The 72,089-nt window shown below is 47.5% G+C and overlaps 1 long non-coding RNA gene across 1 annotated transcript; it reads right to left on the bottom strand.

The window, feature by feature from the left end:
* Positions 1–29,632: 29,632 nt before the first annotated feature.
* LOC140624145 (uncharacterized) lies at positions 29,633–66,143 on the bottom strand. Its single transcript, XR_012023675.1, has 3 exons — positions 66,082–66,143; positions 30,796–30,932; positions 29,633–29,740 (listed from the first exon to the last, which is right to left on the bottom strand). It is a non-coding gene; the product is annotated as an uncharacterized lncRNA (long non-coding RNA).
* Positions 66,144–72,089: the final 5,946 nt, after the last annotated feature.

Raw genomic sequence — 72,089 nt, 5'->3', positions numbered from 1 at the left:
TGCAGCTTAATGTCCTAGAAAGCCCCACAATAGAATAAGAACTGAGCCCACCCCAAGGGCTGGAAGCGCCTATTAGAATGAGAACAGAGGTCAATGTCCTTGAAGGCCCCATATCAAAATGTAAACAGAACTTGAGGAATTACTCCAGCCCTTCTGGAGGTCCCTGAGACAAGTCCTAAAAACTAAGCAAAAAGCCACCACGAGGTCCAAGTCCCTGCTCCTCTGTGTCGGGTGAACTTGGATGAAAACTCGAGTTTGGAAATCAACTCTTGTGGGTTTCCATCAGTGTCAGCTCCATAGTGGTTTCTCAGATTCACAATCTTGAGCACAACACCCCCATGTCCCCTCCCACCTGGGCTGAACCCCTATCCCCTCCCACCCAGGCTGACACTCAGTCACCTCCCCGCCCACAACAGCTGGATACAGGCCCTCACACAGGTGTCACAGGCACGGTGGGCACTCCCGCCATGCCTGGCCTCCCAGAGGAAGGAAGGAGGTTTCGGCAGTACACACTCCCATGGTGGCCCCAGGGCTCCCTGCCCAGCACGGCAGCTCGTGAGAAGTCGGGGTCTGTTTCCCTGACAACTGCTCCTCCTCCCCGGTTTTCCCACAGGAAAAGAAGGAGGAGGCCCTGGTCTCCTCCAGGGACATCACGCAGGTAGACTTGAACGTCAACAGGACGTTCGGCAGCCACACCAATTTTGGGATGGCTAGGGGGTCGGGTGAGGCTGCTGGGCCAGGGGGATTCGGGGCCCTGAGGGAGGCCCGGGTCCTTCAGGGAAGGGAAAATGGGGCTTCTGAGGCCGGGGGAGCAATAGAAGCCAAAAACACACTGCTCCATGGTAGGATGCTGGGGATGACTCCGGAGCCCACACTCCCGATGCCTCGGGGATGAGGAGGCCAGAAGGATGGGGCCTTCAGGTGTTGCCATGGGAGCTGAACACCAAAGGGGAGAGGAACGGCCCCCTGAGAAGCAGGGGATGGGGTAGGGGACATGGGGGGAGGAACCAGACCTGGTGGCCAGGCTGCATGGCCGCTGCTGGAGCAGGACAAACATCGATCACATGAGGGTCAGACGGGTCAGAGTGACACGAACTCTCGATGCTTTATATTATTCTAAATTCTATGCCTTTAATTTGAGACAATTTGCAATTTGAAAACATACATAGTATAATGATCCCCAGATAATGCTGCTGGTCCAGCCAGTGCAGGGGCAGGTGTCACTGCAAACCCCAGACTAGTCGCCTTTAACTGTAGACGTCTCCTTGTTCATCTTAGAGGAAGGAGATGCCCTGTGTCCGCAGGCCCCCCACGACATCCCCCTCATTCCCCACTCCCACACCATCCCCCTACATCATCATCCCCATTGGCATCCCACCTACACCATCCCCCTCAAACCCACACAGCCCCACACAATCCCCTCTCACACTATACCCCAACACCATTACCCCTACACCATCCCCCACACTCCACCACCATCATAACCTTGCCCCCACACCATCCACCACCACACCATCGGCCCTCAGCAAGGACCTGGTGCAGGTGCCCCCTGTGGGATATGCTCAGCCTCCCCGGGTTTCTCTGGATACCATGCTCCCATCAGAAGCCTGGGTGTCCCATAGAATACCCAGGGGTTACAGGGAGGAGGGAAGACAGGGAACCCCCAACAGGGTGAGTACAGGAGAGTGGTGTAGAGGACCCACTGTGCCCTGCCTCCGCCCACTGTCCCTCATTTAGCGTACACCCCTCCACAGGACACCAGCCCCTAACCCATGGGGATCTGGGTTGGCCTGGCCTTGGGCTCTGTAAGGGTTGGGGTGATTTCAGCCTCTGCCCCAGGAACAACACAAAGAATAATGGGATTCAGCCCTCATGGCCCTGGCCAGCCCTGGATTCTGGCCCTGGGCTGAACGAGCCCTCTCACAGCTGAATGTTGACTCCTGGACCCTGGGGTAGGATGGTGGGCCCCACCCACACCCACACCATGAGGCAGACTCCTCCAGGTGCTGGGGCGCCAGGGAACCTGAGGCCGGGTTCCAGCTGCCCTGTTGCGACCCAGCGCAGAAGCCCATGAGCTGAAGGTCCATGTCAGCTCTGCTGTCCTCAGAACCATCTCTCAGACTGAAACCTCAGGACACACGCCCCCACCCAGAGTCCACACATGCTCCCAGGTTGGGGACTCCAACACCCGCCCCCCAACCCATGTCATTCTTGCCCTCCCCTAAAGGACAGAAAGGTCTCCCTCCCTAGGGGAAGGCGTGCACCCTCAGCTCTGAGCCCATTTGCTGTAGAAAGTCAATCAAGTGTTGTGGTGCGAAAATGCACAGCCAGCCCGTTTCTGTGTCTCCCAGAACACTGTTCACGGGGCATGGAGAGACCCCAGAGAGGAGGACGGGGTACCACCTAGGTCCCACCAGTCCCTGCAGGGGCACCGCCAGCAACACCCAGCTGACATCCCAACGTGCCTTCCACTGGACCAGATGCCGGGGTCAAGACGCAACAGACTTTAGTGGGACTCAGGCTGCGCCCCGCGGGCCAGGAGGGCCTGGGACAGAGTGACAGCCAGGAAGCCTTAGGTCACCAGGGTCTGTGCAAAGCGACCCGGAGGTCTGTGCTCCCTCTGTCCAGGAGGCTGTGGCTGGCTGGGTGTGGGGCTCTTCCTCCCCTCACTGCATTCCCTTGACTGTGTGCCTGGGGCAGAGAGGGCCTGCCGGGCGGTCAGCATGGCCCTAGAAGGGATGTCAGGACAGTAGGCCCTTGTGTTGTGCCCAACATTGTGAATCTGAGAAACCACTGAGGAGCCAACACCATTGCAAACTCCCAAGGATTTCTTTACAAGCTGGAGCTTGTGTCCAGGTGCACCCGACACAGCAGAGCAGGGACTTGGACCCCGAGACTCAAAGGCGTAGCTGATTTATAGGGGCCAGTGGCCCATGGGATACCCAGAAAGTTGCACTGTCATGTCAGTTCACACGCAGGTGGCCGATTGAATTACACCTTACCCTATTGTATCCACTTGAGCTGGCCTATTACTTTGGTCGAATCGGCGCACAGATTTGGCGGGCACAAAGCGGGGTTACATTGTTATGAGCTGATTTCTGATTAAGGTGTGTTGAGCAGCCTGACTAGGGTGGGGCAGCGCCTTAAGCAACAATCAGGTCATGTCAGGGTCATAGGGGAAGTGGCGGGATCACAAAATGGAATCAGTCCTGCTCTGTGTGCCCAGGGGTAGGAGATTTTTGTTAAATTTCCTGGGTCCCACACTTGTAGCTCATGCACCTGGGCCACCCGCACCAGGTGGACTCAGCCTGCACACCTTGTGGTGCTGGATAACTCACACCAGCATATGGAGGGCATCCTCCTCACCCTAGTGAGTAGGGGCTGGGTGAGCATGGGTCTCGGCCTGAAGGCCAGGCAGCACAGCAGACTGAAGAACCCCAGCCCCATCCCCACCCGACTCCCACACACAGGCAGCCCCAGGGCTCCCGCCATGGGCAACCGGCTCCTCAGGAGCTCCCCCCAGAGCGGCCCGAAGGTCTGGCTCCCTGCTGGCGAGGCATCGGGGAGAATAGAAGCACCCGGCGCCTGGCGGGACCCACTGCAGGTCATGAGAATGTGGTTGAGCCGGAATTTCCAGCTCAGCTGACCCTCCAGCTGAAAGTCATTGCACCAGCGAGCACAGGGTCGGCCAGGAGACCCCAGCTAGCTTCCCAGATCCAGCACCAGAAATAATGTTGTGCCAACCATTTCAGCATTTGGGTGACCCAGCCAGAGGATCCGATAGCTGCACATGATAGCTGCATGTGATAGACACACACACACCCCAAAACCAACAAAAGTCAGAATCCCCCCAATGTTGTCAAAAAGTAGCCGGATGATTCCATACATGATGCTGTGGTCCCCAAAAGGATACATGGAAGATGGTATAAACCACGACTGCAGTGGTGTCAGAGGTACAGAGATGTGCCTGGTGGGTTCCAACAAGAGGTGCAGAGGGGAAGGAAGCATCCTACGGAGGGGGGGGCCCTCCTTAGAAAGGACACCAGGTCCCTGTGAAGGCTACGGAGGGTGAAATCTGTCCTCCTCCCTTTCAGCTTCTGGTTTTCCTCCTAAATGCCATTTTCCTCAATGAAAATAGCAAAAATTTATTTTATGTTTTTAAATTTCTTTTTACAGGTGTCCAATTCATATGAATTCTTTCTTCAGCAAGGGTGTCATTCAGGAAAGAAGGAGAGATAAAGATTTCCCAGACAGACAAAGTATAAAGGAGTTCATGACCACTAAACCAGTCCAGTAAGGAATTTTAAGAGGGATTCTTCTAGTGGGGGAAAAAAAGAGACCAAAAGCAACAAAGACTAGAAAGGACCAGAGAACGTCACCAGAAACACCAACTCTACCGGTAACACAAAGGCAATAAGTTCATATTTTTCAATAATCACTCTGAATGCTGATACAAAAATTACTCCAATCAAAAGATATAGGGTATCAGAGTAGCTTAAAACACAGGATCCGGGATGCCTGGGTGGCTCAGGGTTTGAGCCTCTGCCTTGGACTCAGTCTGTGATCCTGGAGTCTGGGATCCAGTCCCATATTGGGCTCCTGGTGGGGAGCATGCTTTTCTCTCTGCCTAATTTTCTGCCTCTCTCTCTCTCTCACTCCCTCATAAATAAAATCGTTATTAAAAAACAAGACCCATCTGTATGCTGCCAACAAGATGCTCACGTTAGACCTACAGACACCGGGAGATTGAAAGTCAGGGGATGGAAAACCATCTATCACGGTAATGGATACCATACGAAAGCTGGAGGACCCATACTTATATCAGACTAACTAGATTTGAAACCAAACCCTGGGGGACACCTGGTGAGTCAGTGGTTGAGCATGTGCCTTCGGTGCAGGGTGTGATTCTGGGATCCCAGGACCGAGTCCCACATTGGCCTCCCTGTGTGGAGCCTGCCTCTCCTTCTGCCTATGTTTCTGCCTCTGTTGCTCTCTGTGTCTCTCATGAATAAATAAATAAAATATTTACTTTTCAAAAAAGAAAGAACAAATACTGTAAGAAGAGATGAAGAAGGGCATTTTTTCATAATTAAAAAGACTATCAAGATGAAACAACTAAATATTTATGCTGCCAACATGGGGGTACCTAAATATAGAAACCAATTAACAATAAACTTACAGGGGATCCCTGGGTGGCGCAGCGGTTTAGCGCCTGCCTTTGGCCCGGGGCACGATCCTGGAGACCCGGGATCGAATCCCACATCGGGCTCCTGGTGCATGGAGCCTGCTTCTCCCTCTGCCTGTGTCTCTGCCTCTCTCTCTCTCTCTCTCTGTGTGTGACTATCATAAATAAATAAAAATTAAAAAAAAAAACAATAAACTTACAGGAACTCACTGATAATAATACAATGACAGCGGATTTTCACACCCACTTATGGTAATGGACCGATCATGTATACAGAAAAGCAAAAAGGGAACAATAGCCTTGACACACTGGACCACAGGGACTCAACAGATATAGTCTGAACATTTCAACCTAAAGCAGAGTACACATTCCTTTCAAGTGCACATGGGACATTCTCCAGAACAGATCATATCATGGGCCACAAATCAGCCCTAAACAGGTACAACAGGTACAAGAATAACACCCTGTACATTGTCGGACCATGACGCTATGAAACTCGAAGTCGACAGTAAGAAAAAATTTGGACAGACCAAAAATACGTTGAGTTTATGATCATCCTACTAGAGAATGGAGCAACCAGGAAATTAAAGAGGAAATTTAAAACAAACGAAAATGAAAATATGTTTCTCCAAGCCTCTTGGATGCAGCAAAGGCAGTCCTAAGAGGGAAGTACATATCAATACAGGCTTACCTCAAGAAACAAGAAGTCTCCAATACACAGCCTAAACCTACACCTTAAGGACCTGGAAAAGGAATAGAAAACAAAGCCTAAAGCTTATAGAAGAGGGGAAAAATAGAGATGAGAGCAGAAATAAACAATACAGAATCAACGAAGCAGTAGAATGGAATAACGAAACAAAGAGATGGTTCTTCAAAATAATTAATAAATTGAATCAAGCCCTAGCCAGCCTTATCAACAACAAAAGAGAAAAGACCTAAATAAATAAAATCACAAATGAGGGAAGAGAGATCACAATCTACACCAGAAAAATAAGACAACTATAAGAGAACACCATGAAAGATTATACGCTAACAAACTGGGAGACCTGGAAGAAATGGACAAATCCCAAGAAATGTCAAATGAGGAAACCTAAATAGGAGGAAATAGAAAATGTGAACAGACATATAAAAGCAAAGGAATTGAATCAGCAAGGCACCTGAGTGCCTCAGTGGTTAAGCATCTGCTTTGGCTCAGGTCATGATCCCAGGGTCCTGGGGGATCACGTCCCACATCAGGCTCCCTGCATGGAGCCTCATTTACCCTCTGCCTATACCTCTGCCTCCCTGTGTCTCTCATGAATACATAGATAAAATCTTTAAAAAAGAACACAGATAAAAAAGAGAATGGTCCCAAATAAAATCACAAAGGAAAAGAGAAATAACAACCAACACTAGAGAAATACAAACGATTATAAGAGAACATTATGAAAAATTATATGCCCGCAACCAAGAACCTGGAAGAAATAGATCAATTCCTGGAAATATATGACATAGCAAAAATGAAGAAGGAAGAAATAAGAAACTTGAACAGATAACCAGGAAAGAATTTGAATCAGCATTCAAGGATATCCCGACCGTAGATGCTTAGATCAATAGAACAGAATGGAAATCCGAAACAAGATACAAACCTGTAACTCTATGATCCATTAATCGACAACAAGGCAGGAAGGAATATCCAAAGGCACAAAGACAGTCTCTTCAACAAACCCTAACCCTGACCGCAGGATAAGAACAAATGGTGTTGGGAAAACCAGGCAGCCACATGCAGAAGAATGAAACTGGACCACTTTCTTATACGATATATATAAAAAATAAATTCAAAATGGATGAAAGGCCTAAATGTGAGACCTCAAACTATACAAAGAAGAAAAGATAGGCAGCAACATCTATGACATTGGCCATTGGATCCTCTTTCTAGATATGCCTCTGAGGTGAGGGAAACAAAAGCAAAAATACTATTGGGACTTCATCAAATTGAAAAGCTTCTGCAAAGTGAAGGAAACAACCAAAGCTAAAAGGCAACATGCAGGAGGAGGGGCAAGATGGCGGAAGAGTAGGGTCCCCAAATCACCTGTACCCACCAAATTACCTAAGTAACCTTCAAATCATCCTGAAAATCTACGAATTCGGCCTGAGATTTAAAAAGAGACCAGATCGAATGCTACAGTATGAAAAGTTTGCGCATCTATCAAGGTAAGAAGATGGGGGAAAAGAAATAAAGAAACAAAGGGCATCCAAGGGGAGGGGTCCTGCGAAGAGCTAGGCTATGGCCACAGTGCGTGCCCCCCAGTCAGGAGAGCTCTGTCCCAGAAAAGCAGGAGCTGAACCAACCATCCAGGGTGGAATTGGGCCCGCAGGGAGTCAGCACAGGACCTTGGAGGGCGGGGATGCCCTCGGGCTCCCTGGGACACTAACAGACACCTGCATTCCCAAGAGAGTCCACTGAGCTCACTAAGGGGTACACGGCACATGCATTGACCCTGGAACAGCTCCAAGGGGCTCGGGCGGTGGCTCTGTGCTGAAGGGGCTGCACGAACCTGGGAGGGGCTTGGCGGCGGCGCCTAGGGCAGAGGAAAAGGCTCCGGGCAGAGGGGGCGGTGAGGCTCCAGGAGCAGCTCAGTGGGGCTGGGGAGGCGGTTTGGTGGAGAGGCGGCTGCACGGTCGGGAGCTCGAATCCAACATTGCAGGCCCCGGAGGACAGGACTCCGGTAAACAGCCCAGGATCTGGCCTCACCCGAGACAGGCAGAGGCCAGGGGGGCCCAGAACCGCAAGAACCCTCCTGCCCAGAGCTGGGCAGATCAGAGGCCCTGCCCTGGAGCCTCCTGGACCGTCAGACAGACTGCTCTGTAGTAACTGGGGGGACTGAATGCAGGTTTCCAGAGCTGGCCTCTGCCACTGGGATTGTTCCTCCTGGGGCCTCACGGGGTTAACAACCCCCACTGAGCCCTGCACCAGGCAGGGGGCAGAGCAGATCCCCAAAGGGCTAACACCTGAAAATCAGCATAGCAAGCCCCTCCCCCAGAAGACCAGCTAGACGGACAAGTTCCAGGGGAAGTCAAGGGACTTAAAGTATACAGAATAAGAAGATACTCCCCCATGTTTTTTTTCATTTCTGATTGCTTCCCCCAGCCTTTTCCCCCTTTCTTTCTTTTTCTTTCTCTTTTTATTCTTTTTTCCTTCTTTCTTCCTTTATTCTTTTTTCTCTTTCTCTTTTCCTTCCTTCTTTCTCTCCTCTATTTTTCTCCTTTTCCCAATACAACTTGTTTTTGACCACTGTGCACTGAGCAAAATGACTAGAAGGAAAACCTCACCTCAAAAGAAAGAATCAGAAACAGTCCTCTCTCCCACAGAGTTACAAAATGTGGATTACAATTCAATGTCAGAAAGCCAATTCAGAAGCACTATTATACAGCTACTGGTGGCTCTAGAAAAAAGCATAAAGGACTCAATAGACTCATGACTGCAGAATTTAGATCCAATCAGGCAGAAAGTAAAAATCAATTGAATGAGATGCAATCCAAAGTAGAAGTCCTAACGACAAGGGTTAACGAGGTGGAAAAACGAGGGAGTGACATAGAAGACAAGTTGATGGCAAAGAGGGAAACTGAGGAAAAAAGAGACAGACAATTAAAAGACCAGAAAGACAGATTAAGGGAAATAAACGACAGCCTGAGGAAGAAAAACCTACGTTTAATTGGGGTTCCAGAGGGCGTCGAAATGGACAGAGGTCCAGAATATGTATTTGAACAAATCCTACCTGAAAACTTTCCTAATCTGGGAAGGGAAACAGGCATTCAGATCCAGGAAATAGAGAGATCCCCTCTAAAATAAATAAAAACCGTCCAACACCTCCACAGTTAATGGTGAAGTTTGCAAATTCCAAAGATAAAGAGAAGATCCTTAAAGCAGCAAGAGACAAGAAATCCCTGACCTTTATGGGGAGGAGCATTAGGGTAACAGAAGACCTCTCCACAGCGACCTGGCAGGCAAGAAAGGGCTGGCAGGATATATTCAGGATCCTAAATGAGAAGAACATGCAACCAAGAATACTTTATCCAACAAAGATCTCATTCAAAATGGAAGGAGAGATAAAGAGCTTCCAAGACAGGCAGGAACTGAAAGAATAAGTGACCTCCAAATGAGCTCTGCAAGAAATTTTAAGGGGGACTCTTAAAATTCCCCTTTAAGAAGAAGTTCAGTGGAACAATCCACAAAAACAAGGGCTGAATAGATATCATGGTGACACTAAACTCATATCTGTTGATAGTAACTCTGAATGTGAACGGGCTTAATGACCCCATCAAAAGGCGCAGGGTTTCAGACTGGATAAAAAAAGCAGGACCCATCAATTTGCTGTCTAAAAGAGACTCATTTTGGACAGAAGGACACCTACAGCCTGAAAATAAATGTTTGGAGAACCATTTACCATTCAAATGGTCCTCAAAAGAAAGCAGGGGTAGCCATCCTTATATCAGATAAACTAAAATTTACAACGAAGACTGTCGTGAGAGATGAAGAGGGAAAGTAAATCATACTTAAAGGATCTATCCAACAAGAGGACTTAACAATCCTCAATATATTGCCCCATATGTGAGAGCTGCCAAATATTTAAAACAATTAATAACCAAAGTGAAGAAATACTTAGATAATAAACTTATACTTGGTGACTTCAATCTAGTTCTTTCTACCCTCGATAGGTCTTCTAAGCACAACATATCCAATGAAACGAGAGCTTTAAATGATACACTGGACCAGATGGATTTCACAGAAATCTACAGAACTTTACATCCAAACTGAACTGAATACACATTCTTCTCAAGTGCACATGGAACTTTCTCCAGAATCGACCACATACTGGGGCACAAATCGGGTCTGAACCGATACCAAAAGATTGGGATTGTCCCCTGCATATACTCAGACCATAGTGCCTTGAAAGTAAAACTAAGGTATCCCTGAGTGGCGCAGCAGTTTGGCGCCTGACTTTGGCCCAGGGCGTGAATCTGGAGAACCGGGATTGAATCCCACGTCAGGCGTCCGGTGCTAGTAGCCTGCTTCTCCCTCTGCCCGTGTCTCTGCCTCTCTTTCTCTCTCACTGTGTGACTATCATAAATTAAAAAAAATAATAAAATAATGAAAAAAAGAAATTAGAACTAAATCACAACAAGAAGTTTGGAAGGAGCTCAAACACGTGGAGGTGAAGGATCATCCTGCTAAAAGACGAAAGGATCAACCAGGAAATTAAGGAAGGATTAAAAAGATTCATGGAAACTAATGAGAATGAACATACAACTGTTCAAAATCATTGGGATGCAGCAAAAGCAGTCCTAAGGGGGAAATACATCACAATACGAACAGGTGCAGCCAATGTAGAAAACACTGTGGAGGGTCCTCGAGAAGTTAAAAAAAGGGTATCCCTGGGTGGTGCAGTGGTTTGGGATCTGCCTTTGGCCCATGTCGCGATCCTGGAGACCCGGGATGGAATCCCATGTCGGACTCACAGTGCATGGAGCCTACTTCTCCCTCTGCCTGTGTCTCTGCCTCTCTCTCTGTGACTATCATAAAAAAAATTATAAAAGATGTTAAAAATAGAGCTACCCTACGATTCCAAAATTGCAGAGCTAGGTATTTACCCCGAGGATACAAAAGTCGTTTAGTAGTTTCAAAGAGGGACACGCAGCCCAGTGTTTGTAGCAGCATTATCAACAAGAGCCAAACTGTGGATACAGCCCAGATGTCCATTGACTGATGAATGGGCAGAGACTATGTGGTAAATATACCCACTGTGACATCACTAACTCTTAACTCTAACCCCTAACTCTAACCCCTAACCCTAACTCACACCCTAACCCCTAAACCTAACTGCAAACCTAAGCCCAACACTAACTCTAACCATAACCCTAAACCCAACTCCAAAACTCGTGCCCTAATCCCTAAAGCCTAAATCCTAACCTAACTCTAAATCCTATCCCTACCCCTAACCCACAACCTAACTCCTAGCCACTGACCCTTACCCTTATCCCTCACCCTAACCTCTAATCCATAACCATAAGCATAATCACTAACACCTAACATCTAACTTAAGGCTAACTACCAACTGCCTCCCCTCCCCTGACCCTACCATTCATTCTACCCATTCACTTACCCTGTGGTTCAGAGGAGTCCCTTCTGATATGGACGTGGCCCCCAACGGCGCCTCCAGAGTCCTCCAGGGGGTCCTGAGAAAGCCAGGCTCCTGTGAGTGCGGACATGGCCCCACGTGTTCCTGTGTCATAGTCAGTGGGTCCAGAGGAAGTCGCATCTCCTGTCACTGTGGACTATGCCTCACATCCTCTGGAAGCCTCACAGCAAGTCCTCAGGAGGCCGGGGGCTCCTGTCAGCCTAGACATGGCCTCACATCCCCCAGAAAACTCACTGTGGGTCCTGATGAAGCTGTGGGCTCCTGTCAGCATAGACCCAGCCCCATATTTCCCGAAGCCCCCTTTGTGATGCTAGGCACTGCAGGAGGCTGTGCAGGAGGCGGCTTGCTGGTGCAGGGGGCCGCACCTGCCTCCTTCCAGGCTCAAGCTGTGGCCTGTTAGCATTGGAAACGTCTCAATGAAAAGGAGCCCAACATCCGGCTTCCTCAGAAATACTTAAGGACAAGGAATTGGAGACCACAGACTGCAAAATGAAATGTGGACCAGACTTTGAGCAAGTCCTGCAAAATTCACTCAACTCCCTTCCACTGTGGGTGGGACTGCGGGCTGGTGCAGCCGCCCTGGAAACAGTGTGGAGGCTCCTCAGGAAGTTACAAATACAGACGCCCTGCGACCAGTAGGTGGAGGGCCTGGAGCTGACTCCGAAGATACAGATACAGTGAGACTCGGGGCACCTGCACCCCAATGTCCACAACAGCCAGGTCCACAGTAGCCACACTGTGTGAGGTATCTCGGTGCCCTCAGGCAGATGATGAATAAAGAGGATGGGAGATAGATGATGGTCATAGAGAGAAGAATGGTGCTCAGGTATCAAAGAGAAGGAAATCTTGCCATTTGCAATGACGTGGATAGAACTAGAGAAATCATGTTAAGTGAAATAAGTCAGTCGGGAAAGAGAATGACTGTGGGGTGTCATTCATAGGTGGAATTAAAGAAGCAAAGCAGATGAACATCTGTGAAGGGAAGGAAAAACAAATAAGATGAAAACAGATGCAGGAAATACAGACTCTTAATTATAGGAAACAAACTGAGGGTCGCTGGAGGGTAGGGGACGGGTGAGGGGATCACAGGGGACCGGCATGAAGGAGGGCACGTGATGTCACGTGCACTGCTGTTATCTCCAACTGGTGAATCCCTGAATTCTTCCTCTGAAAGTATAATACACTATCCGTTAATTAATTGGGTTTAAATTAAATTAAGTTAAAAAAAATCAGTTGTATCAGAGCACAATTCCTTCTAGAATCTCTGTTCTGCTCCTTCAGCTTATGCTGGGACCACCCCCCTTGAGTCTGGTTTGTTTAAGTAGGCTCCACGCCTCATCCATGGCACAGCCCACGGCTAGAACTCACTACCCCGAGATCAGGACGGGAGGTGAGGTCAGGTGTCGAATGCTTAACTGACAGCCAGCCGGGGGCGCGAGAACAACACTGCTATATCCTGTGTCTCTGTGACATCGTTTGAAATAGGAAAGTGCCCTGTCCCTCTCTGGCCTGCTCCTCCAATACTGATTTGCTGTCCGGTCATTTTGGGGGGCGGATGGATGTTATGGGTTTTTTTTCCTATTTCTAAGATCTGCGACCATGATTTTGATTGGAATGACATTGAAACTGAGGGTGGCTTCAGGAACTGCGGACATTTTCCAAGATGAGGCTCCCATCCCCGAGCCCAGGAAGGCCTCCCAGAGCCTGGTATGGCTCACTGCACAAGTCTTGTGCTCCTTTGGTTCTGTCTCATTATTTATTCTCTGTGATACTCCTGAGAAGGGAGTCACGTCCTTCATTTCCTTCCTGAGTTCTCATTGTCGGGATACAGCAAGGCTATTCTGCTCTGTAGGGTCAGTTTGTGTCCCCTGACTTTACTGAACTCACTCCTTAGTTCTTTTTTTTTTGTAATTTTTTAAAAAATTTTTATTTATTTATGATAGTCACTCAGAGAGAGAGAGGCAGAGACATAGGCAGAGGGAGAACAGGCTCCATGCACTGGGAGTCCGACGTGGGATTTGATCCCGGGTCTCCAGGATCGCGCCCTGGGCCAAAGGCAGGCGCCAAACCGCTGCGCCACCCAGGGATCCCCTCACTCCTTAGTTCTAACAGGCTTGATGGAGGCTCTCCACTTTCCTGTTTCTAGTATCACGTCTTCAGCATACAGGGACAGTGTGAATTCCCCTTCCAGTTGTGGAATCTTTGCTGTTTACAGCTTAATGTCCTAGAAAGCCCGACAATAGAATAAAAACTGAGTCTAGGCAAAGGGCAGGAAGCCCCTATTAGAATGAGAACAGAGCTCAATGCCCTAGAAGGCCCCATATCAAAATGTAAACAGAACTTGAGGAATTGCTCCAGCCCTCCTGGAGGTCCCGAGACCAGCACTTAAAACTAAGCTAAAACCCACCTCGGGGTCCAAGTCCCTGCTCCGCTATGCCGGGTGTACTTGGACACAAGCTCGAGCTTGTAAAGAAACCCTCGTGTGTTTGCATTGGTGTCGGCTTCTCAGTGGTTTCTTGGATTCGCAATCTTGGGCAAAACAGTCTGAGAAAAAAAACAAAACCAAAAGAAGCTCAGACGCAGGCAGAGTAAAAGCAAGGTTCTGAGAGAAGCAGTGGAGACCTGGGGTGTTGGCAAGTCTTTTGTGTAGGCCCTTGCAGACCTGGGATGGGGGTGGGGGTGGGGGGGGTAGGGGGGGTTGGGGGTGGGGGGGATGCTCAGCCCCAGAGCCAGAGGACTCAGCATCCCCACCCACATCCCGCCCATCCAGAGAGTCTCAGGGAGCAGCACAGCGCCGCCCACTGGAGGCCAGAGGCGCTGACGCCCACCCAGCCTCTGACCCCACAGTTGCATCTCCCAGGCAGATGTGCACCTAAGAATCAGCGCCATGGCCCATCCCGAGACCCTGCACAGACCACTCACTGCCACCAAGTTGTCGGACCACAGAGGCTGCAGAGCTTCAGCTCTGCCTGGAAAGTAGGGTCTAGCTTCCTTTGTTCTTTGTGCTTTATTTTCAATTATTTTCTTTGATTCTTTTTTATTAATTGCCTTATTTTAATTTTTATGTATGTACCTTATATATTTATTATTTTTACTATCATGGTACTTTAATTGTGTTTCTTATTTTGGAATTTAGAATCTTTAACAAGCAGGCCAGAATAATCTGGTGTTTTTTATTTTAGGAGGGTAGTTGTTATTGTTTTTCTTGGTTTTCCTTTTTCTTCCTTCTTTCTTTTATGGAAAAAATAATGATATGGAGAAATTCAACTCCATAAAATAACATGAGGTAGTACTCACAGCCAGGAAGTTCATCAATACACATATATGATGTCTAATTACAGTTTAAAACAATGATTATAAAGGTAGCAGCTGGGCTGGAAAAAGAGCACAGAAGAAAACTAGAGAATTCCTACTGTAGAAATAAAAGAACTAAAATCTAGTCAGGCCAATGTTAAAAATGCTATAACTGAGATGCAGTCCCAAGTGGAAGCCTTCAAAACAAGAAAAGTTATGGACCACAGAGGCAGACATAGGGAACTCAGCCACTTATTAAAACAATAACATTCATATCATAGGAGACTCAGATGATGAAGAGAGAGAAAAGGTGGGCCTTGCTCAGCCATTAGAAAAGACAAATGGCGATCATTTGATTCAATGTGGATGGAACAGGAAGGTATCATGCTGAGTGAAGTAAGTCAATCAGAGAAGGACAAACATTGTATGTTCTTATTCACTTGGGGAATATAAATAAGAATGAAAGGGAATATAAGGGAACGGAGAAGAAATGTGTGGAAAATATCAAAAATGGAGACAGAACATAAAGACTCCTAACTCTGAGAAATGAACTAGGGGTGATGGAAGGGGAGGAGGATGGGGTGGGGGTGAATGGGTGACGTGTACTGAGGGGGGCACTTGACGGGATGAGCACTGGGTGTTATTCTGTATGTGGGCAAATTGAACACCAATAAAAAGTAAATTTATTAAAAAAAAGTAAATTTATTATTAGAAAGACAGAAAGAAAAAGTGGCATCTGGGTGGCTCAGTCAGTTAAGCTTCTGCGTTAGGCTCAGATCATGATCCAGGTCCCAAGGCAGGCTCCCTGAAGCAGGGAACCTGCTTCTCCCTCTCCATCTGCCCCTCTCGCTAATGGTTTTTCTTTCCTCTCTCTCTCAAATAAATAAATAACATCCTGAAAAAGAAACAAACAGAAGGAAGAGAAATCTCCCATGTAGTAGAATTTCAAAGAAGTTGTCCAGACATTCCACCCTCAAGTTGATTAGCATAGCCTCCCACTCTTATGTGTGGAATACACATAGTAACTTCCTTCTACAAAATATAATATGAAAATCTTAATATAAAAATAAAATAATAATAATAATAATAAAATCACTTTACTATGGAGAAAGCTGACAAACACTACCTCAGCAAGATGATCAGATCAATACCAAGACTGATAAATCATGTTGATAATATCTATCCTTTATATGATATAATAAAAATGGCATTATATCTCTGTATATAATCCACAAAAACAGTTCAATGATGAGATAAACAACAGACATGTCCCAACTGAGGTAAATTTTACAAAATACTCTACTTCTCAAAGTGTTCCAGTTCAACGACAACAAGGAAAGCCTGAAAGACTGTCACAATCCAGAGGAGCCTAAGAAAACACAAGTACAAATGGAATGTGATAAGAAGGATAGTAACTTAGCAAAATCTAAGGAAATCTGAATAACGTATGGCCTTTGGTTAATGCGACTATTTTAATATTGATTCATTAGCTAATATTTGTACAGGACTAATATAACACCACAATCATATCCCTGCCCCACACCATCCACCACCACACCACCGGCCCCCAGCAAGGACCCACTGCAGCTGCCCCCCTGTGGGACATGCTCAGCCTCCCCAGGTTTCTCTGGATACCCTGCTCCCATCAGAAGCCCGATTGTCCCATAGAGAACCCAGGGCTTGCAGGGAGGAGGGAAGGCAAGGATCCCTGAAATGGTGGGTGCAGGTGAGTGGTGCAGAGGACACATTGGGCCCTGCCTCCACCCACTGTCCCTCCTGGAGGACGGCACACCCTGCACAGGACACCAGCCCCTGACCCAAAGGGACCTGGGCTGACCTGGGCTGACCTGGCCCCGCGCTCTGTGGGGCTGAGGTGATTTGAGCCCCACCCAGCCCCAACACAAAGACTAATGGGATCCAGGGCCCATGGTCCTGGCCAGCCCTGGATTCTGGCCCCAGGCTGAGTGAGCCCTCTCACAGCTGGACATGGCCACTTGGGCCCTGTGTGTGCCCCACAGGTCCAGGTCACTGACCTAGAGCAGGCTGGGGGATCCCGGGACAACCCAGGGTGGTGAGTGGATGGATAAGCCGGTTGGCCCCACCCGACCCCACACCAGGAGCCAGGCTCTAGGTATTGGGTATTGGGGCCCCAGAGGGCCCAAGGCCGGGGTCCAGCTGCCCTGTGGGTCCCAGTCAGGAGCCCATGAGCTGCAGGTCTAGGTCATCTCTGCTGTTCTCAAAACAGTCACTCAGGCTGAAATCTCAGGACACGTCCCCACCCGGAGTCGAAACATGAACAAGAATAGTTCGCAGGTGAGACATAAGCAAACACTTACCTTTGATGTCATGCTTTATTTGTTCATCCATTTATTATTTGTTAAATATTTTAATATTTTAATTTTATGTCCTGTCTATACCCAACACGGTGTTCAAACTCATAACCCTGAGATCAAGATCCCCCAACCAGGCCAGCCAGGCACCCCAGTGCCATGTTTCATAACTCTTTGCTTCCTTGCCTATCTCTGCATCCAACTGGAACATTAAGTCCTTGACGGGAAGCTTTAGTTACCTCCGAATCCTAGAACGTTCTCACTGTATCCCAATCCTAGATTGACATTTACCATTGAATAGCACTTTAAATAAATAGTAAAATAACTACTACCGTAAAGGAAATTGTCAACTTTTCACGTGTGTCAGCCCTGATCCCTGGGCTCCCAGGGAAGCTATGATTTCTTTCACATTGATCAGGTCCAAATTACTCCACCACACCTCAAAGCGTGGGCTCAGTTTCTGCCCTGACACATGCAAGACCCCTGCTTCAATTAACATGTATCAATCAATCAAAGAGAGCCTGACCGGCTCAGTGTGGTTCGTAAGAACATGGGACTCTTGTTCTTGGGTTAGCAAGTGCAAGCCCCATGTGGGCTGCAGAGATTACAGAAAAATAAAATCTTAAAAAAATCAATCAGTTGATCTTGGAGAGACATAGCCCCGGATCCCACAAGGGCAGAGAGCCAACTGACGAATCTACTCACAATATTATAAGCAGCTGTGCACAAAAATTGAATTTTCTGAAGTCTCCTAGAGTGGGGGACACACCAGCCTTAAGGTGTTCAGGTGGAGAAATGGGGGGCAGTCCCTGGAGCGACAGGGTGGGCTCAGGATTCCACAGGTCCCAAGGATGGTGGCACCAACTGTTCCCAGGCACAGGAGCAGGAACCCGGCTGAGAGCAGCGGGGCTCGGGCCAACTGTCTGCCCTGTGTGGCCATAAGCTGCAAACCTCTGTGCAGTCATGGGGCCCAGTTCCTGGGACAGACTAGCAAGGCCAGAAGTACGAGGACACCCTCCCGGGCAGGAGGAGAACAGGTCTCCACCAGGGAAGCCCCTAAAATTTGGAGTTTTAAACTTCAGTCACTTGTCTGTGGGGAGGCTGAGAAAATTGAGGCCGTTCCACTTTAAGTTCACGGTTAGCACAAGTACTGCCATCCCAGGACCCTGTGTATAGGAGCTAAAATTTACATTACTTCAGTTACAGGAAAAAAAGAAAAAAATCTTACAGCTTAAGGTCCCAGAAAGCCCCATATTAGAATGAGAACAAAGCTCAATGCCCTTGAAGGCCTCATATCAAAATGTAAACAGAACTTGAGGAATTGCTCCAGCCCTTCTGGAGGACCCTGAGACCAGCCCTTAAAACTAAGCTAAAACCCACCTCGGGGTCCAAGTCCCTGCTCTGCTGTGTGGGCTATACTTGGACCCAAGTTCGAGTTTGTAAATCATCCCTCGTGTGTTTGCATCGGTGTCAGCTTGGACAATCTTGGGCACAACACCCCCAAGTGTTGGGCACTTGCAATCTTGGACACAACACCCCCAAGTCTCCTCCCCACCTGGTCTGATACCCTGTCCCCTCTCACCCAAGCTGACCCTCAGTCACCTCCCTCTGACAGCGGCTCACCACAGCCCCTCACAGAGGTCCCACAGCCACGGTCGGCACTCTGGCCATCCCCGGCCTCCCAGGAGAAGAAAGGAGGTTTCAGCAGGACACACTCCTATGGTGGCCCCAGGGCTACCTGCCCAGGATGGCAGCTGGTGACTGGCCGGTCTCTGTGTCCCTGACGCCGGCTCCTCCTCCCCGGTTTTCCCGCAGGAAATGAAGGAGGAGGCCTCGTCTCCTCCAGGGACATCACGCAGATAGACCTGCACATCAACAAGATGTTTGGCAGCCAAATCAAGTTTTGGGACTGCTAGAGGGTGGGGAGAGGCTGTTGAGTCAGGGGGCTTCTAGGCCCCGGGGGAGGGAAAACGAGGCTTAAGAGGCCGGGGGAAGCAACAGCAGCCAGCAACACACCATTGTATGGTTGGGTGCAGGGGATGACACCCGTGCCCCAATCCCCGGGGCTTCGGGGTTGAGGGGGTCACTAGGTCGGTGCCTCTAGGGGTTTCCATGGGAGCTGAACCACACAGAGGCGAGGGAAGGCCCCTTGAGAAGCAGGGGGCTGCGGTGGGGCCCGTGGAGGGCAGTAACCGGACCTGCGGGCCAGGCGGCATGGCCGTGGCTGGAGCAGGACACACATCGTTCCCATGAGGGTTGGACGGGTCAGGGTGACACCCACACTTGGTGTTGTATATATATCTAAATTCTATGCATTTAACTTGAGACAATTTGCAATTTGTAAACATACATAGTATGATGACCCCCAGATAATGCCCCCGGTCCAGCCAGCGCCCTGCACTGACCACACGGGGCCCCAGGGGCAGGTGTCACAGCAAACCCCAGACTGGGATCGCCTTTATCTGTAGACATATACATGTGCGTCTGAGAGAAAGTGGATGCCCTGTGTCGGCAGGCCCCCCATGTCATCCCCTATTTCCCCACCCCCACACCATCCCCCTTCATCATCATCCCCAATAGCATCCCACCTATATCATCCCCCTCACACCGACACAGCCCCACACAATCCCCACCCACACTATTCCCCCCACCATCCCCCCTAAACCATCCCCCACACTCCACCACCATCATGTCCCTGCCCCCACAACATCCACCCCTACAGCATATGTCCCCAGCAAGGACCCTGGGCAGCTGCCCCCTGTGGGACATACTCAGCCTCACCGGGGTTCTCTGGATACCCTGCTCCCATCAGAAGACCGGGTTTCCCATAGAGTACCCAGCGGTTGCAGGAAGGAGGGAAGGCAGGGAGCCCCAGACAAGGTGGGTGCAGGTGAGTGGTGCAGAGGACCCACTGTGCCCTGCCTCCACCCACTGTCCCTCCTGGAGGGCGGCACACTCTGCATAGGACACCAGTCCCTAACCCAGAGGGACATGGGCTGGCCTGGCCCCGGGCTCTGTGGGGTTGGGGTGATTTGAGCCCCCCCCAGGCCCAACACAAAGACTAATGGGATCCAGCCCCCCATGGCCCTGGCCAGCCCTGGATTCTGGCCCCAGGCTGAGAGAGCCCTCCCACAGCTGGATGTGGCCTCTTGGGCCCTGGGTGTGCCCCACAGATCCAGGTCGCTGACCTAGGGCAGCCCTAGGAATCCCGGGACACCCAATGTTGGGGAGAGAAGGGGTAGGCCGGTGGGCCCCACCCGCACCCACACTAGGAGACAGGCTCCACCAGGTTCTGGGGCCCCAGGGCCCCGAGACCAGGGTCCAGCTACCCTGCGGGGAACACTGCAGGAGCCCATGAGCTCAGGTCCAGCTCAGCTCTGCTGCCCTCAGAACCGTCTCTCTTGCTGAAATCTCAGGACACGTCTCCACCCGGAGTCCAAACATGCTCCCAGGTGGGGGACTCCAGCACCCATCCCCACCCCACATGTGATTCTTGCCATCCCCTAAAAGACAGAAAGGTCTCCCTCCCCAGGGGAAAGCACGTGCCCTCGGCTCTGAGCCCCATTGCTGTAGATCGTCAATAAAGTGTGGTGCGAAAATGCACAGCCAGCCCATTTATGTGTATCCCAGAACTCTGAGCAGAGGGCGTGGAGAGACCCCGAGAGAGGAGGAGGCGCCACATCCATGCCCCAAACAGCCCCTACAGTAGCGCTGCCAGTCACACCCAGCTGACATCTTCACATGCCTTCCAGGGGCTGCCAGACGCCAGGGTGAGGCACCATAGACTTTACTGGGACTCAGCCTGTGCGCAGCAGGCCAGGAGGGACTGGGACAGAGTGACAGCCAGGGAGCCTCAGGGCACCAGTGTCTGTGGAAGAGACCTGGGTGGTCTGTGCTCTCTCTGTACAGGGGGCCAGGGCTGGCTGGGTTCCGGGGCACTTCCTCCCCTCCCCGTATCCCTGTGCCTGTGTGCCTGGGGCACAGAGGGCCTGCGGGGCGGTAGTGTGGCCCTGGAAGGGATGTCAGGAAAACAGGCCCTTGTGTTGTGCCCAAGATTGCTAATCCGAGAAACTCCAAGGAGCCCACACCGATGCAAACTCCCGAGGGTTTCTATACAAGCTGGAGCTTGGGTCCAAGTGCACCAGACACAGAGGAGTAGGGATTTGGACCCTGAGACTAAGAGGTGTAGCAGCTTTATAGGAGCCAGTGACACATGGGAATGCTGAAAGATGTGTAGTCATGTTTGTCCACACGCAGGTGGCTGATTGAATTACACTTTACCTTTTAGTATCGACTTGAACTGGCCTATTAATTTGGTCAGAATTGGCGTGCAGCTTTGTGTGGTACAATGCTGGTTACATTGTGATGACCCGATTTCAGATTAGGGTGTGCCCAGCGGCTTGAGTCGGGTGGGGCAGCGCCTTATGCCATAAGCAGGTCACGTGGGGTCATAGGGGAGATGGCTGGTGGAGCACAAAATGGAATCAGTCCTGCTCTGCTTGTCCAGGGGTAAGGGGTTTTTGTTAAATTTACTGGGTCCCACACTGCAGCTCACGCACGTGGGCCACCTTCACAAGGTGTACTCGGCGTGCACACCTTGTGGTGCTAGATCTCTCACACCAGCATGTGGAGGGCACCCTCCTCGCCTTAGTGAATAGGGGCTGGGTGAGCATGGGGCTCAGCCTGAAGGCCAGGCAGCACAGGGGACCGAAGAACCCCAGCCCCGTCCCCACCCAGACTCCCAAACACAGGCAGTCCCAGGGCTCCCCCCCCATAGGCAGCTGGCTCCTCAGGAGCTCCCGCCAGGATGGCCCCGAGGTCTAGCTCCCTGCTGGAGAGGCATCAGGGAGAAGATAAGCAGCCAGCGCATGGCAGGACCCACTTCCTCACATGGGAATATGGCGAAGCCGGACCTTTCAGCTCAGCCTACCCTCCAGCGGAAAATCACTGCACGCGCGAGCCGTTGGTCTGCCATGAGTGCCTAGCTAGCCGCCCAGCGCCAGCACCAAAAATGATGTTGTGCCAACCATTTCGGCATTTGGGTGACCCAGCCAGAGGATCCAATAGCTGCACGTGATAGCTACATGTGATAGACACACACACACCACACAACCAACAAAAGTTGGAATCCACCCAATGTTGTCTAACAGCAGCCGGATGGTTACATACACGACGCTGTGGTCCCCAATAGGATACATGAAAGACGCAATAAACCATGACTGCAGAGGTGCTGGAGGCACAGAGATGTGCCTGCTGGGTCCCAACAAGGAGCACAGAGGGGCAGGAAGCATCCTACGGAGGGGAGGCCCCTCCTTGGAAGAACATCATGTCCCTGTGAAGGCTACGGACGGTGAAATCTGTCCTCCGCTCTTTCAGCTTCTGGTTTACCTCCTAGATGCCATTTTCCTCAATCATAAGACCAAAAATTTATTTTATGTTTTTAAATTTCTTTTATTGGAGTCCAATTTGTATGAATTCTTGCTTCAGCAAGGGTGTCATTCAGGAGGAGAGGAGAGATAATGATTTTCCCAGACAGACAAAATATAAAGGAGTTCATGACCACTTAACCAGTCCAGTAAGGAATTTTCAGAGGGACTCTTCTAGTGGGGGAAAAAAAGAGACCAAAAGCAACAACTCTAGAAAGGCCCAGAGTATGTCACCAGAAACATCAACTCTTCCGGTAACACAAAAGCACAAAGTTCATATCTTTGAATAATCACTCTGAATGCTGATAGACTAAATGCTCCAATCAAAAGATATAGGGTATCAGAGTGGCTTAAAACACAGGATCTGGGATGCCTGGGTGGCTCAAGGGGTTGAGCCTCTGCCTTTGACTCAGGGTGTGATCCTGGAGTCTGGGATCGAGTCCCATATGGGGCACCTGGTGGGGAGTCTGCTTCTCTCTCTCCCTAATTTTCAGCCTCTCTGTCTCTCTCTCTCATAAATAAAATCATTATTAAAAAAACAAGATCCATCTGTATGCTGCCTACAAGATGCTCACCTTAGACCTATACACACCAGCAGATTGATAGTCAGGGGAGGGAAAACCATCTACCATGCTAATGGATATCAAACGAAAGCTGGAGGACCCATACTTATATCAGACAAACGAGATTTGAAACCAAACCCTGGGGGACACCTGGTGGCTCAGTGGTTGAGCATCTGCCTTCGGCTCAGGGTGTGATCCTGGGATCCCAGGATCGAGTCCCACATCGGACTCCCTTAGCGGAGCATGCCTCTCGCTATGCCTATGTTTCTGCCTCTGCTTCTCTGTGTATCTCTCATGAAAAAATAAATAAAATATTTAAATCTCAAAAAGGAAGAAAAATACTGTAAGAAGAGATGAAGAAGAACATTATTTCATAATTAAAAAGACTCTATCAAGATCAAACAACTAAATATTTATGCTGCCAACATGGGAGTACCTAAATATAGAAACCAATTAACAACAAACATACAGGAAATCACTGGTAATAATACACTGACAGGGGATTTCAACACCCACTTATGGCAATGGACCGATCGTCTAGCAGAATCAACAAGTGAACAATAGCCTTGACACACTGGACCACAGGAACTCAACAGATATAGTCAGAATATTCGATCCGAAAGCAGAATACACATTCCTTTCAACTGCACATGGGACATTCTCCAGAACAGTTAATATCAAGGCCCACAAAACAGCTCTCAACAGGTACAACAGTTACAAGAAGGTTGATACCACACCCTGTACATTTTTGGACCACAACGCCATGAAACTTGAAGTCCACAGTAAGAAAAAATTTGGACAGACCAAAAATATGTTGAGTTTATGATCATCCTACTAGAGAATGAATGGAGCAACCATGAAATTAAAGAGGAAATATAAAACAAACGAAAATGAAAACATGTTTCTCCAAAACTCTGGGATGTACCAAAGGCAGTCCTAAGAGGGAAGTACATAGCAATACAGGCCTACCTCAAGAAACAAGAAGTCTCCAAAACACATCGTAACCCTACACGTGAAGGAGCTGAAACAGAAATAGCAAACATAGCCTCAAGCCTACAAAAGAAGAGAAAAAATAAAAATGATAGCAGAAATAAACAATATACGAACAACAAAACAGTAAAATGGAAAAACAAAACTGAGAGCTGTTTCTTTAAAATAATTAATAAAATGGATCAAGCCCTAGCCAGCCTTATCAACGAGAAAAGAGAAAAGACCTAAATAAATAAAATCACAAATGAGAGAAGAGAGATCTCAATCAACACCAGAAAAATAAGACAATTATAAGGGAATACTATGAAAGATTATACGCAAACAAACTGGGAGACCTGAAAGAAATGGACAAATCCCTAGAAATGAGCAAATGAGCAGAACTGAAATAGGAAGAAATAGAAAGTGTGAAGAGACCCATAACTAGCAAAGGAATTGAATCAGCAAGGCACCTGGGTGCCTCAGTGGTTGAGCATGTGCTTTGGCTCAGGTCATGATCCCGGGGTCCTGGGGGATCAAGTCCCACATCAGGCTCCCCGAATGGAGCCTCATTTTCCCTCTGCCTATAACTCTGCCTCTCTGTGTCTCGCATGAATACATAAATAAAATCTTTAAAAAAGAGAACAAATACAAAGATGTGAAAGGACCTAAATAAATTCACAAATGAGAAAAGAGAAATAACAACCAACACTAGAGAAATACAAACGATTATAAGAGAAGATTATGAAAAATTATATGCCAGGAACCTAGAACCTGGAAGAAATAGATCAATTCCTGGAAATATATAACATAGCAAATGAAAAAGGAAGAAATAAGAAACTTGAACAGACAGATAACCAGCAAAGAAATTGAATCTGCAATCAAGAATCTCCCAACAGGAGATGCTTACATCAATAGAACAGAGTGGAAAGCCGAAACAAGATACAAACCTGTAACTCTCTGATCCATTAATCGACAACAAGGCAGGAAGGAATACCCAATGGCACAAAGACAGTCTCTTCAACAAACCCTAACCCTGAACCCAGGATAAGAACAAATGGTGTTGGGAAAACCAGGCAGCCACATGCAGAAGAATGAAACTGGACCACTTTCTTACTCCATATATATAAAAAATAAATTCAAAATGGATGAAAGACCTAACTGTGAGACCTGAAACCATACAAAGAAGAAAAGATAGGCAGCAAAGTCTTTGACATTGGCCATTGGATGTTCTTTCTAGATATGCCTCTGAGTTGAGGGAAACAAAAGCAAAAATCCTATTGGGACTTTATCAAATTGAAAAGCTTCCGCAAAGTGAAGGAAACAACCAAAGCTAAAAGGGAATACAAAATGAAAGGAGATATTGGTAAACAACACATCCACTAAAGAGTTAGTATGCAAAACACATAAAGCAAATATAAATCTCAAGATCCTAAAAACAAATTATGCAACTGAAGCTGGGCAGAAAAATGAATGGACTTTCTCTCTGAAAGACTGCCAGATGGCGACCAGACACAAGGAAAGACACTAAGCATCACCCATCATCAAGGAAAGGCAAATCAAAACCACAATGATAGTTCACCTGACAGCCGTCATAATGGCTAATATTAACAACACAAGAAAAAACAGGTTTTAGTGAGGCTATGGAGAAGGGGTCACTCCCTTACACTCCTGGTGGGCATGCGAACAGAAGTAGCCACTGTGGAAAATAATGTGGAGGGTCCTCTAGTAGTTAAAAATAGGTGATCCCTGGGTGGTGCAGTGGTTTGGTGCCTGTCTTTGGCCCAGGGCATGATCCTGGAGACCTGGTATCGAATCCCACTTTGGGCTCCCGGTGCATGGAGCCTGCTTCTCCCTCCGCCTGTGTCTCTGCCTCTCTCTCTGTGACTATCATAAAAAAAAATTTAAAAAAAGTTAAAAATAGAGCTAACCTACGATTCCAAATTTGCAGAGCTAGGTACTTACCCTGAGGACACAAAAGTACTTTAGTAGATTCGAGCGGGACACTCAGCCCAGTGTTTCTAGCAGCATTATCAACAACAGCCAAACTGTGGATACAGCCCTACGTCCATCGGCAGATGAACGGGCAGAGACAATGTGGTAAATACACACATTGTGACATCACTCGGTCATCAGAAGGGATGAAATGAAGCCATTTACAATGATGTGGAAGGAGTGGAAAGGATTTATGCTAAATGAACTCAGTCAGAGAAAGACAGATACCAAATACCATACAATTGCATTCACAGGTGAATTTTAAGAAACCAAACAAACTGGCAAAGCGGCTCAGGGGGGATGAGAGAAGCAAGCCAAGATACTCACTCTTAACCACAGAGAATAAACTAATAAATACCAGAGGAAGGTGGGGGATGGGGAATCAGGGGATGGGGACAGTGGAGGGCACCTGAGACCAGTACCAGGCGTTGTATCCAAGGGTTGAATCACTAAGTGGTAAACCTGAAACTATATCATACTGTGTTTACAAACAGGAATTCAAGTAAAACTTTAAAATAATAATTGGTAGTATTGATGAAACATGTGCACACTAGAGAAAAAATCAGAAAGGCAACTAAAAATCCAAATAAAGAGTATTTAGAGCCACAAATCCCCTCCTTAGCTCAGCTTGGAAGAAGCCTGTCATGTCTATTCTGACCCCATCAGAAGCCTGGATTTTGATTCTCTGGGGAGGCCACTAATTTGGTGGAGTCAGGCTATCTTTGAACCCAAAACCTAAATAGAGTACATAAAACTAAACTGTCCAAGATAGTAGGAGTCCCAGTGCAGGCACATGCCAGGACCCAAACTCTAACCATACACAGACATAACCCTAACCCTACACTTAATCCTAATGTTAAACTAACCCTTAAACAAGACCCATCACTAATCGACAACCAAACACAAACCCCAAGACCAAAACACATTCAGTGAACCTTCCTGCCAACCCTCACCCTAACTCTTAAACCTATTCTAAACCCTTATCCCTGACCCCTGTTTAAATCTAACCCTAACCTCTAACCCTAACCTTAACTTAATGTAGTCAAATCCTATTCCTAACCTTAACCTGTACCCTAACCCTAACCCTTTAATACTAATCCTATCTCATACCCCAAATGGTACTCTAACTTGTACCCTAAAACTAACTCCTAAAACCACTCCCTAAACCTATCTCTTACCCTTTTAAAAAACCGTAACCTGACCCTGACCTGACCCTAATCCCTAACTAAACACTAACCCTAACCCTAGCCCTAACACCTATCCTAAACCTAATCCTCGCCCTAACCCTAAACCTAGCCCTAACTTTTACCCTAACCCCTAACACTTACCCCTAACCGTAACTCACACCCTAACCCCTAACCCTCAATGTAAACCTAAGCCCAACCCTAACTGTAACCATAACCCTAACCCCACCTCCAAACCTCCTGTCCTAATCCCTAAAGCCTAAACCCTAAACCTAACTCTAAATCCTGTCACTAACCCTAACCCTGTTCCCTAATCCCTAACCCCCATCCTAACTCCTAAACACTGACTCTTACCCTTATCCCTCACCCTAACCTGTATTCCGTAACCATAAGCTTAATCACAAACACCTAACATCTAACCTAAGCCTAACCACCAACTGCCTCCCCTCCCCTGACCCTACCATTCATTCTACCCATTCACTTACCCTGTGGTTCTGAGTAGTCCCTTCTGATGTGGACGTGACCCCCAACAACGCCTCCAGAGTCCTCCAGGGGGTCCTGAGGAAGCAGGGCTCCTGTGAGTGCGGACGTGGCCCCAATTGTTCCTGAGTCATAGTCAGAGGGTCCTGAGGGCGCTGGGTCTCCTGTCACTGTGGACTATGCCTCACATCGTCTGGAAGCCTCACACCAGGTCCTCAGGTGGCCCGGACTCCTGTCAGCCTGGACATGGCCACACGTCCCCCAGAAAACTCACCACACGTCCTGAGGAGCTGTGGGCTCCTGTCAGCATAGACGCAGCCCCATATTTCCCGAAGCCAAAGTGCATGTCCTGAGGAGGACGGGGGTCCTGTCAGTGTTGAGGTGGCCTAACATTTTCCTCAAGCCTCACCATAAGACCTGAGGATGCTGGGGGCTCCTGTCAGCATAGATGTGGCCCCAAATCTTCTCAAACCTTCACAGTGGGTCCTGAGGAAGCTGGAGACTCCTGTCAGTGTGGATGCGGCACCCACATTTTTCTTAGGCCTCACCACAGTCCCTGACAAGCCTGGGGTCTTCTGTCCGCATGGACGCATCCCATATTTCCCCAAGTCAACACCAGGGGTCCTCAGGATTCAGCATCCTGTTGTGTCGATGCGACACAACGTCCTCCCGAAGCATCACCGAGGGTTCTGAGGAGGCCGGGGCTCCTGCCACCATTAATGTGGCCCGCAGCTTCCAGAAGCCTCAACTTATGTCTTGAGGTCGCCCAGGGGCTCCTGTCAGCGTGGATGTGGGCCCACATCTTCCTGAAGCCGCCCCGTGGGTCCTGAGGAGGCCCAGGGTCTCCTTTCAGCATGGATGCGAGCCCACAATTTCCTGAAGCTGCGGCTCCTCAGCGTGGACGTGTCCCCACGTCCTCCTCAGGCCTCCCCAGCACAGGCTGGCTCCTGTTAGTGCAGGCAGAGGAGGCCTACTGCACATTCATGCCCGCTCGGTGGGGCCTGGCCTGGGTGCCCCCTGCAGGACGCTCAGGCGCTGCAGAGGCTGTGCAGAAGGCAGTGGCGCTCCAGGGGCAGCACCTGCCTCCTTCCAGGCTCCTGCTGTGGCCTGTTAGCTTTGGAAACGTCTCTGAAACGGAGCCCAACACCTGGCTTCCCCAGAAATACTTAAGGACAAGGAATTGGAGCCCACAGGACGCGAAATGAAATGTGGACCAGAGTTTTACCACGTCCCGCAAAACCCACTCTACCCTCTTCCACTGTGGGCGGGATTGTGGGCTGGTGTAGCCACCCTGGAAACAGTGTGGAGGCTCTGCAGGGCGACTCTATTTGTAACATCCTGAGAACAGCAGGTGAACGGCCTGATTTCACTCCGAAGATACAGATGCAGTGAGACTTGGGACACCTGCACCCCAATATACACAGCAGCCGGGTCCACAGTAGCCACACGGTGGGAGGAGCCTCGGTGCCCTGTGGCAGACGATGGATAAAAAGGAAGATAGATGGGAGATAGGATAGGTCATAGATGGGAGATAGATGGGAGAGATATGATAGATGGGAGATAGATGATGGGAGATAGATGATGGTCATAGAGAGAGGAATGGAACTCAGCTATCAAAGAGAAGGAAATACTGCCATTTGCAATGACGTGGATAGAACTAGAGGGATCATGTTAAATGAAATAAGTCAGTCAGGAAAGAGAATGACCGTGTGGTGTCATTCATAGGTGGAATTAAAAAGCAAAGCATATAACAACTGTGAAGGGAAGGAAAAACAAATAAGATGAAAACAGTTGCAGGAAATACAGATTCTTTTTTTTTAAATTTTTATTTATTTATGATATTCACAGAGAGAGAAAGAGAGAGAGGCAGAGACACAGGCAGAGGGAGAAGTAGGCTCCAAGCACCGGGAGCCCGATATGGGATTCGATCCCGGGTCTCCAGGATCGCGCCCTGGGCCAAAGGCAGGCGCCAAACCGCTGCGCCACCCAGGGATCCCCGAAATACATTCTCTTAATGATAGGAAACAAACTGATGGTCGTTGGAGGCGGAGAGGTTAACAGGGGACCTGCATGAAGGAGGTCACATGATGTCACGAGCACTGCTGTTATCTCCAACTGGTGAATCCCTGATTCTTCCTCTGAAAGTATAATACACTATCCATTAATTAATTGGGTTTAAATTAAGTTAAAAAATCCGTTGTATCAGAGCACATTTCCTTCTGGACTCTCTGTTTTGCTCCTTCAGCTTATGCCAGAACCACCCCCAATGGGACTGGTTTGCCTAAGTAGGCTCCACGCACCGTCCATGGCCCAGCCCAGGGCTAGAACTCACGACCCCTGAGATCAGTACCGGAGGTGGGGTCAGGAGTCAGATGCTTAACCAACGGAGCCAGCTGGGGGCCCGAGAACCACACTGCTTTATCCTTTGTGTCTGTGACATCGTTTGAAATAGGAAAGTGCTGCGTCCCAGTCTCTCCTGCTCCTCCAGTACTGATTTGCTGTCCGGGGTCATTTGTGTGGGCAGATTGATGTTATGGTTTTTTGTTTTGTTTTGTTTTGTTTTGCTATTTCTAAGATATGCCACCATGATTTTGGTAGGAATGACTTTGAAACTGAGGGTGGCTTCAGGAACTGTGGACATTTTCACAAGATGAGGCTCCCACCCCTCGAACCCAGGATGGCCTCCCAGAACAGAGCCTTGTATGGCTCAGTGAACAAGTCTTGTGCTCCTATGTTTCAGTCTCATTATTTACTCTCCTTGATGCTCCTGAGAAGGGAGTCACGTCCTTCCTTTCCTTCCTGAGTGCTCATTGTCGGGACAGAGCAAGGCTACTCTGCTCTGTAGGGTCAGTTTGTGTCCCGTGACTTTACTGAACTCACTCCTTAGTTCTAACAGGTTTTGGTGGAGGCTCCTGGGTTTCTGTTTCCAGTACCACGTCTTCAGCATATAGGGAGAGTGTGACGTCCCACTTCCAGGTGTGGAACCTTTTCTGTTTACGGCTTAATGTCCTAGAAAGCCCCACAATAGAATCAAAACGGAGGCCAGGCCAAGGGCAGGAAGCCCCTATTAGAATGAGAACAGAGCTCAATGCCCTTGAATGCCCCATATCAAAATGTACACAGAAATTGAGGAATTGCTCTAGCCCTTCTGGAGGTCCCCGAGACAAGCCCTTAAACCTACGCAAAAACTCACCTCGGGGTCGAAGTCCCTGCTCCGCACTGTCAGGTATACTTGGACACAAGCTCGAGCTTGTAAATAAACCCTCGTGTGTTTGCTTCGGTGTGGGCTTCTCCATGGTTTTTCGGATTCGCAATCTTGGGCACAACAGTCTGAGATAAAAAAACAAAACCAAAAGCATTTCGGACGCGGGCAGAGTGAAAGCAGGGTTCTGAGAGATGCGCTTGGGGGCTCTTCTGTGGAGGGCTTGCAGACTGGGGGGTGGGATGCTTAGCCCCAGAACCAGAGGACCCAGTGTCTCCTCCCAAATCACGCCAAACAGCGCCAATCTCAGGGAGCACCACTTCGCCACCTGCTTTAGGCCAGAGGCGCTGAAGACCACCCCACCCCTGACCCCGCAGGTGCATCTCCCAGGCAGATGTGCACCTGACAATCAGCACCATGGGCCATCCCCAGACCCCACACAGACCATTCGCTGCCACCAAGTTGTCAGACCCAAGCGGCTGCAGAGCTTCAGCGCTGCCTGGAAAGTAGGGTCTAGCTTCCTTTGTATTTTGTGCTTTATTTTCATTTATTTTCTTTGATTCTATTTTATTAATTGCCTTATTTTATTTTTATGTATGTACCTTATATATTTCTTATTTTTACTTTCATGGAACATTAATTGTGTTTGTTATTTTGGGATTTAGAATCTTTTTACAAGGAGGCCAAAATAATCTAGTGGTTTTTTTGGGGGAGGGCAGTTGTTATTGTTTTTCTTGGTTTTTCTTTTTCTTCCTACTTTCTTTTCTGGAAAATATAATGAGATCGAGAAATTCACCTCCATAAAATAACATGAGGTAGTATTCACAGCCAGGAAGTCCATCAAAACAAATATATGATGTCTAAATACAGTTTAAAACAATTATTATAAAGATAGCAGCTGGGCTGGAAAAAGAGCACAGAAGAAAACTAGAGAATCTCTTACTGTAGAAATAAAAGAACTAAAATTTAGTCAGGTGGATGTTAAAAATGGTATAACTGAGATGCAGTCCCAAGTGGAAGCCTTAAAAACAAAGAAAGTTATGGACCACAGAGGCAGATTTAGGGAACTCAGTCACTTATTAAAACAATAACATTCATATCATAGGAGACTCAGAAGATCAAGGGAGAGAAAATGTGGGCCTTACTCATCCAATAGAAACGACAAATACCCACAATTGCTTCAATGTGGATGTAACTGGAAGGTATTATGCTGAGTGAAGTAAGTCAATCAGAGAAGGACAAACATTGTATGTTCTCATTCACTTGGGTAATATAAATAATAGTGAAAGGGAATATAGGGCAAGGGAGAAGAAATGTGTGGGAAATATCAGAAAGGGAGACAGAACATAAAGACTCCTAACTCTAGGAAACTAACTAGGGGTGATGGAAGGGGAGGAGGTTAGGGATCTGTATGAATGGTTGACGGGCACTGAGGGAGCACTTGACGGGATGAGCACTGAGTGTTATTCTGTATGTTGTCAAACTGAACACCAATAAAAAGTGAATATATTATTTAAAAAAAAAGAAAGAGGGAAAGAAAGAAATAGTGGCACCTTGGTGGCTCAGTCAGTTAAGCTTCTGCCTTAAGTCAGATCATGATCCAGGTCCCAAGGAAGGCTCCCTGTTTAGCAGGGAACCTGCTTCTCCCTCTCCCTCTGCCCCTCTCACTCATGGTTTTCCTCTCCTCTCTCTCTCAAATAAATAAATAACATCTTTGAAAAAGAAACTAAAAAAAACAAAGCCACAAGAAGAGAAATCTCCCATGTAGAAGAATTTCAAACAATTTGTGCAGACATTCCACCCTCAAGTTGATGAGCATAGCTTCCCACTCTTATGTGTGGAATACACATAGTAACTTCCTTCTACAAAATATATTATGAAAAACTTAAAATAATAATGATAATAATATAATAATAATAATAATAATAAGAAGAAGAAGAAGAAGAAGAAGAAGGGGAAGAGGAAGAATCACTTAAGTACGGAGAAAGATGACAAACACTACCTCAGCAAGATGATCAGATCGATACCAAGACTGATAAATCCTGTTGATAGTATCTATCCTTTATATGATATAATGAAAATGGCAGTATATCTCTGTATATAATCCACAAAAACAGTTCAATCATGAGTTAAACGACAGACATGTCTCAACTGAGGGAAATTTTCAAAATACTCTACTTCTCAAAGTATTCCAGTACAACAACAAGGAAAGGCTGAAAGACTGTCACAATCCAGAGGAGCCTAAGAAAACAGGAGGACAAATGGAATGTGATATGAGGGATGGTAACTTAGCAAAAACTAAGGAAATCTGAATAAAGTATGGTCCTTGGTTAATGCAAATATTTTAATATTGCTTCATTAGCTAATATTTGTACCATACTGATATAAGATATCAATAATTGGATAAATTGAGTGCAAGTGCATGCGAATGCTCTGTACTATCTTCTCAATTTCCCTATAAATCTTTCTTTTTCTTCCTAAAAAATAAGATTTATTTTGAAAATTGACTTAAATGAATCAGGCTCCAAGTGTAAAGACATTTTAAGAATAGTTAAATTAACTTTTGCCTTATTCTTAAAGACTTCCTTCGATGGGAACAAACTAATAATTTTATATCAGAAGGAAAGAAAAACACTTATGAACACGTATAATGTCTCCTCAACCTGAAAAGCAGGAACGGATAATAAATAGCAAAAATCAGATAAAAAATACTTCTATTGTAATAGACACCATATTGCAAGGGCATTTAAAATTAGCAATGCATAACATTTATTTCCTTGACATTTGTCTTCCAAAGAGTTCAAAGTGTTTCAGTGTCAGTTGAAACAGGGGAAGAATCTCACGGAAGAATCCTTCACATAATAATAGGACCACTGGTAATAATACATCTCAGTTCTTTCAAATCCATAAAGATGCAATTCCTGAGGAGTGACTGAGCTGTGAAGAAAGATGAGAAACACTCATCCCTCTGAATTACTTGTGTCAGAATATTTTAACCATAGTACTATGGATAGTAAATTATCCTTATTAACAGGAAATACGTCTCAGATTGGAATCTGAGCAATCAGAAGGGCAGAGAAAAAACACTTTGAATCGCTCTTCATCTTATAAAGAGAAAAGACAGCTTTTTTATGTACGAAGTCAGTTGTCAAGATAGCCTTAGGGAATAAGAGTCTGCAGCATCGAATCCCGCTGTACCGCTGGGACACCCGTGCCCCAGGTCTTCCTGATCCCAAATCCCTGGGCCTGTCCCCCACACACGCTGCCAGGCTGAGGTCATTAGCAGTTGCTCTCTCAGGAGGTCCGGGGAAGGGGGAAAGAGCTAGATAGGATGGGAAGGGACGCAAGGAGGCCAAGAAAATGAAGGCCTTTCCACTTTAAGTTCAGCGTTCGAACCCGTCCAGCCATCCCAGGCCCCCGTGAAGAAGAGATGAAATTTACATTACTTCAGTTACAGGAAAAAAAACAAAAGTTTACAGCTTAATGCCCTGGAAAGCCCCACAATAGAATAAGAACAGAGCACACGCCAAGGGCTGGAAGTGCCTATTAGAATGAGAACAGAGCTCAACGCCCTTGAAGGCCCCATATCAAAATGTAAACACAACTTGAGGAATTGCTCCAGCCCTTTTGGAGGTCCCCGAGACAATCCCTTAAAAGCAAAACATCACCTTGGGGTCCAAGTCCCTGCTCTGCTGTGTCGGGTTTACTTGGACGCAAGCTCGAGTTTGGAAATCAACCCTTGTGTGTTTGCATCAGTGTCAGCTCCGTAGTGGTTTCTCGGATTCACAATGTTGGGCACAACACCCCCATGTCCCCTCCCACCTGGGCTGAACCACTATCTCTTCCCATCCAGGCTAACACTCAGTCACCTCCCCGCCCACAACAGCTGGGCACAGGCCCTCACACAGGTGTCACGGGCATGGTGGACACTTTCGCCATGCCTGGCCTCCCAGAGGAAGGAAAGAGGTTTCGGCAGTACACACTCCCATGGTGGCCCCAGGGCTCCCTGCCCAGCACAGCAGCTCGTGACAGGTTGGGGTCTGTGTCCCTGACGCCTGCTCCTCCTCCCCGGGTTTCCCACAGGAAATGAAGGAGGACGCCCTGGTCTCCTCCAGGGACATCTTGGAGGTAGACTTGGACGTCAATAGGATGTTCGGCAGCCACACCATATTTTGGGATGGCTAGGGGGTCGGGTGAGGCTGCTGGGCCAGGGGTCTTCGGGACACCAAGGGAGGCCCTGGGCCTTCTGGGTAGGGAAAACGGGGCTACTGAGGCCGGGGGAGCAATAGCAGCCAACAACACACTGCTCCATTGTAGGATGCTGGGGCTGACACCCGTGCCCACACTCCCGGTGCCTCAGGGATGAGGAGGCCACTAGGATGGGGCCTCCAGGGGTAGCCATGGGAGCTGAAGACCAAAGAGCAGAGGGACGACTCCCTGAGAAGCAGGGGATGGGGTGGGGGATGTGGGGGACAGGAACCGGACCTGGGGGCCAGGCTGCATAGCCACGGCTGGAGCAGGACCACATCGATCCCATGAGGGTCGGACGGGTCAGAGTGACACCCACTCTCGGTGTTTTATATTATTCTAAATTTTATGCATTTAATTTGAGACAATTTGCAATTTGAAAGCATATATAGTAAAATGACCCCCAGATAATGCCCCCGGTCCAGCCAGGGCCCTGCACTGACCACACGGAGCCCCAGGGGCAGGTGTCACTGCAAACCCCAGACTAGTCGCCTTTAACTGTAGATGTCGCCTTAGCATCATAGAGGAAGGAGATTTCTTGTGTCCGCAGGCCCCCCACGACATCCCCCACATTCCCCACTCTCACACCATCCTCCTACATCATCATCCCCAATGGTATCCCACCTACATATCCCCCTCACACCCACACAGCCCCACACAATCCGCATTCACACTATACCCCAACACCATCACCCATACACAATCCCCCACACTCCACCACCATCATACCCCTGCCCCCACACCATCCACCTCCACACCATTGGCCCCCAGCAAGACCCGATGCAGGTGCCCTCTGTGGGACAAGCTCAGCCTCCCCGGGGTTCTCTGGATACCCTAATCCCATCAGAAGCCCAGGTGTCCCATAGAGTACTCAGGGGTTGCAGGGAGGAGGGAAGACAGGAAGCCCCCGACAGGGTGGGTGCAGTTGAGTGGTGCAGAGTACCCACTGTGCCCTGACTCCGCCCACTGTCGCTCATTTAGGGCGGCAAACACTGCACAGGACACCTGCCCCTAACCAATGGGGATCTGGGCTTGCCTGGCCCTGGGCTCTGTGAGGGCTGGGGTGATTTGAGCCCCCACCACAGGCCCAACACAAACACTAATGGGATCCAGCGCACATGGCCCTGGTTACCCTGGATTCTGGCCCCGGGCTGAGCCAGCCCTCTCACAGCTGGATGGTGGGCCCCACCGCATCCACACCAGGAGGCTGGCTCCTACAGGTGCTGGGGCCCCAGAGAGCCTGAGGCCGGGGTTCAGCTGCCCTGTGGAGACCCAGCACAGAAGCACATGAGCTGCAGGTGCAGGTCAGCTCTGCTGTCCTCAAAACCGTCTCTCAGACAGAAACCTCAGGACATACGCCCCCACCCAGAGTCCACACATGCTTCCAGGTGGGGGACTCCGACATCCGTCCCCAACCCATGTCATTCTTGCCCTTCCCTAAAGGACAGAAAGGTCTCCATCCCCAGGGGAAGGCGTGCACCCTCGGCTCTGAGCCCGTTACTGTAGAAAGTCAATAGTCTTGTGGTGTGAAAATGCACAGCCAGCCCGCTCCTGTGTCTCCCAGAACACTGTTCACGGGGCATGGAGAGACCCCCAGAGAGGAGGACGGGGTACCACCTAGGCCCCACCAGCCCCTGCAGGGGCGCCGCCAGGAACACCCAGCTGACGTCCCCACGTGCCTTCCACGGGTGGCCAGATGCCGGGGTCAGGACCCAACAGACTTTACTGGGACTCAGGCTGTGCCCCACAGGCCAGGAGGGCCTGGGACAGAGTGACACCAGGAAGCCTCAGGTCACCAGGGTCTATGCAAAGCGACCCAGAGGTCTGTGCTCCCTCTTTCCAGGAGGCCGTGGCTGGCCGGGTACGGGGCACATCCTCCCCTCCCCGCATCCCTGTGTCAGTGTGTCTGGGGCAGAGAGGGCCTGCCGGGCGGTCAGCATGGTCCTAGAAGGGATGTTAGGACAGTAGGCCTTTGAGTTGTGCCCAAGATTGTGAATCAGAGAAACCACTGAGGAGCCAACACCGATGCAAACTCCCAAGGTTTCCTTACAATCTGGAGCTTGTGTCCTAGTGCAGCCGACACAGCGGAGCAGGGATTTGGACCCTGAGACTAAGGCGTAGCAGCTTTATAGGGGCCATTGGCCCAAGGGATACAAAGAAAGTTGCACAGTCGTGTTGGTCCACATGCAGGTGGCCGATTGAATTACAACTTACCCTATAGGATCCATTTGACCTGGCCTATTTCTTTGGTCAGAATCGGCATGCAGTTTTGGCGGGCACAAAGCAGGGTTACATTGTTATGAGCCGATTTACGATTACGGTGTGCCCAGCGGCTAAAGCCTAAAGCCTAAAGAAGAAGGGAAAAAATTAAGATGAGAGCAGAAATAAACAATACAGAAATAAAAAAACAGTAGAATGGAATAATGAAACTAAGAACCGGTTCTTCAAAATAACTAATAAAATGGATCAAGCCCTATGCAGCCTTATGAACGAGAAAAGAGAAAAGACCTAAATAAATAAAATCACAAATGAGAGAAGAGTGATCACAATCAACACCAGAAAAATAAGACAATTATAAGGGAACAGTATGAAAGAATATACGTTAACAAACTGGGAGACCTGGAAGAAATGGACAAATCCCTAGAAATGTGCAAATGAGCAAAACTGAAATAGGAAGAAATAGAAAATGTGAACATACCGATAACTAGCAAAGGAATTGAATCAGCAAAGCACCTGGGTGTCTCAGTGGTTGAGCATGTGCTTTGGCTCAGGTCATGATCCCGGGGTCCTGGGGAATCAAGTCCCACATCAGGCTCCCCACATGGAGCCTCATGTTCCCTGTGCCTATACCTCTGCATCTCTGTGTCTCGCATGAATACATAAATAAAATCTTTAAAAAAGAAAAAAGATAAAAAGATGAGAAAGGACCCAAATAAAATCAGAAATGAGAAAAGAGAAATAAAAACCAACACTAGAGAAATGCAAAAGATTATAAGAGAATATGATGAAAAATTATATGCCAGCAACCTAGAACCTGGAAGAAATAGTCAATTCCCTGAAATATATAACATAGCAAAAATTAAAAATGAAGAAATAAGAAATTTGAACAGTTAACCAGCAAAGAAATTGAATCAGGAATCAAGAATCTCCCAACAGGAGATGCTTAGATCAATAGAACAGAATGGAAAGCCAAAACAAGATACAAACATGTATCTATGACCCATAATGGACGACAAGGCAGGAAGGAATATCCAATGGCAGAAAGACAGTCTCTTCAACAAACCCTAACCCTGACTGCAGGATAAGAACAAATGGTGTTGGGAAAACCAGGCAGCCACATGCAGAAGAATGAAACTGGACCACTTTCTTACACCATATATATAAAAAATAAATTCAAAATGAATGAAAGACCTAAATGTGAGACCAAAAAACATATAAAGAAGAAAAGATAGACAGCAATGACTTTGACATTGGCCATTGGATCTTCTTTCTAGATATGCCTCTGAGGTGAGGGAAACAAAAGCAAAAATCCTATTGGGACTTCATCAAATTGAAAAGCTTCTGCAAAGTGAAGGAAACAACCAAAGCTAAAAGGCAACATACAGGAGGAGGGGCAAGATGGCAGAAGAGTAGGGTCCCCAAGTCACCTGTCCCCTCCAAATTACCTAGATAACCTTCAAATCATCCTGAAAATCTTTGAATTCTGCCTGAGATTTAAAGACAGACCAGCGGGAATGCTACAGTGAGAATAGTTCACGCTTCTATCAAAGTAGGATGACAGGGGAAAAAGAAATAAAGAAACAAAAGGCATCCAAGGGGAGGGGCCCCACGAGGAGCCGGGCTAAGGCCAGGCGGTGTGCCCCCTGGTCAGGAGAGCTTTGTTCCAGAGAAGCAGGATCTGCACCAATCTTCCTGGGCAGAATGGTGCCCACAGGGATTCAGAGCAGGACCCCAGGAGGGCGGGGATACCCACGGGCTCCCTGGGACACTAAGAGACACCTGCACTCCCAGGAGAGTGCACCAAGCTCCCTAAGTGCTGCAGGGCACGTGCACTGACTTGGGAGCAGCTCAGAGGGGTTCGGGCAGGTCTCTGCGTGGAGCAGGTTGCATGCCCCGGTAGCAGCTTGGTGGCAGTGCCTCAAGCAGAGGAAGTGACTCCGTGCAGAGGGGGTTGTGCAGCTCCGGAAGCAACTCGGAGGTGCTCAGGCGGCGGCTCCCTGAGGGGGCTGCCCAACCAGGAGCAGCTCAGAGGGGCTGGGCGGCAGCTCCGGGGAGAGGCGGCTGCACAGACAGGAGCGTGAATCCAACAGTGCAGGCGCCAGAGCACAGGGCACCAGGACACAGCCCAGGATTAGGCCTCCCCGGGGACAGGCAGAGGCCCGGATGGCCCAGGACAGCAATGACGCTCCTGCCCAGAGCTCAGCAGATCAGCGGTCCCGCCCCAGAGCCACCAGGACCTGCAGATGGACTGCTCTGGAGTTACTGTGGGTGCTGAATACAGGTATCCAGAGCTGGCCGCTGTCACTGGGGTTGTTCCTCCAGAGGCCTCACGGGGTAAACTACGCCCACTGAGCCCTGCACCAGGCAGTGGACAGAGCAGCTCCCCCAAGTGCTAACATCTTAAAATCAGCACAACAGGCCCCGCCCCAGAAGTCCAGGTAGACGGACAAGTTCCAGGGGAAGTCAAGGGACTTAAAGTATACAGAATCAGAAGATACTCCCCCATGTTTATTTTTTTATTTCTGATTCCTTCGCCCTCCCTTTTCCCCCCTTCTTTCTTTTTCTTTCTCTTTTTATTCTTTTTTCCTTCCATCTTCCTTTATTCTTTTTTCTTTTTCTCTTTTCTTTCCTTCTTTCTCTCCTCTCTTTTTCTCTTTTCCCAATACAATTTGTTTTTGGCCACTGCACTGAGCAAAATGACTAGAAGGAAAAGCTCACCGCAAAAGAAAGAATCAGAAACAGTCCTCTTGGGATCCCTGGGTGGCGCAGCGGTTTGGCACCTGCCTTTGGCCCAGGGCGCGATCCTGGAAACCCGGGATCGAATCCCACGTCGGGCTCCCGGTGCATGGAGCCTGCTTCTCCCTCTGCCTGTGTCTCTGCCTCTCTCTCTTTCTCTCTCTCTGTAACTATCATAAATAAATAAATAAATAATTAAAAAAAAAGAAACAGTCTTCTCTCACACAGAGTTACAAAATCTGGATTACAATTCAATGTCAGAAAGCCAATTCAGAAACACTATTATACAGCTACTGGTGGCTCTAGAATAAAGCATAAAGGACTCAAGAGACTTCATGACTGCAGAATTTAAATCCAATCAGGCAGAAAGTAAAAATCAATTGAATGCGATGCAATCCAAACTGGAAGTCCTAACGACGAGGGTTAACAAGGTAGAAGAACGAGGGAGTGACATAGAAGACAAGGTGATGGCAAAGAGGGAAACTGAGGAAAAAAGAGACAGACAATTAAAAGACCAGGAAGACAGATTAAGGGAAATAAACGACAGCCTGAGGAAGAAAACCTACGTGTAATTGGGGTTCCCGAGGGCGCCAAAATGAACAGAGGGCCAGAGTAAGTATTTGAACAAATCATAGCTGAAAACTTTCCTAATCTGGGAAGGGAAACAGGCATTCAGATCCAGGAAATAGAGAGATTCCCCCCTAAAATCAATAAAAACCATCCAACACGTCGACATTTAATAGTGAAGCTTTCAAATTCCAAAGATAAAGAGAAGATCCTTAAAGCAGCAAGAGACAAGAAATCCCTGACCTTTATGGGGAGGAGCATTAGGGTAACAGCAGACGTCTACACAGCAACCTGGCACCCCAGACAGGGCTGACAGGATATATTCAGTGTCCTAAATGAGAAGAACAAGCAACCAAGAATACTTTATCCAGCAAGGCTCTCATTCAAAATGGAAGGAGAGATAAAGAGCTTCCAAGACAGGCAGGAACTGAAAGAATATGTGACCTCCAAACCAGCTCTGCAAGAAATTTTAAGGGGGACTCTTAAAATTCCCCTTTAAGAAGAAGTTCAGTGGAACAAGCCACAAAAACAAGGACTGAATAGATATCATGATGACACTAAACTCATATCTATCGATAGTAACTCTGAACATGAACGGGCTTAATGACCGCATCAAAAGGCCCAGGGTTTCAGACTGGATAAAAAAGCAGGACCCATCTATTTGCTGCCTACGAGAGACTCATTTTAGACAGACGGACACCTACAATCTGAAAATTAAATGTTGGAGAACAATTTACCATTCAAATGTTCCTCAAAAGAAAGCAGGGGTAGCCATCCTTATATCAGATAAACTAAAATTTACCCCGAAGAATGTAGTGATAGATGAAGAGGAACACTAAATCATACTTAAGGGATCTATCCAACATGAGGACTTAACAATCCTCAATATATGCCGCGAATATGGGAGCTGCCAAATACTTAAACGAATTAATAACCAAAGTAAAGAAATACTTAGATAATAATTATCTTATACTTGGTGACTTCAATCTAGCTCTTTCTACCCTCGATAGGTCTTCTAAGCACAACATCTCCAAAGAAACGAGAGCTTTAAATGATACACTGGACCAAATGGATTTCACAGAAATCTACAGAACTTTACATCCAAACTCAACTGAATGCACATTCTTCTCAAGTGCACATGGAGCTTTCTCCAGAATAGACCACATACTGGGTCACAAATAGGGTCTGAACCGATACCAAATGATTGGGATCGTCCCCTGCATATTCTCAAACCATAATGCCTTGGAATTAGAACTCAATCATAACAAGAAGTTTGGAAGGAGCTCAAACACGTGGAGGTGAAGGATCATCCTGCTAAAAGATGAAAGGGTCAACCAGGAAATTAAGGAAGTATTAAAAAGATTCATGGAAACTAATGAGAATGAAAATACAACCATTAAAATCTTTGGCATGCAGCAAAAGCAGTCCTAAGGGGGAAATACATCACAATATAAACATCTATTCCAAAACGGGAAACTACTCAAATACAAAAGCTAACCTTACACATAAACAGGCTAGAGTAAAAAAAAAAAAAAAGCAGATAGATCCTACACCCAACAGAAGAATGGAGTTAATTAACATTCGAGCAGAACTCAAGGAAATCGAGACCAGAAGAACTCTGGAACAGATCAACGGAAGAAGGAGTTGGTTTGTTGAACGAATTAATAAGATAGATAAACCATTAGCCAACCTTATTAAAAAGAAGAGAGAGAAAATTCAAATTAATAAAATCATGAATGAGAAAGGAGAGGTCACTACCAACACCAAGGAAATAGAAACGATTTTAAAAACATATTATGAACAGCCATACACCAATAAATTAGGCAATCTAGAAGAAATGGACGCATTCCTGGAAAGCCAGAAACTGCCAGAACTGGAACAGGAAGAAATACAAACCCTGAACAGGCCAAAAACCAGGGAGGAAATTGAAGCAGTCTTCCAAAACCTCCCAGGACACAAACGTCCAGGGCCAGATGGCTTCCCAGGGGAATTCTATCAAACGTTTAAAGAAGAAACCATACCTATCCTACTAAAGATGTTTGGAAAGTTAGAAAGAGATAGAGTACTTCCAAATTCGTTCCATGAGGCCAGCATCACCTTAACTCCAAAACCAGACAAAGACCCCACCAAAAAAGGAGAATTACAGACCAATATCCCTGATGAACATGGATGCAAAAAATAGGATCCAAAAGTACATTAAGAAAATTATTCACCATGACCAAGTAGGATTTATCCTCGGAACACAGGCTGGTTCAACACTCGTCAAACAATCAATGTGATTCATCATATCAGCAAGAGACAAACCAAGAACCATATGATCCTCTCATTAGATGCAGAGAAAGCATTTGACAAAATAGAGCATCCATTCCTGATCAAAACACTTCAGAGCATAGGGAGAGAAGGAACATTTCTCATCATCTTAAAAGCAATCTAGGAAAAGCCCACAGCAAATATCATTCTCAGTGGGGCCGCACTGGAGGCCTTTCCCCAAAGATCACCAACAAGACAGGGATGTCCACTCTCCCACTGCTATTCACCATAGTACTGGAAGTCCCAGACTCAGCAGACAGCAAAAAGACATCAAAGGCATTCAAATTGGCAAAGAAGTAGTCAAATACTCCCTCTTCTCAGATGACATAATACTTTACCTAGAAAACCCAAAAGCCCCCACCCCAAGATTGCTAGAACACATACAGCAATTTGGTAGTGTTGCAAGATAAAAAATCAATGCCCAGAAATCAATGGCATTTCTATACACTGACAATGAGACTGAAGAAAGAGAAATTAAGGAGTCAATTTCATTTACAATTGCACCAAAAACTTAAGATACCTAGGAATAAACCTAACCAAGGAGGTAAAGGATATACCCTAAAAACAATAGAACACTTCTGAAAGAAATTGAGGAAGACACAAAGAGATGGAAAAATATTCCATGCTCATGGATTGGCAGAATTATCATTGTGAAAATGTCAATGGTACCCAGGCAATGAACACGTTTAATGCAAACCCTATCAAAATACCATGGACTTTCTTCAGAGAGTTAGAACAAATTATTTAAGATTTGTGTGGAATCAGAAAAGACCCCAAATAGCCAGGGGAATTTAAAAAAGACAACCTTATATGGGGGCATCACAATGCCAGATTTCAGGGTGTACTACAAAGCTGTGGTCATCAAGACAGTGTGGTACTGGCACAAAAACAGACAAATAGATCAATGGAACAGAATAGAGAACCCAGAAGTGGACCTTGAACTTTATGGTCAACTAATATTCGATAAAGGAGGAAAGACTATCCATTGGAAGAAAGACAGTCTCTTCAATAAATGGGGCTGGGAAAATGGACATCCACATGCAGAAGAATGAAATGAGACCACTCTCTTTCACCATACACAAAGATAATCTGAAAATGGATGAAAGATCTAAATGTGAGACAAGAATCCATCAAAATCCTAGAGGAGAACACAGGCAACACCCTTTTTGAACTTGGCCACAGTAACTTCTTGCAAGATACATCCACGAAGGCAAATGAAAAAAAAGCAAAAATGAACTGTTGTGATTTCATCAAGATAAGCTTTTGCACAGCAAAGGATACAGTCAACAAAACTAAAAGACAACCTACAGAATGGGAGAAGATATTTGCAAATGATGTATCAGATAAAGGGCTAGTTTCCAAGACCTATAAAGAACTTCTTAAAATCAACACTAAAGAGACAAAGAATCCAATCATGAAATGGGCAAAAGACATGAAGAGAAATCTCACAGAGGGAGACACTGACATGGCCAACATGCACATGAGAAAATGCTCTGCATCACTTGCCTCAGGAAAATAGAAATCGAAACTACAATGAGATACCACCTCACACCAGTGAGCATGGGGAAAATTAACAAGGCTGGAAACCACAAATGTTGGAGAGGATGCGGAGAAAAGGGAACCCTCTTACACTGTTGGTGGGAATGTGAACTGGTGCAGCCACTCTGGAAAACTGTGTGGAGGTTCCTCAAAGTGTTAAAAATAGACCTGCCCTATGACCCAGAAATTGCACTCTTCCCTATTTACCCAAAATATTCAGATGCAATGAAATGCCGGGACACCTGCACCCCGATGTTTTTACCAGGAATGTCCACAATAGTGACACTGTGGACGGAGCGATGGTGTCCATGAAAGATGAATGAATAAAGAAGATGTGGTTTGTGTACAAAATGGAATATTCCTCAGCCATTAGAAATGACAAATACCCACCATTTGCTTCAACGTGGATGGAACTGGAGGGTATTATGCTGAGTGAAGTAAGTCAATTGGAGAAGGACAAATGTATGTTGTCATTCAATGCGTTAATATAAATAATAGTGAAAAGGAATATAAAGAAATGGAGAAGAAATGTGTGGGAAATATCAGAAATGGAGACAGAACATAAAGACTCCTAACTCTGAGAAAGTAACTAGGGATGCTGGGAGGGGAGAAGGGCAGGGGGTGCGGGTGAATGGGTGACGGGCACTGAGGGGGGCACTTGCTGGGATGAGCATGGGTGTTATTCTGTTTGTTGGTAAATTGAACACCAATAAAAAATAAATTTACTAAAAAAAAAAGTTCAAACAACTAAACATTTATGCTGCCAACATAGGAGTACCTAAATATAGAAACCAATTAACAACAAACATACAGGAAATCACTGATAATAATACAATGACATTGAATTTTAACACCCACTTATGGCAATGGACTGATCGTCTATGCAGAAAATCAACAGGGGAACAATAGCCTTGACACACTGGACCACAGGGACTCAACAGATATAGTCTGAACATTTCTTCCTAAAGCAGAATACACATTCCTTTCAAGTTCACATGGGACATTCTCCAGAAAAGATCATATCATGGGCCACAAATCAGCCCTCAACAGGTACAACAGGTACAAGAAGGTTGATATCACCCCTTGTACATTTTCGGACCACGACGCTATGAAACTGGAAGTCGACAGTAAGAAAAAAAATTGGACAGACCAAAAATACGTGGAGATTATGAACATCCTACTAGAGAATGAATGGAGCAACCAGGAAATTAAAGAGGAAATTTAAAACGAAAATGAAAACATGTTTCTCCAAACCTCTGGGATGTAGCAAAGGCAGTCCTAAGAGGGAAGTACATAGCAATACAGGCCTCAAGAAACAAGAAGTCTCCAATACACAACCTCACCCTACACCTAAAGGAGCTGGTAAAGGAATAGGAAACAAAGCCTAAATCCTACAGAAGAAGGGAAAAAATAAAGATGAGGAAGAAATAAACAATGCAGAAAAAAAACAGTAGAATGGAATAATGAAACTAAGAGCTAGTTTTTCAAAATAATTAATAAAATGGATCAAGCCCTAGCCAGCCTTATCAACGAGAAAAGAGAAAACCTAAATAAATAAAATCACAAATGAGAGAAGAGAGATCACAATCAACACCAGAAAAATAAGACGATTATAAGGGAATACTATGAAAGATTATACACTAACAAACTGGGAGACCTGGAAGAAATGGACAAATCCCTAGAAATGTGCAAACGAGCAAAACTGAAATAGGAAGAAATAGAAAATATGAACAGACTCATAACTAGCAAAGAAATTGAATCAGTAAGGCACCTGGGTGCCTCAGTGGTTGAGCATCTGCTTTGGCTTAGGTCATGTTCCCGGGGTCCTGGGTGATCACGTCCTACATCAGGCTCCCTGCATGAAGCCTCATTTTCCCTCTGCCTATACCTCTGCCTCTCTGTGTCTCTCATGAATACATAAATAAAGGTGCAGCCACTGTGGAAAACAGTCTGGAGGGTCCTCGAGAAGTTAAAAATAGGGGATCCCTGGGTGACGCAGTGGTTTGGTGCCTGCCTTTGGCCCAGGGCGTGATCCCTGAGACCCAGGATCGAATCCCACGTCGGGCTCCCAGTGCATGCAGCCTGCATCTTTCTCTCCCTGTGTCTCTGCCTCTGTCTCTGTGACTATCATAAAAAAATTAAAAAAGACGTTAAAAATAGAGCTACCCTACGATTCCAAAATTGCACAGCTAGGTATTTACCCCGAGGATACAAAAGTAGTTTAGTAGATTTTAAGAGGAACATGCAGCCCAGTGTTGGTAGCAGCGTTATCAACAAGAGCAAAACTGTGTATAGAGCCGAGATGTCCATGGATAGATGAATGGGCAGAGACGATGTGTTAAATATACAAACTGCAACATCACTGGGTCATCAGAAGGGATGAAATGAAGCCATTTACAATGACGTGGGAGAAGTGGAAGGGACTTATGCTAAATGAACTCAGTCAGTCAAAGAATACAGATACCAAATACCATACAATTGGATTCACATGTGAATTTTAAGAAACCAAACAAACTGGCAAAGGGGCAAAGTGTGGGATGAGAGAGGCAAACCAAGAAACACACTCTTAACCACAGAGAATAAACTAATAAATACCAGAGGAAGGTGGGGGGTGGGAAATCAGGGGATGGGGATAGTGGAGGTCACCTCTGACCAGTACCAGGCGTTGTATTCAAGGGTTGAATCACTATGCGGTAAACCTGAAACTATATCATACTGTGTTTACAAAGAGGAATTCAAGTAAAACTTTAAAATAATAATTGGTAGTATAGAGGATACATGTGCACACAAGAGATAAAATCAGAAAGGCAACTGAAAATCCAAACAAAGAGTCTTTATAGCCACAAATCCCCTCCTTAGCTCAGCTCACGAGAATCCTGCCATGCCTATTCTCACCCCAGAGAAGACTGGATTTTGATTCTCTGGGGAGGCCACTGACTTGGTGGAGTCAGGCTATCTTTGAAACCAAAACCTAAATACAGTGCATAAAACTAAACTACCCAAGATGCTAGGAGTCCCAGTGCAGGCACATGCCAAGACACAAACTCTAACCATACACAGACATAACCCTTACCCTACACTGAAGCCTAATGTTAACCTAACCCTTAAACAAGAACTATCACTAATCAAAAACCAAACACAAACCCCAAGACCAAAACACATTCACTGAACCTACCTGCCAAGCCACACCCTAACTCCTAAACCTATTCTGAGGTTTCCTTAACCCTGACCCTTACCTTAAATCTAATCGTAACCCTAACCTCTAAACCTAACCTTAACTTAATGTACTCAAATCCTATTCCTAACCTTAATTTGTACCCTAACCCTAACCCTCTAATACTAACCCTATCTCATACCCCAAACTGTATACTACCCATACCCTAAAACTAATCCCTAACCTACTGTCTAACCCTATCTCTTACCCTTTTCCAAAACCGTACCCTGACCCTACCCTGACCCTGACCTGACCCCATCCCTAACCCCTAACCAAACACTAACCCTAACACTAGCACTAAACCCTATCCTAAGCCTAACCCTCGCCCTAACCCTAAACCTAGGCCTAACTTTAACTCTAACCCTTAACGCTAACCCCTAACCCTAACTCACACCCTAACCCCTAACCCTAACTGCAAACCTAATCACAACCCTAACACTAACCATAATCCTAAACCCAATTCCTAACATCCTGCCCTAATCCCTAAGCCTAAACCCTAACCGTAACTCTAAATCCTGTCCCTAACACTAACCCTAACCCCTTTCCCTAATCCCTAACCCCCAGCCTAACTCCTAACCATTGACCCTTACCCTTATCCCTCACGCTATCCTCTAATCTGTAACCATAAGCATAATCACTAAACCCTAACATCTAACCTAACTTAACCACCAACTCCCTCCCTTCTCGTGACCCTACCATTCATTCTACCCATTCACTTACCCTGTGGTTCTGAGTAGTCCCTTCTGAGGTGGACGTGGCCCCCAACGGCACCTCCAGAGTCCTCCAGGGGGTCCTGAGGAAGCCAGGATCCTGTGAGTGTGGATGTGGCCCCACGTGTTCCTGAGTCATAGTCAGTGGGTCCTGAGGACGCCGGGTCTCCTGTCACTGTGGACTATTCCTCACATCCTCTGGAAGCCTCACAGCAGGTCCTCAGGTGGCCAAGGGCTCCTGTCAGCCTGGATATGACCTCATGGCCCCCAGAAAACTCACTGCGGGTCCTGAGGGGGCTGTGGGCTCCTGTCAGCATAGACGCAGCCCCATACATCCTGAAGCCAAAGTGCTGATCCTAAAGAGGCTGGAGACTCCTGTCAGTTTGGATTCGGCACCGACATTTTTCTTACACCTCACCACAGGCCCTGACAGGCTGGGGTCTTCTGTCTGCATGGAGCATCCCCATATTTCCTGAAGTCTACACCGGGGGTCCTGAGGACGTCAGCGGCCTGTTGTGTGGGCGTGGCCCCAAGTCCTCCCATAACCTCACTGCGGATTCTGAGGAGGCCAGGGCTCCTGACACCATGGATGCGGCCCCCACCTTCCAGAAGACTCAAATTATGCCCTGAGTGGCCCGTTAGCTCCTGACAGAGTGGACGCAGCACCACAGCTTCCTGAAGCCTCCCTGCAGGTCCTGAAGCGGCCCAGGTGTTCCTATCAGGGTGGATGCGGGCCCACATCTATCCTGGGAATCTGAGCAATCAGATGGGCAGAGAAAAAACACTTTGACTTGCTCTTCGTCTTATAAAGATAAAGGACAGCTTTTCTATGTACAAAGTCAGTTGTCAAGATAGCCTTAGGGAATAAGAGTTGCAGCATCAAATCCCGCTGCACAGCTGGGACGCCCGAGCCCCAGGTATTCCTGATCCCAAATCCCTGGGCCTGTCTCCCAACACAGGCTGCCAGGCTGAGGTCATTAACAATTGCTCTCTTAGGAGCTTCGGGGAAGGGGGAAGGAGCTAGATAGGATGGGAAGGGACACAAGGAGGCCGAGAAAATGAAGGCCTTTCCACTTTAAGTTCAGCTTTCGACATATCCAGCCATCCCAGGCCCCTGTGAAGAAGAGCTGAAATTTACATTACTTCTGTTACAGGAAAATAACAAAAGTTTACAGCTTAATACCCTGGAAAGTCCCACAATAGAATAAAAACTGAGCCCAGGCCAAGTGCAGGAACCCCTATTAGAATGAGAATAGATCTCAATGCCTTTGAAGACCCCATATCAAAATGTAAACAGAACTTGAGGGGGATCCCTGGGTGGCCCAGCGGTTTGGCGCCTGCCTTTGGCCCAGGGCGCGATCCTGGAGACCCAGGATCGAATCCCACGTCGGGATCCCGGTGCATGAAGCCTGCTTCTCCCTCTGCTTGTGTCTCTGCCTCTTTCTCTCTCTTTCTCTGTGACTATCATAAAAAAAATAAAATCTTTAAAAAAAAAAGAAGTTTAAAAAAAAAAAAGAACTTGAGGAATTGCTCCAGCCCTTCGGGAGTACCCCGAGACCAACCCTTAAAACTAAGCTAAAACCCACCTCAGGGTCCAAGTCCCTGCTCTGCTCTGTCGGGTATACTTGGACACAAGCTCAAGCTTGTAAATAAACTCTCATGTGTTTGCCTTGGAGTCAGCTTCTCGGTGGTTTCTCGGATTAGCAATCTTGGGCACAACAGTCTGAAATAAAAAAACAAAACCAAAAGAAGCTCGGACACAGGTAGAGTGAACGCAGGGTTCTGAGAGAAGCCGCGGAGACCTGGGGGCTTGGCCGTTCTTCTGTGGAGGCCCCAGCAGACTGGGGTGGGGGATGCTCTGCCCCAGAGCCAGAGGACCCAGAGACCCCACCTGCATCCCGCCTATCAGGGCCTGGTCTCAGGAACAGGGCAGCACAGCCCGCTGAGCCCAGAGGCGCTGACGCCCACCCCGCCTCTGACCCCCGCAGGTGCATCTCCCAGGCAGATGTGCACCTGACAATCAGCGCCATGGCCCATCCCCAGACCCCACACAGAGCATTCGCTGCCACCAAGTTGTTGGACCACAGTGGCTGCAGAGCTTAAGCTCTGCCTGGAAAGTAGGGTCTAGATTCCTTTGTACTTTGTTCTCTTTTTTCATTTATTTTCTTTGATTCTTTTTTATTAATTGCCTTATTTTAATTTCTATGTATGTACCTTATATATTTCTTATTATTACTGTCATAGTACTTTAATTGTGATTCTTTTTAAAAATTTTTTTCAATTTATTTATGATAGTCACAAACAGAGAGAAAGAGAGAGAGAGAGAGAGAGAGAGGGAGAGAGGCAGAGACACAGGCAGAGGGAGAAGCAGGCTCCATGCACTGGGTCCCCGACGTGGGATTTGATCCAGAGTCTACAGGATCATGCCCTGGGCCAAAGGCAGGCACTAAACCGCTGCGTCACCCACGGATCACTTTAATTGTTTCTATTTTGGGATTTAGAATTTTTTAACAAGCAGGCCAAAATAATCTGGGTTTTATTTTGCTTTGTTTTGTTTTTTGGGGGGGAGGGCAGTTGTTATTGTTTTTCATGTTTTTCCTTTTTCTTCCTTCTTTCTTTTCTGGAAAATATAATGAGATGGAGAATATCACCTCCATAAAATAACATGAGGTCTACTCACAGCCAGGAATTTCATCAATACACATATATGATGTCTAACTACAGTTTAAAACAATGATTATAAAGACAACAGCTGGGCTAGAAAAAGAGCACAGAAGAAAACTAGAGAAACCTTTACTGTAGAAATAAAAGAACTAAAATCTAGTCAGGCCAATGTTAAAAATAGTATAACTGAGATGCAGTCCCAAGTGGAAGCCTTCAAAACAAGAATGGTTATGGGCCACAGAGACAGACGTAGGGAAGTCATCCACTTATTAAAACAATAACATTCATACCATAGGAGACTCAGAAGATGAAGAGAGGGAAAAGGTGGGCCTTGCTCAGACATTAGAAACAACAAATACCCACCATTTGCTTCAAAGTGGATGGAACTGGAAGGTATTATGCTGAGTGAAGTAAGTCAATCGGAGAAGGACAAACATTGTATGTTCTCATTCATTTAGGATATAGATAATAGTGAAGGGAATATAAGGGAAGTGAGAAGAAATGTGTGGGAAATATCAGAAAGGGAGACAGAACATAAAGACTACTAACTCTGGGAAATCAACTAGGGGTGATGGAAGGGGAGGAGGGCGGGGATGGGGTGAATGGGTGACGTGTAATGACGGGCTGAGCACTGGGTGTTATTCTGTATGTTGGCAAATTGAATACCAATAAAAAGTAAATTTATTATTAAAAAAAGGAAAAAGAAAGAAAAAGTGGCATCTGGGTGGCTCAGTCACATAAGCTATTGCCTTAGGCTCAGATCATGATCCAATTCCCAAGGCAGGCTCCCTGTTTGCAGGGAACCTGTTTCTCCCTCTCCATCTGCCCCTCTCGCTCTTGGTTTTTCTCTCCTCTCTCTTTCAAATAAATAAATGACATCTTTAAAAAGAAACAAACAAACAAACCCAGAAGCAATAGAAATCTCCCATGTAGAAGAATTTCAAAGAAGTTGTACAGACATTCCACCCTCAAGTTGATTAGCATAGCCTCCCACTCATATGTATGGAATACACATAGTAACTTCCTTCACAAAATATAATATGAAAATATGTATATAAAAATGATAATATAATAATAATAATAATCACTTTACAAGAGAGAAAGCTGACAAACACTACCTCAGCAAGATGATCAGATTGATACCAAGACTGATAAATCATGTTGATAATATCTATCCTTTATATGATATAATTAAAATGGCAGTATATCTCTGTATATAATCCACAAAAAGAGTTTAATCATGAGATAACAGACATTTCCCAACTGAGGTAAATTTTACAAAATACTCTACTTCTCAAAGTGTTCCAGTTCAACGACAACAAGGAAAGGCAGAAAGACTGTCACAATCCAGAGGAGCCTAAGAAGACATGAGTACAAATGGAATGGGATATGAGGGATGGTAACTTAGCAAAAACTAAGGAAATCTGAATAAAGTATGATCTTTGGTTAATGAGAATATTTTAATATTGATTCAAGGCTAATATTTGTACCTTCCTAATATACCACCAACATCATATCCCTACCCCACAACATCCACCCCCACACCATGGGCCCCCAGCAAGGACCCAGTGCAGCTGCACCCTGTGGGACATGCTCAACCTCCCCGGGGTTTTCTGGATACCCTCCTCCCATCAGAAGCCCGGTTGTCTCATAGAGAACCCAGAGGTGGCAGGGAGGAGGGAAGGCAGAGATCCCCGAAAGGCTGGGTGTAGGTGAGTGGTGCAGAGGATACATTGGGCCCTGCCTCCTCCCACTGTCTGTCCTGGAGGGTGGCACACCCTGCACAGGACACCAGCCCCTACCCCAGAGGGACCTGGGCTGACCTGGCTCTGTGCTCTGTGGAGACTAGGTTGAATTGAGCCCCTCCCAGGCCCAACACAAAGACTAATGGGACCCAGGCCCCCATGATCCTGGCCAGCCCTGGATTCTGGCCCCGGGCTGAGCGAGCCCTCTCACAGGTGGATGTGGCCTCCTGGGCCCTGGTCGTGCCCCACAGATCCAGGTCGCTAACCTAGGGCAGACTGGGGGACCCCGGGACACCCCAGGGTAGGGAGAGGATGGATAGGCCGGTTGGCCCCACCCAACCCCACACCAGTAGGCAGGCTCTTCCAGGTATTGGGGCCCCAGAGGGCCCAAGGCAGGCGTCCAGCTGCCCTGCGTCGCCCCAGTACAGGAGCTCATGAGCTGCAGGTCCAGGTCATCTCTGCTGTCCTCAGAACAGTCACTCAGGCTGAAATCTCAGGACACACGCCTCCACCCGGAGTCCACACATGTTTCCACAATGTGGACTCTAGCACCCGCCTCTCCACACAGTGTGATTATTGCCCTCCCCTAAAGTACAGAAAGGTCTCCCTCCCCAGGGGAAGGCGCACATTAGGCTCTGAGCAACTTTGCTGTAAAGTCAATAAAGTGTTGTGCAAAAATGCACAGCCAGCCCGTTTCTGTGTCTCCCAGAACTCTGTGCATGGGGCGTGAAGAGACACCCAGAGAGGAGGAGGGGGCACCATCCAGGCCCCAAACAGCCCCTGCTAGGGCGCCACCAGGTACACAGAGCTGACGTCCCCACGTGCCTTCCAGGGGCAGCCAGACGCCAGGGTCAGGACCCCACAGACTTTACTTGGACTCAGGCTGTGGCCCCGGGCCAGGTGGGGCTGGGACAGAGAGACAGCCAGGGAGCTTCAGGTCACCAGGGTCTGTGCACAGCGACCTGGGAGGTCTGTGCTCCCTCTCCAGAGGGCCAAGGATGGCCGAGTTCCGGGGCACTTCCTCCCGTCCCCCATCCTCATGCCTGTGTGCCTGGGGCACAAAGGGCCTGCGGGGCGGTCAGTGTGGCCCTGGAAGGGATGTCAGGACACCAGGCCCTGGTGTTGTGCCCAAGATTGTAAATCAGGGAAACCACCAAGGAGCCCACACCGATGGAAACTCCAGAGGGTTTCTTTACAAACTGGAGCTTGGGTGTAATTTCACCAAACACAGCGGAGCAGGGACGTGGATCCTGAGACTAAGAGTCATAGCAGCTTTATAGGGGCCAGTGGCCCATGGGATATGCAGAAAGTTGCACAGTCATGATGGTCCACACGCAGGTGGCCAATTGAATTACACCTGACCAAATAGTATCCACTTGAGCTGGCCTATTACTTTGGTCAGAATCGTTGCACAGTTTTGGGGGGCACAAAGCAGGGTTACATTGTTATGAGCCTATTTCCAATTAGGGTGTGCCTAGCGGCCTGACTAGGGTGGGGCAGCGCCTTAAGCAATCAGCAGCTCATGTGGGGGTCATAGGGGAGGAGGTGGGTGTAGCACAAAATGGAATCAGTCCTGCTCTGCTTGTCCAGGGGTAGGGGATTCTTGTTAACTTTCCTGGGTCCCACACTTGCAGCTCACGAACCTGGGCCACCCTCACCAGGTGGACTCAGCCTGCACACCTTGTGGTGCTGGATCGGTCACACCAGCCTGTGGAGGGCACCCTCCTTGCCCTAGTGAGTAGGGGCTGGGTGAGCATGGGGATCGCCACAAGGCCAGGCAGCACAGGGGACCGAGAACCCAGCCCAGACCCCAACTCGACTCCTATACACAGGCAGCAACAGGGCTCCCCGCCATGGGCAGCCAGCTCCTCAGGATCTCCCCCCAGGGCGGCGCTGAGGTCTGGCTCCCTGCTGGAGAGGCATCTGGGAGAAGAGAAACAGCAGGCGCTCAGCGGGACCCCCTGAGGACATGGGAATTTGGCTGAGTTGGACCTTCCAGCTCAGCTGACCCTCCAGTGGAAAGTCACTGCAGGAGCGAGCCCCGAGTCGGCAAGGAGAGCCCAGGAATCTGCCCAGCGCCAGCACCAGAAATAATGTTGTGCCAACCATTTCGGCATTTGGGTGACCCAGCCAGAGGATCAGATAGCTGCACGTGATATCTGCATGTGATAGACACACACACAACCCAAAACCAACAAAAGTCGGAATCCCCCCAATGTCGTCAAACAGCAGCCGGATAGTTACATACACGATGCTGTGGTCCCCAATAGGATACATGGTAGACGCTATAAACCATGACTACAGATTTACTGGAGGCACGGAGATGTGCCTGCTGGGTTTCAAAAAGGAGCACAGAGAGGCAGGAAGCATCCTACTGAGGGGGTGTCCCTTCTAGGAAAGGACACCAGGTCCCTGTGTAGGCTACAGATGGTGAAATCTGTCCTCCTCTCTTTCAGCTTCTGGTTTTCCTCCTCTTTTGTTCTTCCTAATTCTAGTTTAGCCTCCACCCTGCATCCAAGACAATGACCAAAGAGGCTGCGTTATGACATCGCGTCCTAAAAGGAGGCCGAGCTCTGGCTACCGGGTACAGAAATGGTCATTGCCTATGTGTATGCTGATCCCCCGAACTTGTGGCTTCACGGCTCTTGTCTCCCTGCAGAACGAGGGGAACCACAGGTCTTACAATGGAAGATGCCCACTTTCACTGGGGCAGTACTATCCCTTGTGGAGGACCTCATCTGGGCCAAGTAGGACAAGTGGGGCGATCAAGAATAGTTCGCAGGTGAGACATAAGCAAACACTTACCTTTGATGTCATGCTTTATTTGTTCATCCATTTATTATTTGTTAAATATTTTCGTTTCATGTCCTCTCTATACCCAACATGGAGTTCAAACTCACAACCCTGAGATCAAGATCCCCCAACCAGGCCAGCCAGGCACCCCACTGCCATGTTTCATAACTCTTTGCTTCCTTGCCTATCTCTGCATCCAACTGGAACATTAAGTCCTGGACGGGAACCTTTAGTTACCTCCGAATCCTAGAACATTCTCACCGTATCCCAATCCTGGATTGACATTTACCATTGAATAGCACTTTAAATAAATAGTAAAATAACTACTACAGTAAAGGAAATTATCAACTATTCACGTGTGTGGGCCCTGCACCCTGGGCTCCCAGGGAAGCTATGGTTTCTTTCACATTGATCAGGTCCAAATGACTCCACCACACCTCAAAGCGTGGGCTCAGTTTCTGCCCTGACACATGCAAGACCGCTGCATCAATTAACATGTATCAATCAATCAAAGAGAGCCTGACTGGCTTGGTGTTGTTCGTAAGAACATGGGACTCTTGTTCTTGGGGTAGCAAGTTCTAGCCCCATGTTGGCTGTAGAGATTACAGAAAAATCAAATCTTAAAAACAATCAATCAGTTGATCTTGGGGAGACACAGCCCCGGATCCCACAAGGGCAGAGAGCCAACTGACAGTTCTACGCACAATATTATAAGCCGCAGTGCACAAAATCTGAACTTTCAGAAGTCTCCTAGAGTGGGGGACACACCAGCCTTAAGGTGTTCAGGTGGAGAAGTAGGGGGCAATCCCTGGAGAAACAGGGTGGGCTCAGGATCCCAAGGGTCCCAAGGACAGTGGCGCCAACTGTTCCCAGGCACAGGAGCAGGAACCCGGCTGAGAGCAGCAGGACATGGGCCAGCTGTCTGCCCTGTGTGGCCATAAGCTGCAAACCCCTGTGCAGTCACAGGGCCCCGTTCCTGGGACAGACCAGCAAAGGCCAGGAGTGCGAGGACACCCTCCCTGGCAGGAAGAGCACAGGTCTCCACCAGGGCAGCCCCTAAAATTTGGAGTTTTAAAATTCAGTCACTTGTCTGTGTGGAGGCTGAGAAAATTGAGGCCGTTCCACTTTAAGTTCACTGTTAGCACAGGAACTGCCATCCGAGGACCCTGTGAAAAAGAGCTAAAATTTACATTTCTTCAGTTACAGGAAAAAAAAGAAAAAAACAGCTTACAGCCTAAGGTCCCAGAAAGCCCCATATTAGAATGAGAACAAAGCTCAATGCCCTCGAAGGCCTCATATCAAAATGTAAACAGAACTTTAGGAATTACTCCAGCCCTTCTGGAGGTCCCTGAGACCAGCCCTTAAAACTAAGCTAAAACACACCTTGGGGTCCAAGTCCTTGCTCCACTATGTGGGGTATACTTGGACCCAAGCTCGAGTTTGTAAATCAACCCTCCTGTGTTTGCATTGGTGTCGGCTCCTTAGTTGTTTCTCCAATTTGGGCTGATCCCCTGTCCCCTCCAACCCAGGCTGACCCTCAGTCACCTCCCGCCGACAGCAGCTTGGGAGAAGCCCTCACAGAGGTCCCACGGCCACAGTCGGCACTCTGGCTGTCCCCGGCCTCCCAGGAGAAGAAAGGAGGTTTCGGTAGGACACATTCCCATGGTGGCCCCAGGGCTCCCTGTCCAGGATGGCAGCTGGGGACAGGCCCTGGTATGTGTCCCTGATGCCAGCTCCTCCTCCCCGGTTTTCCTGCAGGAAATGAAGGAGGAGGCCTCGTCTCCTCCAGGGACATCATGCAGATAGACTTGGACATCAACAGGACATTCGGCAGCCAAATCATGTTTTGGGATTGCTAGGGGGTGGGGTGTGGCTGCTGAGTCAGGGGGCTTCAGGGCCTCAGGGGAGTCACAGAGGCTTCTGGGTAGGGAACACAGGGCTTAAGAGGCCGGGGGAAGCAACAGCAGCCAGCAACACACCACTGTATGGTAGGGTGCCGGGGATGACCACCGTGCCCAAAAACCCGGGGCTTCGGGGATGAGGAGGTCACTACGTTGGCGCCTCTAGGGGTTTCCATGGGACCTGACCCCAAAGGGGTGAGGGACAGCCCCTTGAAAAGCAGGGGGCTGCAGTGGGGCCCATGGAGGGCAGTAACCGGACCTGGGGGCCAGGCGGCATGGCAGTGGCTGGAGCAGGACACACATCCATCCGATGAGGGTCGGACGGGTCAGGGAGACACCCACACTTGGTGTTTTATATATATATCTAAATTCTATGCATTTGAGACAATTTGCAATTTGTAAACATACAAAGTATGATGATCCCCAGATAAAGCCCACGGTCTAGCCAGCGCCCTTCACTGACCACACGGGGCCCCAGGGGCAGGTGTCACAGCAAACCCCAGACTGAGGTCGCCTTTATCTGTAGACATATCCGTGTGCATCTGAGAGAATGTGGATGCCCTGTGTCGGCAGGCCCCCCATGCCATCCCCCCTCATTCCCCACCCCCACACCTTCCCCCTTTATCATCATCCCCAATGGCATCCCACCTATACCATCCCCCTCACACCCACACAGCCCCACACAATCCCCACCCACACCACACCCACACCATACCCCCTACAACATACCCCACACGCCACCACCATCATGCCCCTGCCCACACAACATCCACCCCCACACCATCTGCCCCCAGCAAGGACCCAGTGCAGCTGCCCCTTGTGGGACATACTCAGCCTCACCAGGGATCTCTGGACACCCTACTCCAATCAGAAGACCTGGTTTCCCATAGAGTGCCCAGGGGTGGCATGAAGGAGGGAAGGCAGGGAGCCCCTGACAGGGTGGGTGCAGGTGAGTGGTGCAGAGGACCCACTGTGCCCTGCCTCCACCCACTGTCCATCCTGGAGGGCGGCACACCCTGCATCGGACACCAGCCCCTAACCCAGAGGGACATGGGCTGGCCTGGCCCCAGACTCTGTGGGGGCTGCGGGGATTTGAGCCCCCTCAGGCCCAACACAAAGACTAACGGGATCAAGCCCCCCAATGGCCCTGGCCAGCCCTGGATTCTGGCCCCAGGCTGAGAGAGTCCTCCCACAGCTGGATGTGGCCTATTGGGCCCTGGGCGTGCCCAACACGTGCCTAGGTCGCTGATCTAGGGCAGGCCTGGGGATTCCGGGACACCCCAGGTGGGGGAGAGGAGGTGTAGGCGGTGGGCCCCACCCACACCAACACCTGGAGACAGGCTCCACCAGGTTCTGGGGCCCCAGGGGGCCAAAGTCCGGGGTCCAGCTGCCCTGCGGGGACCCAGCGCAGGAGCCCATGACCTGCAAGTCCAGGTCAGCTCTGCTGTCCTAAGAACCGTCTCTCAGGCTGAAACCTCAGGACACGTCCCCACCCGGAGTCGAAACATGTTCTGAAGTGGGGGACTCCAGCACCAGACCCCACCCCACATGTGATTCTTGCCCTCCCCTAAAGGACAGAATGGTCTCCCTCCCCAGGGGAAGGCGTGCACACTTGGCTCTGAGCCCATTTGGTGTCGAAAGTCAACAGAGTGTTCTGGTGCGAAAATGCACAGCCAGCCCCTTTCTGTGTCTCCCAGAACTCTGAGCAGAGGGTGAGGAGAGACCCCAAGAGAGGAGGAGGGGGTACATCCATGCCCCAAACAGCCCCTGCAGTGGCGCTGCCAGGCACACCCAGCTAACATCCACACGTGCATTCCAGTGGCGGCCAGACGCCAGAGTCCGGCCCCACAGACTTTACTGGGACTCAGCCTGTGCCCCGCAGGCCAGGAGGGGCTGGGACAGAGTGACAGCCAGGGAGCCTCAGGTCACCAGGGTCGTGGAAAGTGACCTGGGAGGTCTGTGCTCCCTCTGTCCAGGGGGCCAGGGCTGGCCGAATTCCGGGGCACTTCCTCCCCTCCCCGAACCGCTGTGCCTATGTGCCTGGGGCACAGAGGGCCTGCGGGGCGGTAGGGTGGCCCTGGAAGGGATGTCAGGACAACAGGGCCTTGTGTTGTGCCCAAGATGGCGAATCCGAGAAACCACCAAGGAGCCCACACTGATGCAAAAACCCGAGGGTTTCTTTACAAGCTGGAGCTTGGGTCCAAGTGCACCGGACACAGAGGAGTAGGGACTTGGACACCGATACTAAGAGGTGTAGCAGCTTTATAGGAGCCAGTGGCCCATGGGAATGCTGAAAGATGTGTAGTCATGTCGGTCCACACGCAGGTGGCCGATTGAATTACACTTTACCCTATAGTATCGACTTGAACTGGCCTATTACTTTAGTCAGAATTGGCACGCAGTTTTATGGGGCACAAACCAGGGTTACATTGTTATGAGCCATTTTCGAACTAGGGTGTGCTCAGCGGCTTGAGTCGGGTGGGGCAGCACCTTAAGCTATAAGCAAGTCATGTGGGGTCATAAGGGAGATGACAGGTGGAGCACAAAATGGAATCAGTCCTGCTCTGCTTGTCCAAGGGTAAGGGATTTTTGTTAAATATCCTGGGTCCCACACTGCAGCTCACGCACGTGGGCCACCCTCACAAGGTGTACTCGGCGTGCACAACTTGTGGTGCTAGATCTCTCACACCAGGGTGTGGAGGGAACTCACCTCGCCCTAGTGAGTAGGGGCTGGGTGAGTATGGGGCTCATTCTGAAGGCCAAACAGCACAGGGGACCGAGGAACCCCAGCCCAGTCCCCACCCAGACTCCCAAACACAGGCAGCCCCAGGGCTCCCCCCGCATGGGCAGGGCGGCCCCAAGGTCTGGCTCCCTGATGGAGAGGCATCAGGGAGAAGATAAGCAGCCAGCGCATGGGAGGACCCACTGCCGCACATGGGAATATGGCCAAGCCAGACCTTCCAACTCAGCTGACCCTCCAGCGGAAAATCACTGCACGAGGGAGCCCTGGGTCTGCCAGGAGAGCCTAGCTAACTACCTAGCACCAGCACCAGAAATGATGTTGTGCCAACCATTTCAGCATTTGGGTGACCCACCCAGAGGATCAGATAGCTAGCTGCACGTGATAGCTACCTGTGATAGACACACACACACCCCAAAACCAACAGAAGTCGGAATCCCCCCCAATGTTGTCTAACAGGAGCCAGATGGTTACATACATGATGCTGTTGTCCCCAGTAGGATACATGGAAGATGCAATAAACCATGACTGCAGAGGTGCTAGAGATACAGAGATGTGCTTGCTGGTTTCCAACAAGGAGCACAGAGGTGCAGGAAGAATCCTACGGAAGGGAGGCCCCTTCATGGAAAGGACACCATGTCCCTGTGATGGCTATGGATGGTGAAATCTGTCCTCCTCTCTCTTAGCTTCTGGTTTTCCTCCTAAATGCCAGTTTCCTCAATCATAAGACCAAAAATTTATTTTATTTTTTTAAATTCCTTTTTATTGGAGTCCAATTTGTATGAATTCTTGCTTCAGCAAGGGTGTCATTCAGGAGAGAAGGAGAGAGAAAGATTTTCTGGACAGTCAACATATCAAGGATTTCATGACCACTTAACCAGTCCAGTAAGGGATTAAGAGGGACTCTTCTAGTGGGGGACAAAAAGAGACCAAAAGCAATAAAGACTAGAAAGGACCAGAGAACATCACCAGAAACACCAACTCTTCTGGTAACACAAAGGAACAAAGTTCATATCTTTGAATAATCACTCTGAATGCTGATAGACTAAATGCTCCAATCAAAAGATATAGGGTATCAGAGTGGCTTAAAACACAGGATCTGGGATACCTGGGTGGTTCAAGGGGTTGAGCATCTGCCTTTGACTCAGGCTGTGATCCTGGAGTCTGGGATCGAGTCCCATATGGGGCTCCTGGTTGGGAGTCTGCTTCTCTCTCTCCCTAATTTTCGGCCTCTCTCTCTCTCTCTCACTCCCTCATAAATAAAATCGTTATTAAAAAACAAGATCCATCTGTATGCTGCCAACAAGATGCTCACGTTAGACCTATAGACACTGGGAGATTGAAAGTCAGGGGATGGAAAACCATCTATCACAGTAATGGATACCATACGAAAGCTGGGGGACCCATACTTATATCAGACAAACGAGATTTGAAACCAAACCCTGGGGGACACCTGGTGGCTCAGTGGTTGAGCATCTGCTGTCAGCTCAGGGTGTGATCCTGGGATCCCAGGATCGAGTCCCACATCACCCTCCCTTTGGGGAGCCTGCTTCTCCCTCTGCCTATGTTTCTGCCTCTGCTTCTCTGTGTATCTCTCAAAAATAAATAAATAATATATTTAAATCTCAAAAAGAAACAACAAATATTGTAAGAAGAGATGAAGAAGAACATTATTTCATAATTAAAAAGACTATCAAGATCAAACAACTAACTATTTGTGCTGCCAACATGAGTACCTAAATATAGAAACCGATTAACAACAAACTTATATGAAATCACTGATAATAATACACTGACAGAGGATTCCAACACCCACTTATGGCAACGGACCGATCGTCTATGCAGAAAATCAACAAGGGAACAATAGCCTTGACACACTGGACAACAGGGACTCAACAGATATAGTTAGAATATTAGATCCAAAAGGAGAATAAACATTCTGTTCAATTGCATATGGGACATTCTCCAGAACAGATCATATCAGGGCCCACAAATCAGCTTTCAACAGGTACAACAGGTACAAGAATGTTGATTTCACACCCTGTACATTTTCAGACCAAGGCGCTATGAAACTGGAAGTCGACAGTAAGAAAAAAATTGGACAGACCAAAAATACGTGGAGTTTATGATCATCCTACTAGAGAATGAATGGAGCAACCAGAAAATTAAAGAGGTAATTTAAAACAAATGAAAATGAAAACATGTTTCTCCAAACCTCTGGGATGTAGCAAAGGCAGTCCTAAGAGGGAAGTACAGAGCAATACAGGCCTACCTCAAGAAACAAGAAGTCTCCAATACACATCGTAACCCTACACCTGAAGGAGCTGAAAAAGGAATACCAAAGACTAAAGCCTACAAAAAAGGGAAAAATTAAGATCAGAGCCGAAATAAACAATACAGAAACAACAAAACAGTAGAATGGAATAACAGAACTAAGAGCTAGTTCTTTAAAATAAGTAATAAAATGGATCAAGCCCTAGCCAGCCTTGTCAACGAGAAAAGAGAAAAGACCTAAATAAATAAAATCACAAATGAGAGAAGAGAGATCACAATCAACACCAGAAAAATAAGACAATTATAAGGGGATACTATGAAAGATTATACGCTAACAAACTGGGAGACCTGGAAGAAATGAACAAATCCCTAGAAATGTGCAAATGAGCAAAACTGAAATAGGAAGAAATAGAAAATGTGAACAGACCCATAACTAGCAAAGGAATTGAATCAGCAAGGCACCTGGGTGCCTCAGTGGTTCAGCATGTGTTTGGCTCACCTCATGATCCCGGGGTCCTAGGGGTTCAAGTCCCACATCAGGCTCCCCGCATGGAGCCTTATTTTCCCTCTGCCTATACCTCTGCACCTTTGTGTCTCTCATGAATACATAAATAAAATATTTAAAAAAGAAAAAAGATAAAAAGTTGAGAAAGGACCCAAATAAAATCAGATGAGAAAAGAGAAATAAAAACCAACACTAGAGAAATACAAATGATTATAAGAGAATATGATGAAAAATTATATGCCAGCAACCTAGAACCTGAAAGAAATAGATCAATTCCTAGAAATATATAACATAGAAAAAATTAAAAATGAAGAAATAAGAAATTTGAACAGACAGATAACCAGCAAAGAAATTGAATCAGCAATCAGGGTTCTCCCAACAGGAGACACTTAGATCAATAGAACAGAATGGAAAGCCAAAACAAGATACAAACCTGTATCTATGAACCATAAAGGATAAGAAGGCAGGCAGTCTCTTCAATAAACCCTAACACTGACCCCAGGATAAGAATAAATGGTGTTGGGAAAACCAGGCAGCCACATGCAGAAGAATGAAACTGGACCACATTCTTACACCATATATATAAAAAATAAATTCAAAATTGATGAAAGACCTAAATGTGAGACCTGAAACCAATTCTAGAAGAAAAGATAGGCAGCAACGTCTTTGACATTGGCCACTGATTTTTCTTTCTAGATATGCCACTGAGGTGAGGGAACAAAAGCAAAAATGCTATTGGGACTTCATCAAAATGAAAAGCTTCCCCAAAGTGAAGGAAACAACCAAACCTAAAAGGCAACATACAAAATGAAAGGAGATATTTGTAAACAACACATCCAATAAAGAGTTAGTATGCAAAACACATAAAGCAAATATAAATCTCAAGATCCTAAAAACAAATTATGCAACTAGAGATGGGCAGAAAAATGAATGGACTTAGTCTCTGACAAGACAGCCAGATGGCCACCAGACTCACTGAAAGACACAAAGCGTCACTCATCATCAGGGAAATGCAAACCAAAACCACAATGATATGTCACCTGAGAGCCATCATAATGGCTAAAATTAACAACACAAGAAACAACAGGTGTTGGTGAGGCTTTGGAGAAAGGGTAGCCTCCTTACATTCCTGGTGGGCATGCGAACAGATTTAGCCACTGTGGAAAACAGTGTGGAGGGTCCTTGAGAAGTTAAAAAAAATTGGATCCCTGGGTGGTGCAGTGGTTTGTTACCTGTCTTTGGCCCAGGGTGCGATCCTGGAGACCCGAGATCGAATCCCACTTTGGGCTCCAGGGCATGGAGTCTGCTTCTCCTTCTGTCTGTGTCTTTGCCTCTCTCTCTGTGACTATCATAAAAAAAATTTTTTTAAAAAGAAGTTAAAAAAAGAGCTACCCTACGATTCCAAAATTTCACAGCTAGGTATTTACCCCGAGGATAGAGAAGTACTTTAGTAGATTCGAGGAAGGACACTCAGCCCAATGTTTGTAGCAGCCTTATCAACAACAGCCAGACTGTGGATACAGCCCAGATGTCCATCGACAGATGAATGGGCAGAAAGATGTGGTAAATATACACACTGCGACATCACTGGGTCATCAGAAGGGATGAAATGACTCCATTTACGGTGACGTGGAAGGAGTGGAAAGGATTTATGCTAAATGAACTCAGTCAGAGAAAGACAGATACCAAATACCATACAATTGCATTCACATGTGAATTTTCAGAAACCAAACAAACTGGCAAAGGGGCGGAGGAGGCATGAGAGAAGCAAACCAATATACACACTCTTAACCACAGAGAATAAACTAATAAATACCAGGGGAAGGTGGGGAGGATGGTGAATCAGGGGATGGGGATAGTGGAGGGCACCTGTGACCAGTACCAGGCGTTGTATCCAAGGGTCTAACCACTATGTGGTAAACCTGAAACTATATCATACTGTGTTTACAAACGGGAATTCAAGTAAAACTTTAAAATAATAATTGGTAGTATAGAGAAAACATGTGCACACAAGAGATAAAATCAGAAAGGCAACTGAAAATCCAAATAAAGAGTCTTTAGAGCCACAAATCCCCTCCTTAGCTCAGCTCGGGAGAAACCTGCCACGTCTATTCTCACCCCAGCAGAAGCCAGGATTTTGATTCTCTGGGGAGGCCACTTACTTGGTGGAGTCAGGCTATCTTTGAACCCAAAACTTAAATAGAGTGCATAAAACTAAACTGACAAAGATGCTAGGAGTCCCAGTGCAGGCACATGCCAAGTCCCAAACTCTAACCATACACAGACATAAGCCTAACCATACACTTAGTCTTAATGTTAACCTAACCCTTAAATAAGACCCATCACAAATCAAAAACCAAAACACATTCACGGGACCTTCATGCCAACCCTCACCCTATATCCTAAATCTATTCTAAACCCTTAAGCCTGACTCCTACCTTAAATCTAACCCTAACCTCTAACCCTAACCTTAACTTAATGTACTCAAATCCTATTCCTAACCTTAACCTGTACCCTAACCCTAAACCTCTAATACTAATCCTATCTCATACCCCTAACTGTACTCTAACCTGTACCCTAAAACTAACTCCTAAACCACTCCCTACACCTATTACCCTTTTCCAAAACCGTACCCTGACTCTGACCCTGACCTGACCCTAAACTCTAACTAAATACTAATCCTATCCCTAGCCCTAACCCCTATCGTAAACCTATACCTCGCCCTAACCCTAAACCTAGCCCTAAATTTTACCCTAACCCCTAACCCTTACCCCTAACCCTAACTCACACCCTAACACCTCACCCTAACTGCAAACCTAAGCCCAACCCTAACTGTAACCATAACCTAAACCCCACCTCCAAACCTCCTGCCCTAAACGCTAAAGCATAACCCTAACACTAACTCTAAATACTGTCACTAACCCTAACCTCATTCCCTAATCCCTAACCCCCATCCTAACTCCTAACCACTGACCCTTACCCTTATCCCTCACCCTAACCTCTAATCCGTAACCATAAGGTTAATCACAAACACCTAACATCTAACCTAAGCCAAACCACCAACTGCCTCACCTCCCCTGACCCTACCATTCATTCTACCCATTCACTTACCCTGTGGTTCTGAGGAGTCCCTTCTGATATGGACGAAGCCCCCAATGTCTTGTGCTCTTTTTTTCAGTCTCCTTTTTTATTCTCTGTGATGCTCCTGAGAAGGGAGTCACATCCATCATTTCCTTCCTGAATGCTCACTGTCAGGACACAGCAAGCCCCACAATAGAATAAAAACTGAGCCCAGTCCAAAGGCATAAAGCCCCTATTAGAACAGATCTCAATGCCCTTGAAGGCCCCATATCAAAATGTAAACAGAACTTGAGGAATTACTCCAGCCCTTCGGGAGTTCCCCAAGACCAACTCTTACAAATAAGCTAAAACCCACCTCGGGGTCCAAGTCCCAGCTCCACTGTGTTGGGAATACTTGGACACAAGCTCGAGCTTGTAAATAAACCCTCATGTGTTTGCATTGGTGTTGGCTTCTTGGTGATTTCTCAGATTCACAATCTTGGGCACAACAGTCTGAGATAAAAAAAGAAAACCAAAAGAAGCTCGGACGCAGGTAGAGTGAACGCAGGGTTCTGAGCGAAGCCGCGGAGACCCGGAGGCTTTGGGGTTCTTCTGTGGAGGCCCCAGCAGACTGGGGGGCGGGATGCTCAGCCCCAGAGCCAGAGGACCCAGGGTCCCCACCTGCATCCCGCCCATCAGGGCCAGGAATCAGGGAGCAGCACAGTGCCACCCGCTGGAGCTCAGAGGCGCTGACGCCCACCCCGACTCTGACCCCCACAGGTGCAACTCCCAGGCAGATGTGCACCTGACAATCAGCACCAAGGCCCATCCCCAGACCCCACACAGACCATTCGCTGCCCCCAAGTTGCCAGACCACAGAGGCTGCAAAGCTTCAGCTCTGCCTGGAAAATAGGGTCTAGATTCCTTTGTACTTTGTGCTTTATTTTTAATTATTTTCTTTGATTCTTTTTTATTAATTGCCTTATTTTAATTTTATGTATGTACCTTATATATTTCTTATTTTTACTTTTATGGTAGTTTAATTGTGTTTCATATTTTGGGATTTAGAATCTTTTAACAATCAGGCCAAAATAATCTGGTGGTTTTTTTTTGGAGGGCAGTTGTTATTGTTTTTCTTGGTTTTTCTTTTTCTTCCTTCTTTCTTTTCTGGAAAAAATAATGAGATGGAGAAATTCTCCTCCATGAAATAACATGAGGTAGTACTCACAGCCAGGAATTTCATCAATAAACATATATGATGTCTAACTACAGTTTAAAATAATGATTATAAAGATAGCAGCTGGCTGGAAAGAAAGCACAGAAGCAAACTAGAGAATCCCTTACTGTAGAAATAAAAGAGCTAAAATCAAGTCAGTCCAACGTTAAAAATTCTATAACTGAGATGCAGTCCCAACTGGAAGCCTTAAAAACAAGAAAGGTTATGGACCACAGAGGCAGATGTAGGGAAGTCACCCACTTATTAAAACAATAATATTCATATCTTAGGAGACTCAGAAGATGAAGAGAGAGAAAAGGTGGGACTTCCTCAGGCATTAGAAACAACAAATACCCACCATTTGCATCAAGGTGGATGGAACTGGAAGGTATTATGCTGAGTGAAGTAGGAGAATCGGAGAAGGACAAACATTGTATGTTCTCATTCATTTGGGGAATATAGGTAATACTTAAAAGGAATATAAGGGAAAAGAGTAGAAATGTGTGGGAAATATCAGAAAGGGAGACAGAACATAAAGACTCCTAACTCTAGGAAATGAACTCTTGGTGACTGAGGGGAGGAGGGCAGGGTTGAGGGTGAATGAATGATGGGCACTGAGGGGTCACTAGACGGGATGAGCACTGGGTGTTATTCTGATTTGGCAAACTGAACATCAATAAAAAATAAATTTATTATTTAAAAAAAAGAAAGAAAGAAAGAGTGGCACCGGGGTGGCTCAGTCAGTTAAGCCTCTACCTTAAGTCAGATAATGATCCAGGTCCCAAGGAAGGCTCCGTTTTCAGCAGGGAACCTGCTTATCCCTCTCCCTCTGCTTCTCTCACTCATGCTTTTTCTCTCTTCTCTCTCTCAAATAAATAAATAACATCTTTGAAAAAGAAACAAAAAAAAGAAACCCACAAGAAAGAGAAATCTCCCTTGTAGAAGAATTTCAAACAATTTGTGCAGACATTCCACTCTCATGTTGATGAGCATAGACTCCCACTCTTACGTGTGGAATACACATAGTAACTTCCTTCTACAAAATATATTATGAAAAACAAAATAATATGATGATGATAATAACAATAATTAATAAAAAAGACTCACTTAACTATGGAGAAAGATGACAAACACTACCTCAGCAAGATGATCAGATGGATACCAACACTGATAAATCATGTTGATAGTATCTATCCTTTATATGATATAATAAAAATGGCATTATATCTATGCATAAAATCCACAAAAACAATTCAATCATGAGATAAAAAACAGACATGTCCCAACTGAGGGAAATTTTACAAAATACTCTACTTCTCAAAGTGTTCCAGGGCAACAACAACAAGGAAAGGCTGAAAGACTGTCACAATCCAGAGGAGCCTAAGAAAACATGAGGACAGGGATCCCTGGGTGGCGCAGCGGTTTAGCGCCTGCGTTTGGCCCAGGGAGCGATCCTGGAGACCCGGGATCGAATCCCACGTCGGGCTCCCGGTGCATGGAGCCTGCTTCTCCCTCTGCCTGTGTCTCTGCCTGTGTCTCTGCCTGTGTGTCTGCCTCTCTCTCTCTCCGTGACACTATCATAAATAAAAAAAAAAAAAAGAAAACATGAGGACAAATGGAAAGTGATATGAGGGATGGTAACTTAGCAAAAACTAAGGAAATCTGAATAAAGTATGGTCTTTGGTTAATGCGACTATTTTAATATTGATTCATTAGCTAACATTTGTACCGTACTAATATAAGATATCAATAATTGGAGAAATTGAGTGCAAGTGCATGCGAATGCTCTGTACTATCTTCTCAATTTCTCTATATATCTTTGTTTTTTTCCTAATAAATAAGAAATTTTATTTTGAAAATTGACTTAAATGAATCAGGCTCCAAGTGTGAAGACATTTTAAGAATAGTTTTTTTTTTCATTTTAAGAATAGTTTAATTAACTGTTGCCTTATTCTTAAAGAGTTCCTTTGATGGAAACAGAGTAAGAATTTTACATCAGAAGGAAAGAAAAACACTTATAAAAACGTATAATGCCTCCTCAACCTGAAAAGCAGGAACGGATAATAAATAGCAAAAATCAGATAAAAATACTTCTATTATAATAGACACCATATTGCAAGTGCAATTAAAATTAGCAATGCATAACATTTATTTCCTTGACATTTGTCTTCCAAAGAGTTCAAAGTGTTTCAGTGTCAGTTGAAACAGGGGAAGATTCTCAGGGAAGAATCCTTCACATAATAAAAGGACCATTGGTACTAATGTCTCTCAGTTCTTTCCAAATCCATAAAGATGCATTTCCTGAGGAGTGACTGAGCTGTGAAGAGATGAGAAACCCTCATCCCTCTGAATTACTTGTGTCAGAATATTTTAACCATAGTACTATAGATAGTAAATTATCCTTATTAACAGGAAATACATCTCAGATTGGAATCTGAGCAATCAGATGGGCAGAGAAAAAAGGCTTTGACTCACCCCTCATCTTTTAAACATAAAGGACAGCTTTTCTATGTGAAAGTCAGTTTTCAAGATAGCCTTAGGGAATAAGAGTCTGCAGCATCGAATCCCGCTGCACAGCCGGGTGCACGCAACCCAGGTCTTCCTGATTCCAAATCCCTGGTCCTGTCCAACACACGCTGCCACGCTGAGGTCATTTGCAATTGCTCTCTCAGGAGGTCCGGGGGAGGGGAAAGGAGCTAGATAGGATGGGATGGGACGCAAGGATGCTGAGAAAATGAAGACCTTTCCGCTTTAAGTTCAGCGTTCGAACACGTCCAGCCATCCCAGGCCCCTGTGAAGAAGAGATGAAATTTACATTACTTCAGTTACAGGAAAAAAACAAAAGTTTACAGCTTCATGTCCTAGAAACCCCCACAATAGAATAAGAACTGAGCCCACGCCAAGGGATGGAGGCGCCTATTAGAATGGGAACAGAGGTCAATGCCCTTGAAGGCCCCATATCAAAATGTAAACAGAACTTGAGGAATTACTCCAGCCCTTTTTGAGGTCCCCGATACAAGCCCTTAAAACTAAGCAAAAACCCACCTCGTGGTCCAAGTCCCTGCTCCACTGTGTCTGGTGTACTTGGACGCAGGCTCCAGTTTGGAAATCAACGCTTGTGGGTTTGCTTCAGCGTCAGCTCCATAGTGGTTTCTTGGATTCGCATTCTTGGGCACAACATCCCCATGTCCCCTCCCACCTGGGCTGAATCCTTATCCCCTCTCACCCAGGCTGACCCTCAGTCACCTCCTCGCCCACAACAGCTGGGCACAGGCCCTCACACAGGTCCCACGGGCATGGTGGGCACTCCCGCCATGCCCGGCCTCCCAGGGGAAGGAAGGGGGTTTTGGCAAGACACACTCCCTGGTGGCCCCAGGGCTCCCTGGCCAGCATGACAGCTCGTGACAGGTGGGGGTCTGTGTCCCTGACACCTGCTCCTCCTCCCCAGTTTTCCCACAGGAAATGAAGGAGGAGGTCCTGGTCTCCTCCAGGGACATCACCCAGGTAGACTTGGACGTCAAGGACATTCGGCAGCCACACCGTATTTTGGGATAGCTAGGGGGTCGGGTGAGGCTGCTGGGCCAGGGGGTTTAGGGCCCCGAGGGAGGCCCGGGGCCTTCTGGGTAGGGAAAACGGGTTTCTGAGGCCGGGGGGAGTAATAGCAGCCAACAAAACACAGCTCCATGATAGGATGCTGGAGATGACCTCGTGGCCACACTCCCGGTGCCTCGGGGATGAGGAGGCCAGTAGGATGGGGCCTCCAGGGGTTGCTATGGGAGCTGAACGCCAAAGGGGAGAGGGATGGCCCCCTGAGAAGCAGGGGATGGGGTGGGGGACGTGGGGGGAGGAACCGGACCTGGGGGCCAGGCAGCATGGCCACGGCTGGAACAGGACACACATCGATCCCATGAGGGTCGGACGGGTCAGAGTGAGACCCACTCTCGGTGCTTTATATTTTTCTAAATTCTATGCATTTCATTTGAGACAATTTGCAATTTGAAAACATACATAGTATAATGACCCCCAGATAATGCCCCCAGTCCAGCCAGGGCCCTGCACTGACCACACGGTGCCCCAGGGGCAGGTGTCACTGCAAACCCCAGACTAGTCGCTTTTAACTGTAGATGTCTCCTTGTGCATCTTAGAGGAAGGAGATGCCCTTTTTCCACAGGCCCCCCACGACATCCCCCTCATTCCCCACTCCCACACCATCCCCCTACATCATCATACCCAATGGCATCTCACAGACTCCATTCCTGTCAAAACCACGCAGCCCCACACAATTCCCACTCACACCATACCCCAACACCATCACCCCTACACCATTCCCCACTCTCACCACCATCATACCCCTGCCCCCACACCATCTACCACCACACCATTGACCCCCAGCAAGGACCCAGTGCAGGTGCCCCCTGGGGGACATGCTCAGCCTCCCTGGGATCTCTGGATACCCTGATCACATCAGAAGCCCGGGTGTCCCATAGAGTACCCATGGGTTGCAGGGAGGAGGGAAGACAGGGAGCCCCCAATAGGGTGGGTACAGTTGAGTGGTGCAGAGGACCCACTGTGCCCTGCCTCCGCCCACAGTTTAAAACAATGATTATAAAGATAGCATCTGGGCTGGAAAAAGAGTACAGAAGAAAACTAGAGAATCCCTACTGTAGAAATAAAAGAATTAAAATCTAGTCAGGCAATGTTAAAAATGCTATAACTGAGATGCAGTACCAAGCGGAAGCATTAAAAACAAGGAAGGTTATGGACCATAGAGGCAGATTTCGGAACTCAGCCACTTATTAAAACAATAACATTCATATCATGGGAGACTCCCAAGATGAAGACA

This window comes from Canis lupus, chromosome 34 (assembly GCF_048164855.1).
Source record: "Canis lupus baileyi chromosome 34, mCanLup2.hap1, whole genome shotgun sequence".
NCBI classification, from domain to species: domain Eukaryota; kingdom Metazoa; phylum Chordata; class Mammalia; order Carnivora; family Canidae; genus Canis; species Canis lupus.
The sequence above is the reverse complement of the archived record's forward strand: the minus strand, read 5'-3'. Positions and strand labels throughout refer to the sequence as shown.